We start from the raw sequence: 72089 nt of genomic DNA on the forward strand, positions 1-72089 counted from the left end.
TCCTAGATGTGCTGAACCCGGTGCCATGTCCGGTTGAGGCAAGGTAGGAGGATCTGCCAGAATTGGCCTACGTTCACGTGCTGCAGTGAATGAGATACAGCAATTTGTTAAGGTTAGTAATAACCAAACCATTGTTAGTATTAACAGAATGTAACATCATTTTAATTCATAAAAATGCATATTAATGTATAGTATGTGTAACACAAAAGTAAATAACATAAGTCAGTATGGTAACAGCCTGCTAGTAAGAAATAAACCATAAGGGAACAAAATTATTTAACAAAGTATGTTAATAGCAAATCATAACACATAACAATATTACATCACATTTTGCAAAAATATAGTTTAGCAACATATGTTAATATTAAATCATAATAATAAATAACAGTAATAAATAAATGAAGATAAGGGGTGGTGAGAGAGAGAGAGAGAAACATTCTATTACTGACAATGCAGACCATATCCCTGAAAACATTGATAATAAATACTCTACAGGTATGTAGTGTCCGTTTTGAGTACACTGACTACAATTCTCCTATAGCTGATGTAGCATGTACATACCTCTCAAGCTGTTAGCATTGATCAATATGGGCCAAGCAATAACAAATGTAGGTACACAACTACACAGAACAGTTTCACATAATGTGGACTTATATAACTACCAAGGTGTTCTGTAAGCAGATTTGGTAAGACATTGCATTCCAGGTAATCATTTCTCTGGTAATCCTGTGACAGATGGACTAGGCAGGTTTAATTACATTACATGAAATTGTGACACTTGAGAGGCATGTTTCTGTACAGTATGTAATCTAGACATCCATCATGCCTTAGCTTGCAGGCATGGGAATAGAAACAATATCTGTGACTTCAGGGGATATCTGAAAAAAAAGTAAACTTTATTGGTATTACTGATAACTGTCTGTGAAATGTTAGCATAATCAAATCTATTCATAACATGGGTTACCTCAACAATATACCAAATACCTTTTCTTCCTGGAGTAGAAGAAAAAGACAGCATTGTGTGACTGAATTTGTTTTGCATTCTAGAACTTTTACAGTGCTATACTTGACTGCAGTGACAGTAGAACCACACATGCGTGGCATACAGCTTAGTAAACTAAAGACCACTACCCTAGCCACAGACAATTTACCACCCCAATATCTAAAACTAGCAGCCAAAGCAATAGCCTACCCAGTTTCTATACTTATAAGCAGATCCATAGTTGAACACCAAATCCCAACCTCATGAAAGATTTCCCATATAATTTCATTTCACAAAGAAGGCAACTCTACTGAGCTAGCCAACTACCGACCTATTGCTATCTTATCCCCTCTGTCCAAAATATTAGATATTAGAGAGAATTGTCCACACACAGCTCATGCACTACCTGTAAGCAAATAACCTATTAACTCAGACACAATATGACTTCCGTCCACACCACAGTATGACTACTTCCCTGTTATCTTTTACCAACACAATAAATCATCACAGAAACAATCACAAATATGTATCCTCTGTTTTCTTAGACCTATCAAAAGCCTTCGATATGGTGTCCCATAGCAAACATCTAGCCACCCTTTTTTCTCTAAACGTTTCCCAGTCTGCTCTTGACTGTTTCCAAGACTATCTGACTATACATCAGCAAGCAGTATGATACCACCACAAACATTCCCCAGGGAGACATACTAGGTCCCCTCCTTTTCTCATTATACACAAACAACCTCTACACCTTAGTCCCACATGCATCCGTAAGTCAGTACGTTGATGACTCCACATTAATATGTGCTGACACAAAACTTCTTTCTAGCAATAGAAACATGGCTAACAAGCTCCCAACTCATTAATATGTGCTGACACAAAACTTCTTTCTAGCAATAGAAACATGGCTAACAAGCTCCCAACTCATTCTGAATCCCAATAAAATAAAATTGCTTCTATTCCACCCAACCAAAACTACTACAGCCTCCCCCTCTTTCACTATTGAATCTCTCAGCAAAACCACGATCTCTCCCACTACCCATACCAAGCTATTAGGAGATGAAACAGACAATAACATGTAATTCGATTTCCACATATCTCAAACCACAAAAAGTGCCCAAAAAACTAGGTACTATGTATAGGAATAAACTTTACCTCACAAATAACACAAAAGCCATGATAGCTCAGACACACTTGATCCCCACCCTGCTATCATCACCTATACTCCCCAACCTCAAAAAATCTGACCTTGCAAAACTTGAAACATGCTATAATAAAATCACTAGATTTGCAACCAACTCAAACTCCAGGTCTCATCACTGTAAAGCACTCAGGCAGCTCAAATGGCTCAAGTATTCCCAACTCCTGCTTTATACCCAGCTAACCATGACCCAGAAAATACTCTATCAGAAAGAAAAGACACCTGCCCTGCAAAATCTACTACAACCATACTCCAGTACCAGAACTTTATGATCCAATAATAAACACCTGATAAAAGTCTCCACTGCCAATAATCAGGCTGGGGAATCCCTCTTCTCCATCTGCACAGTTAAAATCTGGAATATACCTCCCAGTATAATTTCCACCACAACCTCAGCACAATTTAAACATTTACTAACAACTGATCTATCCAAAACATGGATATGCCCATGTATGGCTCCTGACTAGACTACTTGCTCTTATGCTGATGCTATATTGCATTTCAGTCTTACTAAATGTACTTACAAACAAAATTGATATCTAGTACTATGTTTTATATTTTCAACTGCATTTTACTGAGTTGTCATATATATTTTTAATTCAATCTATGTTAGATATGCTTACTTTAATATGAAGCTTTTCTCCCTGGGTCTCCGCTGAAAAAGGACTTGTGTCCAACTGGACTTTCATTGTTATCAAATGTAAAATAAAAATAAAAATAAATAAATACAGCCGTACTGCATATATTGAAACAAATCTGTTTAGGAATCAATTATGCTGCTTAGTACGTTATTGGTATTGCTGATAAGTGTTTGTGACATGTAACCACGATCAAATCTGTTCATAACATGGGCTACCTCACCCATATATCTTTTGTCCTGGAGAGGGAGAAAAAACAGTATTATGTGACTGAATTTGTTTTGCATTCCAAAGCTATTACAGTGCTATACTTGACTGCAGAGACAGTAGAACACAAATGCATGGAATACAGCCATAATGCATTTATTAAAACAGATTTCTGTAGGAATTAACAATGCTGTTTAACACTTTATTAGTATTGCTGATAAATGTCTGTGAAGTCCAGACAATATCTGCCCATAGACTGGGCTAGGTGAGAAATGGAAACAGGTGATCCGCTGTGGGGCGACCCCTAACGGGAGCATCCGAATGAAGAAGAAGAAGAAGACTGGGCTACCTCAGTCATATACCTTTATTACCTGAAGTAGGAGGAACAGAGAGCATTATGCGACTAATATTGGCCTCGAGACAGCCTTGGACTGTACTTTGAGTTAAACAATACAGTTTACAGGCCATTACATTTGCCTTCTACAGCTATTACAGTGTTACACTTGACTGCAGAAACCTTAACACAGACAAATAATGCATACAGGTCTACAGCAGTGGTTATGACAACACAATCCTGATGTACACCATTTTGCTTACTGTTATTGGTTTTGTTTATTGCAATACAGTTGACATTGTCCATTTATTGCACTTTTGCTCTTCTTGCCCATTTATTGCACTACAGTTGTACTTGCCCATTTATTGCACTACAGTTTATATGGTGTATATGGTGTATACTTTATTGCAGTAAATGCTTTACACTTTCTTGCTTATTGCATAGGTGTGTACTAGGCTAATGGCCCTGGAGCCTTTATAAACCTAGCCCATAGGATTACCCTGACATCGTGCCACCCAACCTTAGTTCCCAGTGCCTCTGTCGAGTAGAGCCACTGGAGTGATCCCCGGAGTAAATTATCTATTTCCCATCCACTCATCAAGGTTTCCCTTGAAGAGGGCCAGTGAGGTGCTCTGTTTGACATATATGGGAAGTCCATTCCATAGCAAGGGTGGTCTCTGGGTTATGAACCTGTCCCTCCAGCATGTTCTGTTGATTGTGGTAATGAGGTTGAGGTTACTGGAGAGTGTGGTGTGGAGGATTGGGAATTCTTTAGCTGCAGCATTTCTATCTGAGTTGGATCAGACATGGCTTTGTATGTCAAGCAGAGATCGCCTCTAAGTAGGCGATATGAGACAGAAAATAGCTAGAGTTTTTTGAGTCTGTTCAAATAAGACAAGTGTTTAAGGCCTAGTATCCTTTTTGTGAGGTACTTGTGTGGCCTCTCCAGTTGTTGCAGGTGTCTAGTGAGGTACATGCCAAATGGGGCATTGTACTTGATGACTGTCCTAATGAGGGAAGAGTAGAGGGAGACAATGACCTCTTTCCTCTTGAATGCAAAACCCTTAGTAATGAGATGTGCCACATAGAAGGACTTTCTGACTACAGTGGCAATGTGATAGTTAAAAGAGAGGCTGCTGTCAACCTGTGTTCCCAGATCTCTTATAACACCTTCTGTGTTCAGTGGACTACCATCGATGTGGTAATTCATGGGAACTGGGTTTTTCCCAGAGGGGATGATGACACAATTTTTGGCATTGAGCTTAAGGCCATAGTTCTGACACCAGTCATTGGTCTCAGTGAGGCCTTGCTGTAGGATGTCAACATCACTTGGGGAGTTAATAATAGATCCCAACTTGCAATCGTCTGCGATCTTTGTCAGCCAGAGACCCTTTGTGTTGGCCTGGACTTCAGAGAAGTAGATACCAAACAGGAGAGGACCCAGGACCGAACCCTGTGGGACTCCACTCGTGACTGGTCAGTAGTCTGATTTGGAGTCTGCTACTTTCACACTGTGGGTTCTATCTGTGAGACAGTTTGCAACCCACCAAGTGATATATTGGTTGATGCCTAGCTTAATGAGCTTTTCTATGATTCCTGAGTGGGGAATGGTATCAAACACCTTGGCGAGATCAAGGTAGGCTGTATGAACCACTTTCCTTCATCCACATCTCTGGTGACTAACTCAAAGAAGTCGACCAAGTTGAGCAGGCATGCTCTATCCTTCACAAAACCAAACTATGTGGGATCCAGAGTTTGGAGATTCCCTATATCCTTGTTTATTAGGTCCATGATGATGCGTTCCATAGCTTTGCATATCAGACTCCTCAGGCTAATAGGGCGATAGTTCCCAGGGTCTGTAGTCACTCCTCCTTTGTGGAGAGAGATGACTGTAGCAGTGCACCATTCTATAGGGACAAAGCCTGAGGTGAGGCTGTGGTTGAACAGGGCACACAGGTGAGGTGCCATTTCACTCTTTAGTACTTGCAGAACACAGCCAGGGATATTGTCAGGTCCCATGGAAGCTGTATTCTTGGGTCAATATTATGATATTGCACACTCAGAAGAGTGAACAACACATAATCGACCCCATGTAAGTGAAAGCTTAGATCTAAACCTCAGAACAGCATTTATTTTTCCAAGGGAAAAAAATCGCTGTTCCAAAAAAAAAAAAACCTGTAAAACATTACATAATGTAGGGGGCTCCATCCCCCCCCACACCCCCCTACTTAAATATACCAACTCCGAGATCACATTACAGTGCCAAAAAGGCAAAGTAGTGAAAGTGGCTAACCAAATTCTTTCCCAGGGAAAGAATTTGCTGAAAAATCAACAAAGATATCCCCCTCCACTGAATGAAGCAACCAACGTAAAAAATATATATAGATAAAAGAAGAAAGAAATGGTGGTTCCACACGGCAGCACTGTTTTAAGATATATTAACCAAACAATTCAAATAGTAAGCGCTTTCACAGATAAAAAACGCTTCATCAGACTACAAGACTACTAATGATAAAATCAGTTAAATAGTCATTCAATCAAATAATTAACCATTCAAACGCTTCAATTCATTAAAACTATGAAGACGGTGACTAAACTTGCCAAATATACATAAATATATGTACAATATAAAAACTATATAAAATCACATCTAAATATATCAAAACATATATCAAGCACATAAAAAGTTGCTGAAACAAGTAAATATATGAACACACTCAAAATACATATAACATATATAAACAGCTATTAATGTTTAAGAGCTCTAGCTCTCAGGAAAGGTTTTAAAGAAATCTTACTGTTCAAACCAGGAGGTTTGTCTGCTTGGAAAAAAAAGATCCATTTTTGCTCTATGGCTTCAGTACTGTTCTTCAAATCACCCCCTCTCTTGCTTGCAGAAACAATTTCCAAAACTAAAAACTTGAACTTATGTGCTGGACCTTCTTTTTTCACATGCATGGCCAAGGCACTACTATCTTTTACATTTCTTATGTCTCATAGGTGTTCTAAAATCCTGTCCTTCAGGTGTCGATTAGTCTTTCCTATATAGAAGGAAAAACATTCTGTACAATAACAGAAATACACCACATTCCTAGTTTGGCAATCAGTATAAAAACTCACATCTACCTTAAACCCTAACTGTGGATGTACAAAATATCCTCTTGTATGGATATGGGCACATGCCATGCATCTCCTGCATGCATAGGTACCAAGTCTATCTGACAAGAAATGCTTCTGGGGACCTTGAAACCTATAACATAAATGACTCGTCAAAGATCTGTTATTCCAAAATGTAAAACTAGGTTTGTCTCTTATCACTCCCTTCAATTCCTTGACAGTAGAAAGAATATCCCAATTATTCTTAATCATGTCGCATACCACATGCATGTTACTTGCAAACGTCAGGGGCATCCTAACTACATTAGTAGCATCATTCCTTACATTGGGTACGGTTGTCATGCCAATACCATCCGATCCTGATGCATCAGGTCGCTTTTTCTTGTTATAGTAGGGTCTGCATCTACCATGCCTCTCCCTCCAAGCTTCACTAATCTGATTATCTATCACCCCTTCTTTGTACCCTCTATCAATGAATTCTTGTTTCAATGAAACCAATGCTAGTTTCAATTGATTATCATCATTATGCAAATGCATAATATGAAAAATTTGCCCCTTTAATAGATTCAATTTGGTGTGCTTGAAGTGCATGCTCTCATTGTGTAGTATATTGTTCTTCCGGACTGATTTCCTGTACAAAGTGGTAAAAACTGAGTGAAGATTGTCCCTGTTAACTCTCACATCCAGGAACTCAATCTCATTGGATGAATATTTATAGGTAAAGTTAATAAAACTGGTAATACCATTCAGATACTGTAGGAACTCATTCAAACGTTCTTCTGTATTATGCCACAGCAAAAAAAAAAATCATCAACAAAATGCTTGTACCACACAATGGATGTACAATAAGCATTATTGGAAAGAACACTGTTGGCTTCCCAATGCACCAAAGAAAGGTTGGTTTAGCTATTGGCACAAGCTGTGCCCATAGCCATGCCAACCTTTTGCATATAATGCTCATCTCCAAAGATAAATACATTATTTTCAAGAATAATGTCCAACAATGCACACAGGAGCCTGACGTTTCCTGGATATACATTCTTGCTAAGTAACATCTCCCTGATGTTCTCTATCCCCCAAGTATTGGGGATAACTGTGAATAATGACTCTATATCTAGGGTCACAAAGAAACATGGATCCTCTAATGGCTCTAAGTAGACACTCAAATCACTCAAAAAGTCTTTAGTGTCTTTCAAGACAGTATCACATTCACTCAAAACTGGATGCAAGTTCTTCTCAACAAAAATTGAGAGAGGCTCAGTGGTCCAACCCCTACTAGACACAATCGGACGCATAGGGGGATTAGTCAAGTTTTTATGGACTTTTGGTAAACCATACATTATGGGAACCATAGGAAATTCAACATTAAAATATTTAAATAGAGACTCAGAAATCATTCCAGAAACCAACAGATCAGAAATAAAAAAATTGTATCTTATCAATCACCCCTTTCCCTACCATAGGGGATACCAGTTCATAAGTATTATTATCACTGAGGAGGTTCATCATATTCTTATTGTACAATTCTTTGTCAAGACCAACAATACCTCCTCCCTTGACTGCTGGTCGTATTTCAACACAGGACAAACCCTTCAATTCAAATAGAGCTTTTTGTTCAACAGCAGACATATTAAATCTAGTATAATCTGCAAACCTTTCTCTAAGTTGTTTCTCACATATGTCAATAAACAAGTCAATAGCTGAATTAGTAGGGGGAGTAAATACACTCGGTTTTCTAAAAGTGCATTGTTCTTGAACATTGTCATAAAAGAATTCGCTGAAAAGCCGCTTTGTTATTTTGCCTTTTTGTGCTTTTCAGTTCGACAAAGACGCATTCGACAACCTGTGTCTGTGACAGCGTAATAAGGAGCCGTATTCTTGGCCTTGGACAGTGCTGTTTTAACCTGTGCAGCAGTAATACTGGGTGCCTGGCAATCTACTAGTATTGTGATTGGTCCTTTGGTGCGGCAGAGAGGGGTAAAGTTGGCACTGAATCTGTCGGCCAGTATATTGGCAATATCTGTTGGCTCAGTATAGGAGGTACCATTGTGCAAATCTGGGTATTGCCATGGAGATTATTTACATAACTATAGAAGGCCTTGTGGTTGTCTTTACTATCTGCTACAATTCTGTTTTCATAGCTAGCTTTAGCGGATTTGATGAGGACCTCAACTTTTTGTTAAGGCTGATAAGGGAGTTTTTCCAGTCTTGACACTTCACCTTATTCCACATCAGTTTCCTCCTTCTGTTGTAGAGTTATTTTATTGCAGGTGACCACCAGATTGGCTTCCTTTTTTTGGAGGAGAGCATCTTGGTTCTACTGGGTATGGCGAGATCCACGCATTTATGTACATGTCTGTACAGTGCATTGGTGTATGATTCGGCAGTCATGCAACTATTCTCCATTTGCATGGGTGCCATGAAGTTAGCCACTTCTGTTTTTAGGAGCCCAAAGTTAGCTTTGGAGAAGTTTTTCATGGTGTTTACCTTTTGTGGGGGGGGGGGGGGATTTCCAGGGTGATTAGTTTGTGGTCGGATCTAACCAGGGAGGAGTTAACTACTGGCGTAGAGCAACAGCTGCCCATAATAGTAATGACCAGGTCAAGGATGTAGCTACCTCTAGAGAGGTAAGAATGAGCTGGTCCAGGGCATTGGAATTAATGAATTCCAGGAAATGTTAGGCAAGTGTATTGGTACATGAGTAGTTTTCCCAGTTAATGGAGGGGTAGTTGAAGTTGCCCAGTATGAGAGTGTTAGGTTGGACCCTAATATTCTCCAGTGTGATTAGGAACATGGAGTGTGAGTCTTGGGACATTGTTGGGGACCTATAGCAGGCTACAACCTGAATCGCTGTCTTACCCAATGTCAGCTGCTCCTGAAGTATCTCTGTTGCATTATGTTGGGCTACCAGTCTGGAGGTGTGCGCATCATTTATGAAAAATGAAACGCCACTGCTTTTGGAGCTTCAGTTCATGTTCTGGGGCTGAAAGGTGTGGAATGAGTTATAGCCTGGAAGTCCAGGGGTGCTTTCTGCTGCCTTGAACCAGGTCTCTGTTACAGCACAAATGTCGATGTTCTCAATTTTAAGGAGTGCTTCGAGTGAGTGCATTTTCAGAATTAGACTTCTAGCGTTGAGCAGCATGACCCGCAGATTGCATTTGTTTGTAGCTGTTATGGTGGTAATTTGGTCTTTGGAACACTGCCTAAAAAGGCACTATAAGGATGGCAAGAGCCTTGGACAGTATCCAGAGGCCCACATGTGACAGATGCAGGCCATCTCTGGCAAAGCATTGAGGTCTGTTAGTCATGTCATCCCAGGCAGACAGATACTGGTTCCCCTTAGAATGACACCAGAAATTTAGCCAATTGTTGAAATCGATAATTTTCTGCTTGTACTGTGGTATCATTTTGGGTGATGGCAGGATGTTGCTCAGGGCTAGGGTCATACCCACCTGGGCTACATAATCCGAGAGCTCCTCCATGTCTCTTTTCATGTAGTCCAGGGAGGTACATCTCAGGTCATTCACACCCACATGTACAATGACAGAGTCATATTTCTACCTGTTTTTAGGGACATGAGTGTCTGCATTATGTGGTGGATCCTGGCACCTGACAGACAGCTGACTGTTACTTTCTCCTTATTCATCCTAGTGAGTGGGACATCAGTGTGCCTCACTATCGAGTCACTTATGACTAGTGTGTTGGGCATGCTGTTCTGTCTTAGGAGCTTTGGTTGAGTGGCACACTGTTTAGGAGAGTGATGTGTCTTGTGATTAGTGTTGTATTGTGGTGGTTATTGAGAGCCTCCGCAAAGGTGGGTGTGTGGTTTGTGTTTTTATGTGAAGGCAGTGCTGTTGTGTGTTCTGGAGGGCTATGTCTTCCATGTGGTGTGGTGAAAGTGTTGACCTTCTCCTCTTGGCCAGCTATTCCAATCTTGGCTGGAGAGTCAGTTGCTTCCAATTTGGATATATAAGTGCATTTCTCACAAGTCTGACTGTTGGAAGGTAAGAGGAGCGGGTTGACGGTGTACATGAGGCAGTTGCTACATTGCCTCAGGATGGCCAAGTTCACCAGGTTAATAGGAGAAAGCACAAGGAACTGACCTTTAGACATGCCTGGATGGGTGGTTATTAATAATAAGTACTGGAACTATTTCCTTGTAGAACATTTAATGCTGGTAGCAGTTTTGTGTGCTACAATAATTGCTACAAGAAGACTGGTAAAGTGCTAGACCGATAAGCTAGTAAAAGTGCAGGAGAGGAGAGAACTAGCAGGTCAAAGGGGAAAAACTGAAGAGCAGACTTTGTTACTGCTTAGAAGCTACAAACAGTCCTGGATACAACAAGTCTGTATCTGGACTAGACTAGTTACAGTAAAGGTGGGGAAAAAGTTTAAACATGGGCTTTTAAACCAAAAAGTTGAAAAAGATGAAAAAAATGCCCAAACAGACAATAAACTACAATTTCTGGGCCAGAAACCACTCTTCTTGTGGTAACTAGGCTACCTAGTGCTTAACACTCCCACTGACAAGCTAGAAGGCTACCTTCAAACACAGAAAGGCTTGATGGGGATCATAAGCTTACAAACAGTCCTAGATACAGCAAATCTGTATCTGGACTAGAGTAGTTACAGGAAAGGTGGGAAATGAGCACACGTGTGGGCTTTTAATCCAGAAGTTGAAAGAGATGGAAAAACTGCCCAAACAGCCAATAAACTTCACTTTCTGGGCCAGTAACTACTCCTCTTGTGGTAGATAGGCTACCTAGTGCTTACCACTCCAACTGATAAGCTAGAAGGCTTCCCTCCAACACAGACAGTCTCGAGGGGCACAGTAGCTTACATACAGTACTGGATAAAACAAATCTGTATCTGGACTAGACTAGTTACAGGAAAGGCAGGAAAAGTGCAAATGCAGGCTTTTGGACCAGGAAGTTGAAAGAGATGGAAAAGCTGCCCAAACAGCCAATAAACTACAATTTCTCAGCCATGAACCACTCCTCTTGTGGTAGGTAGGCTACCTAGTGCTTACCACTCCCACTGACAAGCTAGAAGGCTTCCCTCCAACACAGAAAGGCTTGGGGGACTCAGAAGCTTGCAAACAGTCCTGGATACAGCAAATCTGTATCTGGACTAGACTAGTTACAGGAAAGGTGGGAAACAAGTGTAAATGTGGCCTTTTTGAACCAGAAGTTGAAAGAGCTGGAAAAAGCTGCACAACGGCCAATAAACTAGAATTTCTGGGCCAGAAACGACTCCTCTCATGGTTGGTAGGCTGCCTGCTTACCAATCCCTCTGATAAGCTAGAAGGCTTCTCTCCAACACAAAAAGGCTTGGTGGACTCAGTAGCTTATAAACAGTCCTGGCTACAGCAAATCTGTATCTGGGCTAGACTAGTTACAGGAAAGATGGGAAACAAGTGCAAATGTGGGCTTTTAAACCAGAAAGTTGAAAGAGATGGAAAAACTGCTCAAATGGCCAATAAAATACAATTTCTGGGCCAGAAACCACTCTTGTGGTAGATAGGCTACCTAGTGCTAACCACTCCAACTGAAGGCTTCCCTCCAACACAGAAAGGCTTGGGGGGGCTCAGAAGCTTAGAAACAGTCCTGGATACAGCAAATCTGTATCTGGACTAGACTAAGTTACAGGAAAGGCAGGAAACAAGCTTAGAATTTTTTTTACACTAGAACAGCACTAAAAACAATTCAAGTGCAGTGCAAGCTAGCACAATTGAGTGTGTAGCAATATTAAAGCAAATAAAATTTAAATAAATACAATTTATTCAAACTATTCAATTTTTGTTTTATTTAACTCTGAAGAGTTACAAAGTGTCAAAATATATTTATCAGCTGAGAAGCACACTATGTCAGAACACAAGGAGATTTATAGCAACTTTTTTTTTTTTTTTTTTTTTTTTTTTTTTTTGTAAAGAGGAAAGTGAGAAAGGAGAAACAGAAGATAATTCAAGGTTAACAACCTAAGTTGGTTGGCCTTCTCAAATGTTCTCTCTGTATTTGGAAGAATGAACTAAAGACACTAGACTTGGATAGAGCTAAACAGATGGGACTGGTCAGAGTGTCTGAAATCAAAATAAGATCTAACTGTACTCGGTTGAGTGAGCAAATGAGATGGACTCAGGAGGAGTGTTTAAAGACCGATTTACAGGAAGGGAAGGCAATTCCAAAGCCACCAAAATTAACACCAAAATAAGAACAGGGAGTGTGGGCGGGAAACTAACTGCAGAGAGACAGAGAGACCACAATATTTAGTGAAACAATTAAACACAAAAATAAAATATAGTACTGCCTTTAAACCTGGAAGTTTGAACTTAACTTCACCTTCTAATCCAGTTGACTGTAGCCAGCCAAACCACTCAGATATTGAGCAGAAAATAAATTCCCAGCTACCTGGATAACACTTAAAGCACAGAGAAACTCTTTAGGCTAAGAGTTAAATATCGAATAACAAAGAAGTGAGAACAGCAATAACCCTCACTAACTGCAGAGAGACAGACTGACCACAATATGCAGTGAAAAAATTAAATAGGAAAATAAAATACAGTACTATCTTTAAAACTCCAAGTTTGTACTTAAACTCAGCTTGTAATACGGTTGATTGTAGCCAGCCAAACCACTCAGATATTGAGCAGAAAATAATTTCCCAGCTATGTGGCTAACACTTAAAGCACAGAGAAACCCTCTAGGCAAAGAGATAAATATTGAATAACAAAGAAGTGAGAACAGCAATAACCACCTCTAAACTGCAGAGAGACAGACAGACCAAAATATTCAGTGAAACAATTAAATGAACAGAAAAATAAAATACAGTACTATCTTCAAAACTGCAAGTTAGTACTTAACTTCAGCTTCTAGTACAGTTAATTGTAGCCAGCCAAACTATTCAGATATTGAGCAGAAAATAAATTCCCAGCTATGTGGCTAACAGTTAAGGCACATAAAAGCCCTCTAGGCTAAGAGTTAAATATTGAATAACAAAGACCTGAGAACAGCAATAACCCCCTCTAACTGCAGAGAGACAGACAGACCATAATGAAACAATTAAATAAACAGAAAAATAAAATAAAGTACTATCTTTAAAACTGTAAGTTTGTACTTAACTTCAGCTTGTAATGCAGTTGATTGTAGCCAGCCAAAGCCGTCAGATATTGAGCAGAAAATAAATTCCCAGCTATGTGGCTAACATTTAAAGCACAGAAAAAAACTCTAGGCTAAGAGTTAAATATCGAATAACAAAGAAGTAAGAACAACAATAACCCCCTGTAACAGAGAGAGAGATAGACCCCAATATTCAGTGAAACAATTAAAGAAACAGAAACATAAAATACAGTACTATCTTTAAAACTGCAAGTTTGTACTTAACTTCTTCTTCTAATACAGTTGATTGTAGGCAGCCAAACCACTCAGATATTGAGCAGAAAATTAATTCCCATCTATGTGGCTAACACTTAAACAACAGAGAAACCATTTAGGCTAAGAGTTAAATATCAAATAACAAAGAAGTGAGAACAGCAATAATCCCCTCTAACTGCAGACAAGCAGACAAACCACAATATTCAGTGAAACAATTAAATAAACAGAAAAATAAAATACAGTACTATCTTTAAAACTTCAAGTTTGTACTTTAGTTCAGCTTCTAATACAGTTGATTGTAGCCAGCCAAACCACTCAGATATTGAGCAGAAAATAAATTCCCAGCTATGTGGCTAACACTTAAAGCACATAGAAACCCACTAGGCTAAGAGTTAAATATCGAATAACAAAGAAGTTAGAACAGCAATAACCACTTCTAACTGCAGAGAGACAGACAGACCACAATATTCAGTGAAACATTTAAATAAACAGAAAAATAAAATACAGTACTATATTTAAAAGTGCAAGTGTGTACTTAACTTCAACTTCTAACACAGTTGATTGTAGCCAGCCAAATCACTCAGATATTGAGCAGAAAATAAATTCCCAGCTATATGGCTAACACTTAAAGCACGTAGAAACCCTCTAGGCTAAGAGTTAAATATTGAATAACAAAGGAGTGAGAACAGCAATAACCCCTCTAACTGCAGAGAGAAAGACAGTCCATAATATTCAGTGAAACAATTAATTAAACAGAAAAATAAAATACATTACTATATTTAAAACTGCAAGTTTGTACTTAACTTCAGCTTGCAATACAGTTGATTGTAGCCAGCCAACAAATTTGGATATTGAGCAGAAAATAAATTCACACCTATGTGGCTAACACTTAAAGCACAGAAAACCCCTCTAGGCTAAAAGTTAAATATCAAATAACAATGAAGTGAGAATTGCAATAACCTCCTCTAACTGAGATAGATAGACCACAATATTCAGTGAAACAATTAAATAGAAAAATAAAATACAGTACTATTTTTAAAACTGTAAGTTTGTACTTAAGTTCAGCCTCTAATACAGTTGATTGTAGCCAGCCAAACCACTCAGCTATTGAGCAAAAAATAAATTCCCAGCTATATGGCTAACATTTAAAGCACAGAGAAACCTTCTAGGCTAAAAGTTAAATATCGAATAACAAAGAAGTGAGAACAGCAATAACCACTTCTAACTGCAGATAGACAGACAGACCACAATATTTGTGAAACAATTAAATAAACAGAAAAATAAAATATAGTACTATCTTTAAAACTGCAAGTTTGTACTTAAGTTCTGCCTCTAATACAGTTGATTGCAGCCAGCCAAACCACACTTCTAACTGCAGAGAGACAGACAGACCACAATATTCAGTGAAACAATTAAATAAACAGAAAAATAAAATACAGTACTATCTTTAAAACTGCAAGTTTGCACTTAAGTTCAGCCTCTAATACAGTTGATTGTAGCCAGCCAAACCACTCAGATATTGAGCAGAAAATAAATTCCCAGCTATATGGCTAACACTTAAAGCACAGAGAAACCTTCTAGGCTAAGAGTTAAATATCGAAGAACAAAGAAGTGAGATCAGCAATAACCACTTCTAACTGCAGAGAGACAGACAGACCACAATATTCAGTGAAACAATTAAATAAACAGAAAAATAAAATACAGTACTATCTTTAAAACTGCAAGTTTGTACTTAAGTTCAGCTTCTAATACAATTGATTGTAGCCAGCCGAACCACTCAGATATTTAGCAAAAAATAAATTCCCAGCTATATGGCTAACACTTAAAGCACAGAGAAACCTTCTAGGCTAAGAGTTAAATACTGAAGAACAAAGAAGTGAGAACAGCAATAACCACTTCTAACTTCAGAGAGACAGACCACAATATTCAGTGAAACAATTAAATAAACAGAAAAATAAAATACAGTACTATCTTTAAAACTGCAAGTTTGTACTTAAGTTCAGCTTCTAATGCAAATGATTGTAGCCAGCCAAACCACTCAGATATTGAGCAAAAAATAAATTTCCAGCTATGTGGCTAACATTTAAAGCACATAGAAACCCTCAAGTCTAAGAGTTAAAATTTGAATAACAAAGAATTGAGAACAGCAATAACCCCCTCTAACTGAGAGAGATATACCACAATATTCAGTGAAACAATTAAATAAACAGAAAAATAAAATGCAGTACTATCTTTAAAAATGCAAGGTTGTACTTAGCTTCAGCTTCTAATACAGTTGATTGTTGCCAGCCAAACCACTAGTTTTGCAGACATTCACCTTGTACATTGGTAAAACAGAGGAACACATACTTACATATTTGTGGGACATTCCTAGCTCTATCTTCTTGGACCCAAGTGTCCAAGGTTCCCTTCTTTCTCCTCTTCAGGTCATCATAATTTTGACTGCTCACCTGTGTGTGGGGGATTCCAGTAACCCTGGTGAGTTCACTGGCCAACCGGTCCCAGGCCTTTGCCTTATATTTTGAGCCCTGGAAACCACTCTGCAGCAGTCTGGGCTCATGATTTTTTACCAGGAGCCCAACAAAGACCCTGGACTCCTGAACACCCCATCTCTGCTCCCAAAAGTGCATACCTTCACCAACAGCACCTGTTATATCACTAGTTGATGAGACTCCAAAGACTGCTGCAGAATTACCACCTACTGTTCCTAATAAAGGCTGTTTCCCACCGTTACACATCACGGAGCAACTTTCAAAAAAGTGTGGGGTTACTTTACAGTGCGTAAACCACCTAAACAGTTCGAACACTCACACAACTGGAGGTTTGGCTCAACTTAGCACTGTGGAAACAATAGTAGCCATTAGCATGTTTAAGCAGTGGCTTAGCACAGTGCAGAAGTGCCATATTTCACAAATTTGTTTTTAAAAGCAATCATATATAATAAATTAATTTATAGACATCATATCATTGCTATGGACTTGAACCCAGGACCTACGAAGCATTAAGCTTTATCTCTACCCATTTAGCTACGACATAGCTACCTGTAAGCTTTTCTAAGCACTGTGGTGTGCCACACAAATGCACTTAAATAAAGCCAGACATAAATAATTAAATACATCCAATTTCTATTTTCAGATGTCTAGCAACTGTTGGCTATATATGTATGAGCACTGCTCAGCTCTGAAGTGCTCCATGCCATGCTTCGCAAATAGCAATAAAAAAAAAAAACAATTAAAATTACAAAAAATATGTAATTATGATAATTAATGACATCCAGTTTGTATTTTTAGATGTCTGGCAGGCGTCAGCTGTCTATATGTGAGCACAGCTTGGCATTGCTGCGTTCTACTCTTCATTGTGCAGACATGCAAGAAATGGAAAAAAAATTTTAAATAAAATATTGATCCTATTCACAGTGTTTCAACAGTAGCGGGGAGCAGTAAAGCTACCACATGTAGCCGCCACACTTCTCTCTATATGGATTCAATAACCCTGTTCCTATGCTCTCCCTTGTTAGTGTGCCATCATTAATATACATGGTGTGCTGCCAAGGTGGAACCATGGCCATGTACATGGATACATTCCATGTAGGCTCTACACAAATCGTAAAAAGATGTTATTAAATCCTGGGGGAAATCTATAGTATTGGTGTTATCATTGAACATGTAATAATCACAAGTCTCATAGTTATCTTTAATCCCTGTTATAACACCTCCATCTGATTTTTTTTGTTGTTAGAATGTCTGTTAAAAACATGTTGACCATGACAGAACTGGTTTCCAGTCATTGTTCTTTAGCCATATTTCTCATGGGAACATAACAAATTTTCCAATAAAAAATATTATTAATGCTCCTAGCATTAACAAGCATCAGATATGCATCAAATGCTGCTATTTGTGAATTGTTAAATGTTCATCTTAGCAAAAAACCTGCCTAGTGTTTGTCAAATATTGCAAAATATCTGCTGACAAAATTCTCTTCTATGATCGTGACAAATGCACATCATCCTCTCTGAACACGTTTGCCCAAAACTAGGCTTGGATGGTCTACACATTTCCATTTTTAAAAAGGGGCATCTTTTGCATGTTGGTATTTACACAAAAAAAAATTTCATTCACAGTAACCTGACTATCCTTGCTATATGTGATTTTTGAAAAATATGTCCTAACACAAGTACAAGCTATACTATCTAAGAGGGCTGTAAGTTCCGTACTAACAGTCAGAGAGTCCTTGCGGATTACATCATTTGTAATGATGTGAATAAAAACAGATTCATACGTTCATGCATTAGGGTGTTCCAAGGCTTGTCTCACATCTGCTGTTTTTGCTCCTTGCAAGTATAGCACTATGCAGTGTTAATCTTCTCTGCAAATGTAAGTATCAGTTTGTCTAATAATTGAATCTCCAATTACACTAATATTTTTTCAGACCAGATCTGAAGGATCTTCAACTTCTAATTCAGTAATATCTGCTCTATCAGTTGTTACAAAGGAATGATTTTCATCACTATTAGTCTTATTAATCCCACTGTTTTCATTGCATATTAAATTTTGCAAGCATACAATTCTCATTTACAACTTGAGCCTTGTAGTCAACATCTGTCTTTCTCTTCTTTTTTCTTACAGTAGTGTTCTTCAGTCCTTCCACATTCAGTTTTGATTTCTTCCTTTTCACCTGCCCCTTGCCTACTTTTTCTATCTTCTCATTTGGAAAAATTATGCCTTTTTCTGTAGACTGAAGGCGTTCTGATAGAAAATTGTTATCATACCCTGTAATCTGTATGTTACATAACAAAGCAGTGTCCTTTTTAGTGCATATTCTCTTTACAGACATTTATCAGGTATTTTTCTTCCTTGTTATTTGTTTTGAACCACTTCCTTTTCTTCTTTTTTTGTTTCATTCTAAACACTCTGAATCCATAGATTGCTGACTACTTGCATCCAAAACTTCAAAGTTGTCAGGGGCATCATTTTGTTTCATAATGGTTGAATGATCTTTACAGACAATAAACACATCATTTCCTAAATGCGTTCTATTTGCTCTCTGCTTAACATTATTTATCTCACCAGTCCAGTAACTTATATATATATATATATATATATATATATATCTATCTATATATATATATATATATATATATATATATATATATATATATAGATATAGATATATATATATATATATATATATATATATATATATATATATATTATATCCGCGGTGGTACAGCAGTAGCATTGTTACCTCACAGCAAGAGGTTCTCCTGATCGATTCTCGGCTGGAGTGCCTTCTGTGTGGAGTCCGCATGTCCTCCCCGCGGTCGAGTGGCCTCTGAAAGACATGCGTGAATAGGCGTGCCTTCGCTGAAGGTTGGGCCTCGGGCTGGCAACTCGGCACCATAAAAATCGACTGCCAATCATTAGCAGGCCGGAGTTCCGCTGTGGAGACCCCTAACCGGGAAAAGCCAAAAAGACAAACAACATATATATATATATATATATATATATATATATATAGGTCTACTTTACATGGTCGACATGCCAGAAAGTCAACTTTCATATGGCTGAGACCATATGATCGACTTTCAGAATGCCGACCATGTAAAGTAAATATAAACACACAACAAACACTTACCTTAAAGTGTTAACAGGGGGGCTCCACCCCCCTGCACCCCCGTGGGGGGATCTGCCCCCCCACACCCCCCGTAACTTTAATATACCAACTCCGAGATCACACTACAGTGCGGAAGTGTGAAATTTTCCCATTCCGCACTGTGCGGAGATAGCAGTTCCCCATGGTCTGCTTTTCAAAAGTCGATCATATGGTCTCGGCCATATGAAAGTCGACTTTATGAAAAGTTGACCATGTGAAGGGGACCCATATATATATAAAACAACAGTTCTCCAAGTTGTGCCAATTGCACAAGTACTTTCATTATCAATAAGTCTAGATTTACTTCTAATAATGGTAAGCAAATCATCTAGCTTTTGACATGAGACAAACAGATCACCAGCATTTATTATGCTGTACAAGATATTTGTGCTTTAACAAATCATTAATGACATACTCATTTAAGGAATCCATATTCAGCTTCAAACAAATAAAAACTTACAAAAGAAAAGAATAGTCAAAATCAGTAATCAGTAATGAGAGAATTCAAAGAGAACTTAAATTAACTTACATAAGAAAAGTCACACAAGCAATATAGAATTAAATACTAAAGTAAGTACAGTATAGTTGTTGCTGTGACCGTACAAGTTCAGAAAGTCAGACAAAGGATGTAATTCCTATTCACTATCACTTGCAATTGCACTTCTTTTTAACAGTAAAGATTAAAAAAAATCACAAACCAGCATAAGATTGTTTAGATAATCTCTGGATTAGGACATGTGTTGTTGTAGTGGAGCAGATCAACCGTCTGCACAGTTTACATTCCACTATCACAATGACATTTGCAGTGTGGCACAGGTGTGTGTGCATCTATATACCATCATTAAATACTCTGAGACAGACATCAGTCTCAATTCATATTGATTGCATGGTCATGTAAGTCTTGTGTCATGGTCCCTATTAGAACCACAAAAGTTTAAAAAAATCAAACGGCTCAAAAGCCTAATATTCAGTTACTCAAAATCAGTTTTTCCAACAAAAAATAGTAGAACCAGCAAGGGGATAAGCATTCCTGTGAGCAGAACAATATAAAATAGGAAAGTAAAACGCCAGAGCATACACAGGAACACAAATGGCAGATGTTCTCCAATAAAAAGCACAGGTCCAGATATGTATGCCAAAAAATGTAGGTACGAAGTCTCCAAGAGTTAGTATAAAACTTCTTTATTGCACATAAAGTAAGCGCTTTCACCCGTAGGCTTCTTCAGACTATTACACTCCATATAAAAACAGTTCCTTTATATAACAGGAAATCACTGCTGATAGGTCAAAACTTTCCCACACTTTTCAAATTCCCAGAGCATTTAAAGCTAAACATTCCCAATAAATAAAAATGATTCAAAAGGAACTATACTACAATATATCTCTTAGGACCCTAAAAATACATATATTTGAATACATTATATATATTCAGATAAACAAGACAATAATAAAATGGAATAAAAACATATATATATATATATATATATATATATATATGTAAAATAATTATAAAGGCTTAGTCAGTGCATGCCTGATGTCCGTGATTATAACACCTCTCCTTGTAATGATTGCAATCAGTGTCAATATATTGACACTGATATGAGTTTTATACATCCTGTTACTGGGCAGGAGTATTTCTTTCACACCAAGACGAACTGCTTGAGCTCCAATGTGGTCTATCTTGCTAGATGCTTATCTTGCACAGCATTTTATATTGGAAAGACTTGTTGACAACTAAGGGAACGCATTAGAGAGCATGTGTACCATATACATCTAGGCTCCGAACATAATGCCTTGGCTAAACATGTCATGCGTATGGGAATTTCCCATTCTTTTGAGTTCTGTGTTATACACAGAACAATTTCTAATGTCAGAGGGGGGGACATTGATAATTATACACAGGAATGCGAATTGAGATGGATCATTCGCTGTAGAGCAGATAAGTCCCCTGGTCTTAATGACAAGGTTCAATTACAGCCCATTTTACGTAAGAGAAAGTTGCTCACTAAGCCTTTATAATTATTTTACATATATATATATATATATATATATATATATATATATATGTTTTTATTCCATTTTATTATTGTCTTGTTTATCTGAATATATATAATGTATTCAAATATATGTATTTTTAGGGTCCTAAGAGATATATTGTAGTATAGTTCCTTTTTTGAATCATTTTTATTTATTGGGAATGTTTAGCTTTAAATGCTCTGGGAATTTGAAAAAGTGTGGGAAAGTTTTTGACCTATCAGCAGTGATTTCCTTTTATATAAAGGAACTGTTTTTTATATGGAGTGTAACAGTCTGAAGAAGCCTACGGGTGAAAGCGCTTACTTTATGTGCAATAAAGAAGTTTTATACTAACTCTTGGAGACTTCGTACCTACATTTTTTGGCATACATATCTGGACCTGTGCTTTTTATTGGAGAACATCTGCCATTTGTGTTCCTGTGTATGCTCTGGCGTTTTACTTTCCTATTTTATATTGTTCTGCTCACAGGAACGCTTATCCCCTTGCTGGTTCTACTATTTTTTGTTGATTTATTTATCTATATCTAAGCTTGAACAAAACTCTGCCTTAGACAAACTTAAAACTGCCTTACAAACTCTCCAAATAGTGGTTGACATTATTTCACTGCATTTATGCAATACAAATACGTCTCTAAACAAATTTCCCCAAGACAATAAATATCTGAATTGCAAATCTCAGGAAGTGAAGACAAAATGACCATACCCGACTGGGACATAAAAATATCATTTCTCTGACATGGCATTTCTAAGAGATAAAATTACTGAAATGGCAGCAAAAATCCACTGAAATATTATTATTAGAGGGCTTCCTGAAAAAATATGATAAAAACATTTTAATAGAGACACTAGACTAGACATTTGCAACCCACATTGATTCCCACTCTTCTACACATAACACTACTCTTGCGGGAGAGTATCAAAGCATCAAGGGAGATGAGAAGGAAGCTGTATCGAGATAAATTTACATAATACTATTAAACTACCAAGATGTGGCACCAGTTTAAAGTCAGCAGAAGCAGAAAAAGACTTTATCTCTCATGGATTTAAACTAAATTTTTCTCAAGACATTTTTCAGCCAATGAAAGCACTAAGACCAAATCTTATACCTTTCTATGCCTTCTTCATGCACAATATTAAATTCCAAATGATGCACCCAGTCAAACTATTATTCATGGTCAAAGGTATTAAATACATAGTATCAACCCATGGAGAAACAAAAGTTTTATTTTACAAGCTCTTCAATTTTTACACAACATGACAATTATACATTTGAGCCTATAACTAAACTCACTTAAATATTCTTTTGAGATATTCTTCAAATGAGAATCACATTCTTCAAGTATATTACCTGTTGAGTACTTTTTGCACTGAAGGCGGAGATTGACAGTAGAAATTTTATGAAGGTGTGACTTTGTAGATGTTACAGACACCATTTACTTTCTTTGCAGCCAAGAAAATGAAAGTCCATATTCTATATAGTAAAATATTTCTACTTACTGAGTAACCATTATGCTACAGTTATACGTCTTCTGCTGATAATCCTTTTTCACCACTTTTTTGGAAGACCTATAACCACTTTCTGGAAAACAAATCAGGCTAACTGAGCATTCTATGCTCTCATGTCATGTACATTATCAGCAGCATGCAGCAACATTTATTAAAATTTAATTTAAATGTATATATATATATATATATATATATATCTATATATATATATATGTATATATATGTACACACACACACACACACACACACATACATACATATATATATATATATATATATATATATATATATATATATATATATATATATGTATATATATATATATATATATATATATATATATATACATATTTCCAAAATTGGCAGGATATGAAACTTGTCTCTCAGATATCTTTTTTTAAAAGGTGACTTTCAAATATATAAAAAACCTGTAAATACAGTGCAGTTATTAATAATGCTAAATCAAATATTCATGCTGGGGGAAGATTTTAAATGTAATTTGCTGCTCTAATTACATTTGGATATATTCCTTTTTTGGGATTCAATAAACTCCGTGTAGGTTCCGCAGAGAGCCTACATGGAGTGCTTTCACGTATGTGATACTGCTCATCTCATGGCATAGCACCATCTATATCAATGATGCATAGTCCACCCAAGAAAGACTTTGTATCTCACACCACTATCGCTGGCCAAAAAATCTCTACACTGAATGTGGATCGTAACTTTTTAGTGCAAGAAATGTGGTCAAACACTAAACTAATGGGGAACAAAGGGCCCAAATACATTTTCTGAAGGATATGAATTATGAAACAGCAATGCATGTCATTATATATTCACCTCAATCTTCAGTGAGTTCTCAGTAAACCACACATTGTACAAGGTACTGGCAATAAATATGATGCAAATATCCAGACATTCTGCAGAACTCTGGGCAAGTCTCCCTTTTGTGTTTTAATTTCTTTATTTATTTATTTTTTTTGGGGGGGGGGGTGCAGTGTTTGTGTGATGTGTCACTTAGTTTGCACAGAGCACAGCAGTCCACAAACTGGAGGACTGGACCACCCAGGTTGCAGACAGGACCCAGATTGTCACACATATAAACTGGATGCATTTAATTAATAATATTTTGCATCACACAAATATGATAAATGGCATTGTGCTACAATTAACAGTGAGAACCTTGCAATAACTATTAATATAGCAGTTCTCATCTCACTAATCCTGTGGCAGCAGGTGTTAAGTGTAGGTATGGAGTGTATCTGGTCCAGGCTTCTAGTACAGGGTGTACAAATTTTGCTTTACTGTTGTGAGATTGCAAATTATAGCAACGAAGTGCAAATACAGAACTGTTTTCTCAACCTTCTTGTGGTAATAGCTGCAAGTGTAGGAGAACTATATACATGGTATATTTGACTAGCTCATTTACACAAGTACCTGTATATGTAATAATGAAGAAATTGCATTGTTCACCACTCTTGCGCATCATGTAACATCGCACAAACATGGTTCCCACCAGTGTGCACCCATGCCTACCATGCTTGCACAATGGTAAATGATGTGCAACATTTTCAAATGTTGCAAATCCAAAATATGTGCACTCTCAGTAAGTGCGGGACATGCAATAGGCAGGAAACCATCAGCATGTAAAATGTAATTGGCAGGAAATGCTCATTATAAATTGAGCTTGAACTTTGGCAGGCATACCAAGAGTTGCTAGAGAGGGAGTGCATTTTCGGGTGCAGTGTTGGAGTGTCCAGGAATCCAAATTTATTTGGGATTTCTAGTTAAGGAGCATGGGCCCCAGTTGCTGCAATGGGACTATTTCTGCTCAGAATATAAATCTGAAGCCTGGAATAATGTTTCCAGGGCTTTAACCAGTCATACATGTAGCCCCTGCACTGGTGAGTAATGCAGAAATCACTTTGATGACCTCCAGAGGAGGAAGCAGGATACCCTTGACCATTGGTTTGGGGAATTTCATACAGGAAACACCCAACAGATGTGAAGTATCAATTTCAGTAATTGTTAAAGTTAAAAGCTGAATACAGTCAAGACTGGTATTCATAACTGTGTTTTGTTCTGTTCTGTTTTTGCCACAGCTGGTGCAGACTAAGCCTCGAATGTCATGCCCATGCTGTGCATTTAGTAAGGATCTAAGAAGCATGTGGTATGTATGCATCAGAACAATTTTGTCTTAATATTATTTTAATTATAATTTGTATAGTAATTTTGTAGCAATAAAAGTTAAGGATGGCTTAGTTGGTATTTAACACAGTTCTAACAAGCTGAGCATGCATACCCCAACTGTAAAAGACACTATGCATGCCTTAGTCTGTAGCAAAAAAGCAATGGTGCCATATTCTCAAATAGCAGTGAATATGCATCTCTAAACTGTAAAAGGAAATTATGCATGCAGTAGTCTGTTGGACACAAAACAGTACAGCATTTGGGAGTAGTCATTGATTGTGGGTTCAAAACCCATGCTTCCCAAATATACAGTACCTTTAGGTTTTTATCATTATTGGAATGTAACTTCATACCTCTATACCAGTGACATAAATGACCTTCTGTAAACTGCAATCAGTGTAATTGGAACATGCACTTTTGCAATATATGCACACATCAATAATTGTTGGCTGCAATCTGTACTATAGTGTGCCTCTGTTATATACTGGGAGTCTTAAAAGTAAGGAAGAAACTTGTTAGAAGTTTGTAGTGTTAAAAATAAAGATAATAGAACAGTCAAATAATTGTATCAATGCTTTGTATGTCACATGTGAAGTTAATAATGTTCTCCCATTTTCTGCTCTCACCCCAACCCGTTTCTCTCTCTCTCTCTCATTTTTTTTATTTTTCCCACAGCACAGCAGAGTAGGACTGTCCCGTGGGATCCACCTGCCCCCACCCCTCCAGCTACATCACCGTTGCCCAGCATGTCTGTTCCAGAACCTGGTAGCACCCCATCTTCTTCTCTGCTCTATCTAGCCGATAGGCTAGTGGCTTCCTGCAGGACTAGTGGCAGAGGTGGTGAGTTTATCACCCATGATGAACTGCCAGGGATGGTGCATAGGACTGTGTACCACACTGTGGGCTCATGGCTATGCTGGATGGAGCACCTGCTCTTCATCTTCGTGTAGAGCTCCGGTAGACGTCACAGACATTGGGCACTGAAGCTAGTGGTGCAATGAGGTGACAGTGATGACAGTCCACTGAGTAAGGACTAGATTTTCACTGTCAACTACCTTGATGTGCATAGGACAGAGATTTCCAACCCTCTCCCCAACCATGGTGTTCACCCACCTCATGTTTCTTATTTGTTTGTCTTGTCTGTCTGCAGTTGCTTCCTCACCTGCCCAACTTATCTACCCAGACATTCCTACACTCATTCCCCAACATTCCTCTCTCTCTCTCTCAAAAAAAAAAAAAAAACATCCCATACATAGCTCTCCATTTCACATGTGTCTTCAAGACACACTTGATTTGGTCCAATTCTCTATACAACATATTGTGTTGTGGTCACCCCTGTCTCTGGAGTTGACAGTCCTGATTCAGCAAATTATGCACATATGTGTTCATGTTTTATTCTTGAAGAAATGGATAGCTATGGTTCTTTCCTACATCCTTCCTACACATTCCTGCATTCCTTTCACTTTGTTCTTTCTCCCATTTGCTCCCAATTTCATCGCTTTCTTGTCTTACCCATTTCTTTTCTTTAAAGAATTATTGCATGATGGTGCGCACCCCGCACCAATGCGAAGCAAAGGTAAACGGTAGCAGTATAAGTAGATGGGTCTGCTTTCATTTGTCGAAAGTTCATTATTTTGAGAAACAAAAGTATGACCCCATTTATACAAAAGTACACTTAAACAAAAGTGCACTTTCACGAATACCAGTTCACCGAAATGGTAATAACAACTAGAAACACTGCAGTACCAAAGCAGGCTACAGTAGGGATAAGGAAATATACCTGTTTCCCCAGTTTAGTGTGATCTCAGTGTTAGTATATATAAAGTAACAGGGGTGTGGGGGGCACAGCCTCCCACATGAGGGGTGCAGGGGGGCTTGCCTCCCTGCAAAACTGCCTTTGTAGTGTGTCATTTTTTGTTTTTATTACTTGTTCGGTGAACTGGTATTCGTGAAAGTGCACTTTTGTTTAAGTGTACTTTTGCGCCTCATTACTTTCAAACTTCTCTCTGTTATGATTTCCCATACAAACATATGGTGCTAAACTGAGGCCATGTAGTGATCATCATAACTTTGGGGAGGTATCAATGTGTGAATCTTTGAGGCCTGAGACCTATTATTTGCTAATGTCTGACATTAAATTCTGTCCTAATCTCCCACTTTGTAGTGGCTTACTGTACCAGGTGATGAAATACAAGGGCATGTCACATTATTTTTATACAATACAGAACATGTGCAGGACATACCTTGTAAAAGCAGCAGCTACTGCAGTATTAATTTAGGGCTGGATGATGCAAGCAGTACACAGCCAATACACGGTAAAGGCTGTGACTCTGAGATGAGGCCAGCAGAGGTCACAGTGTTCCTGTAATCTGCCTCTGTCCATGCTGTAGCACTCTGCAAAATCCATGTTGTGTATTTCATGATAAGTTATATGCGGCCTGAACACTCTTCTCCTTCTTGGCCTATGTGGCCTGAACACTCTTCTCCTTCTTGGCCCATGTGGCCTGAACACTCTTCTCCTTCTTGGCCTAGGCCTATTTGCAGCAGCAGCATTGCCTACAGCCTGTAGCACATGCAAATGGAGTTAAGCAGCAGCAGCTCCTAACATTCTGTCTGGGCAGACTTTCTGTGTCTGCACTCCGCTACTTTTGAAATGCACAGGAAAAACCAGCCTGGAGTCTACATGGTTGCTTTATAGCTTGTTGAATAGCTCCACCAGATTTATTAATTAGCGTGCAGTTCAGCTTCATATGCTGTAGTTAGCATCTCTGAAACAGAGGCTGAGACAGGTGAAATTTATTAATAATCTTCTCCATTACAAAAAGCTAGCCAAACCGATGGTGAGGACATTTGCTGCATGTTTGCAGAACTTTGACAAAAAAAAAAAAATTCCAAAGCTATCTTTACAGAGGAGTGTTGAACTCCAGCAGGTATGCTGTCATTTTGTCAGCTACATAATGCATATGCTGGAATATATTAATGAATAATGTGAAGCAAAGACTTTTACACTGTTATCTGTATGCATTAGTTAGAAGTGTACTAATGGCATGGCCATGTTTGTCAAGCCATTTCAGAGGTACAAATGATTGGCAATACATGAAAATAGTAAGCTGTGAGACACATATATACAAATGTTTCAGGGACAGGTCCTTTGAATGTATGTTTTGCATTTCAAATGTGTTTTATTAAGACAATTGTTCATATGCTTGTTCTTTAGTGGATGTAGGAGCAAAGAGAAGTTACTGTTATGTCACAAACTAGAATGGACTGTTCTTTTGGGGGAGCACAGCTGAGCTACCGCTATGGCACATACAAGGCTATTTTGCTCTTGCTACTCTCCTTGTTTTCATCCTGTCCGTTGTTAGTATTTCAAATCTATAAACTGTTTTATGTTTCTCCATTGTGTACTACTGACTGCCTACCTTAACTGTTTTATCTGGTAACCGTTACTTTGCAGTTATGTGATACATATGTCTTTTATCATTCTGTTGTCTTTTAGGACTGAAAATGTCATTGAGGTGCAGACCCCTCTTTCAGTGAGGCTGAGAATACTATTATTGTGGATGTGCTCCATCAACATGGTGCTTTTCTTCTTGAAAGGGGTCATCCCAATATGCCAGAGAGGCTGAGACTATGTCAGCAGATCGTTGCAAACATAAATGCTGTGGACAGCCATGGCCATACTTATGAGTAAGTGCACCACATGGCCACTGACATTTTAACCTCTGCATGGATCCATACAACTGCTCTTGTCTGAGACCAGAGGGTAACCGGTGATGGCCCTGCTGCAGAACCACATCTCACCCCCAATGAGGAATTCCTGGCAAATCTACAACAGGACAACTCACAGTAGAGTGGCACACAATATGTGATTGATGAGGTTGCCCCTTCTTTTCAGTCCTAGGAACAGCTTCCAGTTAGGCTTTGATATATGACCAGTTCAATACTGTTTTATGGTAAAACAATTGAAATAAAAGTTACTTCTTTGTCACATATGGTGTTTTTTTCATTGGGCGGGGGGATTTTATATTAGTACAGTGATAAGTGCAATTTGGAATTGTCAGCCACATTCTTGTTGTAGTAACACATCATTCTGATTGAGAAGAGTACATGCAGTACCCCCTCTCTTACTGGTAAATGTGATGATGTTGGCCTTACCTCCTGCTTAACTTATTTCAGGACCACCAGGAATCCAACAACGTAGGCCTCCTGCAGATGGTAAGTGAAATAAAGTTATTTCAGTATCGCAGATCACTTTCTAGAAATATAATGTGTCATTTTAGACCTGTTGTGTGTATTGCTGTACCACCTGTAATAGTGTCAGGACCGTTAGCTGTTTAATTGCTGTACTTTCTGTAATAGTGTCAGGACCATTAGCTGTTTAATTGCTGTACTTTCTGTAATAGTGTCAGCACTGTTAGATGTTTAGCATGTATTGTACCATAGTAGTGCAAGTATTAATGTATGCCTGTGTTTCTCCCTTTTTACCTCAGCACAAACTAAAAGTATCTAGGTATAAATCCAGGCTCATACAAATAACTAAATAAGAATAAAATAAGTAGCTCTGGAACCATGAGTAGCTGTGTATTTAATCACAGATGTACAACTTTCACAGTATACAAACTGCTTCATCAGGCATCAAGTTACACAGACTACAAGTCTAATTAAATACTAAATGACATTAAGTAAGTAATGCAATTAACCAATTAGATAATGCAATCAAACATTAAGTAAAAAACTTTTGTATAAAATTTGTATAAAAATATATAAACATGCATATATACAGAGATATTTATTTTCTAGAATATATAAAAATGTAGAGAAACAAATGTGAACCCAACAAATTAATGAATCTTATTGTGTATATCTTTTAAAATAGGTTTAATACTAAGAGTATCATTTAACCCTGGTTGAAATTGGGCCCTAAAGTGTAATATCCACTTAACCTCATCTTTTTCAATTATTTTTTTTCTGTCTCCTATAAGTTGGAGTTACATACAAAATTAAAAACTTAAAATGATGGTCCTTAACCTTATTCAAAATGTGCCTATACAATGCATTCCTTGTTTTCTGCCTTCTTTACTTCAGAAATGTGACCACTTATCCTTGCTTTTAATCTCTGGTTAGTTTTACCTTTATAAAAAGCAGGACATACACAACATCTAGCCATGTATACTATATCCTTTGTATTACAGTCATCATATGCTTGTATAAGAAATGGCTTGTTAGTTAAGGGAAGAATAAATAGTTTCTTCGTGTAAATATATTTTCAAAAACTGCATTGATTACATGGTCATGTGCCTTTTTCATTATTCATATTTCCTATAATTTATATTTGTTCTTTATAACATAATTTATTCTTTAAGGTAGTTTCTTTCTTATAGGTAAATAGAGGGCTTGCTTCATAAACATCTTTAAATTCTGGAATTTGAGAAAGCATAGGCCAGTACTTTTTAATAATACCTATAATACAAGCTGTCTTATGGTTATATGTTAACACATATCTACACTTAATAAATTTTGCTGGCACTTTTTCATTATAACTGTTTCCTTTTGGTTAATGCTAGAAAAGGTAGGTGGAAAGGATATATATCTATCCCTTAGTGTTTTGTTTTTTTTATTTGTTGCACCACTGTTTTATTATAACCTCTATTACAAAAATCCAGTTCCATTTGATTCAATTGTTCTTTCAGAATAGTATCTTGTTTATGTAATCTAGCTGTATGTGCCATTTGATTTTTAACACTATTATTAAACACAAACAGGGGATGCATACTATTCCTGGCTAAATATGTGCATTTCGTCACTGCTATCTTATATAATGTAGTCTCCAAACCAACTTTAGTATTTTTCTTTAGTGTTATATCCAAAAAAATCTATCTGGGTATAGTGCACAGTCTTTTTAAATCTAAGAAAAGTTGTTGATGTACGTAAAAATGAAATAAAATCATCAAATTCTTGTAAAGGACCATTCCATAATAGAAAGAAATTGTTTGCAAATCATTTATAAAATGCTATTCTATTATGATACCTGGGGTTGTCTGTTGACAAAGTACAGCTTGAGTTTTCCAGTAATTCATAACAATATTAACATATGTGTTTGCCATGGGAGTACTCATGGTAACACACTTTTCCTGTTTATAAACACTTTCTTGAAATACAAAGACATTGTTCAATAGAACAATCTTTAACATATCACAAATTAAATCAAAATCTAAGTGCTTTAAAGATCGTTGATCCAATATGTATATGTTGACCATATAAATTCCTTCATTATTGGGAATACAAGTAAAAGAGAGTCCACATCTAATGTGACCAAGTAACAGGTCAGTGGACTATTGTTTTGTGTCCAAGAATGTAGTTGTTTTAAAAAATCAGAACTATCCTTAACTATTGTAGTCAATGTATCTAATACTTGTCTAAGGCAAGCCTCTAGGTATTTCAAAATGGGCTCTGTGACCCATCCTCTGGAAGAAAATATTGGATGAAGAGGTGGTGTAATAAGGAATTTGAGAGGTGAGTGAACACCATGGTTGAGGTAAGGGCGTGGACCTTGCAAACCCATGGATGTCAAACTGGGTGACAGTGAGAATCAAGTCTTCACCCAATGGACTGTCATCAATGTCACCTCACTACACCAATGGCTGCAGTGTCCCACATCTGTGTCTCCTTGTGTTATTCAGTACAATGATGATGAGCAGTGTCTCCATCCAGCGTAGGCGTGCACCCACAGTGCAGAGTACAATCCTACGCACTATCCCTGGCAGTTCTTCTCAGGTGATAAAATAAACCCCTCTGCCACTGCTCCTGGAGGGAACCACAGTCCTGTCCTCCAGGGCAGAACTACCTGAGGGCCCAGGTAGTGCTGGAGCAACAGAAGGAGAGCTCTGACATGCTCGACCTTGGTGCCATAGCCGGTGGAGTGTGAGTAGATGGATCTCTTTGGCCAGGCCTACCTTGCTGTGCTGTGGGGGAAACAATAACCCCCCCACAAAAAAAATGATAAAATAAGGGTTGGGGTGAGAGATTTTAAAAGTTTACTTATTTGCTTGTTTAGGCCAAGGAGGGTGCTCCTCCAGTTCTGGGTTCTCACTTTCATATTTGTTGACAGCAGCTTCTTTTGCTTGCTGTATAACCTAGTAATGACAGACATGTGTCTTTGCAGGACAATATAACAGTGTCCCACAGGCTGCTGTAAAAGGCTCACTGTAAAGTCCAGCAACAGCAGGTACACACACACCAACCCCCCATTCCAATAGTGAGAATAGAACCCCTACCTATCCAAGGTACACAGACTACAGAACACAGGAATTAACACAAGCACCACAACACAAGCCTGATTTTCATAGGACTGCAGGTGAACTCATAGTAGATGACATCAGCAGGCCAATGTGGGTGACAGGAAGTTGGGAGGTCTGCATGAAATGGATGTGTATGTTTGTGCAAGTCTCAAAAACTGGAAAGCCCTGCCATTGCAGAATTAACTGTGGGATACACACTTCTGCTCTTCTGGCTAGACACACACACACACACACACACACACACACACACACACACACACACACACACACACACACACACACACACACACACACACACAGACACACACACACAGTGGACTACAGCAAGAATGGAACCCCTACCCATGTAAGTACACTTAATGCATGTGCCATGGCACAAGTTTAATTTTGACAGGACTGCAGGTGAACTTATAGAAGATGACATCAGCAGACCATGTGGGAGACAAGAAGATTGGAGGCCTGTATAGGCACATTGCTTCACAGTTTCATCTGAGGCTAATAGCATAATAGCAGTAGGCTGTTAGAGCCTAGTTGTGTAGCAACACAAGTACCCTTAATGAGCATAGCTGGCTATTTGAATTTTGCAGAGCAAGGCTGTGAGCACTACCAAGTGGTCTTATCCATGAGTGAGCACACAACATTATATATAACACTTTGAATTGTGGTTGCTATATGTATGGAAAAAGTAATGAAACCCCAGGGCAGCAGTGCTTGTTTAGGGTGTTTGGGAGGGGGGACAAATGGATGTATTGTAAATATATGACATATAGTTATATTGTGCCATTAGTCTGCAATGTTACTACATATATTTTATGTCATACAAAGGAAATGAACAAAAAACACCAGTAATAAAGTATCATACATGTAATTCTATAGCACAATCAGTACTCAACTTGCTTGATAGTTAACAAACTGTACACACATGTGAGATAAGCCTGTTTGCATGTAGTGAAGCAGTGCAAAAATGCGAGCTGCATTGCTAATGTTTCACAGTTACTATTATGTGATATATATGTGCTGTTCCCATCTGTACTCCAGGCTGGCTTTTCTCAATGGATAAGAGCATTAATTGAATGTAGCCATTTTCTATTTTTGGGTGTCTGCTTCTAGGCAATCTCTTTTTTCCCTGTTTTTGCAATGTTGCACTTCCTGCAAACAAGATAAGCTTAGCCAAACCATTTTATGGGATGTGGCACATCATGCATAAGTGGAATGAAAAGAAGAAAAAGAGAAAAAGAGAATAAAACTAAGGGACACATAGTCAAATTCTGTAAAAGCACAGTAAAAATTGATAGTGCATGTCACAAATTTCTGCATATGTCAGTATTTGAATCCTCACACCAGTACAGATTCAGAGAATAGGAGGGATGCCTTAGTCCTCTTTGCCACACAAAAAGCTTTGCATCAACAAAATGAAGTTCACACAACCAACTGCATCAGAATGTACACTGCTATCAAACCATCAGCTGTGATTTGTACATTTAATTCTCTTTACTATATTTGGACATAGAGCAGTTAGTGAGCACACAACCTGGCATAACTATGCTTACAAATATACAGCTCTGTCTTACCTTTCTGTGTTTTTTGGTCATTCATTGGTTATCTAACACATGCAGTGTGTAAGCCATTCTATATCATTGGCCTTATTATGTTAGAGGATATTAACTGGAAATAATATGATAATGCAGTTGCCAATAAATGAAGCCCAGGCTGGATGGTACAAACACACATATACACTGTTGTTTTGGAGGTAGCATAGCTGAATTACTGTTATAGCAGGAACAAGGGTATTCTCCTGTTTTTTTTGGGGGGAGCAAAGCTCAGTTACTGTTATGGCACAAACAAGTCTGAAGTCTGATACTGCAATGTGTATCATCACTTTCGACCTTCTGTCTTTAATGACTGACCAGTACAAAGGTATGGTGCTAAACTGAGGCCATGCAGGGAACATTAGTATTCTTCAGATGTATGACTATGTGAATCTTTCATGCCTGAGGCCTACTAATTACTAATGGACAAATATAAGTAAAATAAGTTTCTGGTGTCACATGTTAAGTTACTTTCCGTACAAACCCATCACTATTTACTTACTTACTGTACCAGGTTAAGAAATACAAGGATATGCCATAATATTGTTAAAGAATGCACTCTAGGTTCAGGACTTACCTTGCAAATTTATTTATTTTATTTTATTTATTTGCAGTTTGTTTACCAGGATAGTCCACTGCGCCAAGTGGAGCCCATTTTCAATGATGTCCTGGGGAGAAAAGCTCATTAAAGATATTTTACAATATAATCCAGTCAATACAATAAAATCTTTAACAATCTAGTAATACAGAATACAGGTGAAGAAACATAGTGTTACAGTATAAAAAAAAATAAAAAAGAAAAGCTAAAAAAAATTAGCGAGTATTTACAATTTTGTTTGTTCATGGAATGGAAATATGTATAACAGAAGAGGCAAAGGGGCTTCACATAAGTATCCAAAGAGAGTTAAGGTAAGGTAAGTAGGACAGGAGGGGTTAGTATAGAAGTAAGTCTAGAGTGAATAGTAAGAAGTAGGGTAAGAAGTAAAACGTAAGGTGGAGGAGAGATGTAGGGTAAGAAATATAAAGTAAGGTGGAGGAGAGATGTAGGGTAAGAAGTAAAAGTAAGGTGGAGGAGAGGGAATAGTAAGAAGTAAAAAGTAAGGTGGAGGAGAGGGAATAGTAAAAAGTAAAAAGTAAGGTGGAGGAGAGGGAATAGTAAGAAGTAAAAAGTAAGGTGGAGGAGAGGGAATAGTAAGAAGTAAAAAGTACAGTGGAGGAGAGGGAATAGTAAGAAGTAGGGTAAGAAGTAAAAAGTACGGTGGAGGAGAGGGAATAGTAAGAAGTAAAATGTAAGGTGGAGGAGAGATGTAGGGTAAGAAGTAAAAAGTACAGTGGAGGAGAGGGAATAGTAAGAAGTAGGGTAAGAAGTAAAAAGTAAGGTGGAGGAGAGACTTAGGGTAAGACGTAAAATCTAAGGTGGAGGAGAGATGTAGGTTAAGAAGTAAAAAGTACGGTGGAGGAGAGGGAATAGTAAGAAGTAGGCTAAGAAGTAAAAAGTAAGGTAGGGAGAGATGTAGGCTAAGAAGTAAAAAGTAAGGTAGGGAGAGATGTAGGATAAGAAGTAAAAAGTAAGGTAGGGAGAGATGTAGGATAAGAAGTAAAAAGTAAGGTGGAGGAGAGATGGTGGACCGAGAGGATTGTAGCATAGGGTGAAGTGTAAGAAGAGAGGGGGAGTGGGAAAACTGGGTCTAAGACTGAGGGAGATTAAGTGAGGTGAGAGCAGGAACATTCCCAGAGGGAGGAGAGATGGGAGAGAAGCAAGGTCTTAAAGGTAGAGTGGTTATGGGTGGTACAGATTAGAAGTGGCAGGGAGTTCCAAAGGCATGCTAGAGAATAGGATAATAGAAGTTTGCCTGGTGGATGGACAGGCTTATGCAGTTCAGTCAGGTTCTGGTTACTGGATCTTAGAATTCGATCAGGTAGATGCATTTTGAAAGCTGAGGCAAGGGAGGGGCAGAGAGAAGGACTAAAAATAAGTTTGTGAGAATAGGTGAGTTGAATGTAGGTAACATAGTTGGGAAGCTCTAGCCAATTTAGTTTATGAAGGGTGTTCCAGTGGTGGGTGGAAGATTTGTACCCTGTAGCAAATTTGGAAATTTAGTTGTAACAGGAAGAGAGTTTTGTCTTGAGAGAAGAATGTAGGTTGGTAAAAAGTGGGGCACCGTATAAGAGGGATGGTATGAGATATGTGATAGAAAGAGCAAACTTAGTATAGGGGGTGAGGAAATGGATATGGTGGTATAGCATACCAAGTTTCTGTTTTTTTTTTATATTCATTTGTAGGTGAGTATCAAACTTAAACTGCTCGTCAATGAGGACACATAGAAGTTTGGCATGGGATACTACCTCAAGAAATGTATTTTTCTGACTAGTAATGGAGAAGGAGTTTTTTCTATGGTAGAGTTTTTAGAAGGGGCAAATATCATGAGTTTAGTTTTTGATGCGTTGAGAGTTAAGTGGTTATCTAGCATCCATTGTTCAGTGGAAGAGAAGGCATCTTAGGTTAGTTTAACAAGTGTAGAGATAGAGGTGGCCGAGTAGATAATTGTAGAGTCATCTGCGTATTGAGTAGGTTTAGCATTAGGAATGGTCTGGTGGAAGTCATTTATGAAAATATTAAACAGTAAGAGACCTAATATGGAACCCTGAGGTACACCTGTAGGAGTATTAAGGAGGGAGGAGGTAGCTTTTTTTATTTGGCCGCTTGTTGCCTGTTGAAAAGGTAACTAATGAACCAGTTGATTGAAGAGATGGATAGATTAAGTTTAGAGAGATTTGAAAGAAGGAGGTTGTGAGAGATAGTATCAAAGGCCTTTGATAGGTCCAGAAGGAAGGTAGAGACAAGGCAGCCAGAATCACGAGCTTTATTGATGGATTTGAGGAAGGAGAGAAGAGCAGTAGTAGCACTATGGCTGGGTCTGAATCCGTGTTGTGTAGGAGTAAGCAGCTGGTTATCTATGAGGTAGGGTAAAAGTTGTAGGTGGATACATTTCTTGAGAACCTTTGAGATAGGGGATAGGATGGCAATAGGTCAAAAATTGGAAATATTATTTTTGTTGCCCCCTTTGTGAAGGGGGATGATAAAGGTCTTCTTCCAGAGTTGGGGTCATAGTCTACTTGAATTGACTGATTTATTAGAATGGAGATGGGGAAAGCAATAGCGCTGGCGGCTAGTTTTAGGAAGTAGGAAGGGATGTTGTCAGGGGAGATAGAGCATGGTTTCAGTTTCTAAAGGAGTTTTTTAATGGTAGATGTAGAGATGGGTTTGATAGAGAAGGGAAAGGGGTGGGAGCTAGTAGTGTTTGGGGAAGAAGAAATAGGAGAAGGTGGAGAAGGGGATGTAGTGTTATTGGTGAAGGATGATATTAGTTTGGCTATGGAGTCAATGAAGAAGGAGTTGAATTGGGTGGCTAAGACCAGGTCAGTGGCATTTGGGTCAGGGCAAGGATTTTCTTTTTTACCGGGATTAAGGAGGGAGGTGATACCATTCCAGAATTTGTTAGGGTTTGTTTTATGGTTGTTTTGAAGTAAGAAGTAAGATTTCCAATCAGATACAATAAGTTTTTTAACTTTGTTATGAAGTAGTTTGTATTTGTTCAGGGAGTTGGGAGTTTTATTTTTCTGATAGCATTTCCAGGCTTTGTGTCAGAGACGCATGATGGCAAAGGTATCTTTGGTTAACCAGGGGACAGTGTTGCTTTTAATTCTTTTTGTTATGGGGGAACAAAAGTATTTAGAAGGTTTAAGAATGTTGTATTGAAGTGGAAAACAGCCTTATCCAGGGAGAGGGTTTTTAAAGGGCTCCAGTTTGTGTATTTCAAGGAAGGGTTGAAGTTTTTTTAGAGTGTGTGTAGAAATATAACTGTGGGATAGTTGTAAAGAGGAGGGAATGTGATCACTCAGAGAGTTGGGAAGAGTGCCACTATCTGAAATATAATGGGGTGGGAGACCAGAATCCAGTCAAGAGTGCTACCACAGGTGTAATCCCTGGAGGGCCTGGTAGTAGAGTTGATTAGCTGTAAGAAGTTATATAGGTTTATGATTAAGGAGTTCATGGAATATTGAATGCTGGTCCAGTTTATATTAACATCACCAAGGATTATGGTCTCATTGGTAATAGAGGAGAACCAGGAGAGGATATCCTCGAGAATGGTGATATTGTCTCCAGGACGAATATAGAGAGCAGCTAGGCAGATATGTTTGTGTCTATTCAATTGAAGTAGGGCCAGAGTTAGTTTTGCATTGGAAAATTGAGGGATAGGTTTTGTGTAAGGAGTAACTGAAAGGGAGGAGGAATAGAGGAGAGTGAATCCACCTCCTCTCTTATGGGTTCTATCTTTTCTAATGATATAATAGTTGGGGGGTTATTTGAGAGTCTTTCATATGGGGTTTCAACCAAGTTTCTGAAATGGACATGATATCAGGCTCATTATGATGGAGCCAGGCATGGGAGTTAGAGATTTTGTTGCATAAGCTTTGAGCATTCAATGTAGTGAAAAGAAGAGATATTTTGGTTGAGGGGGAGTAAGTAGGGGAGAAGATTTGGGAGGTGAGGAGGGACAGGTGATAGGATGAATGTCGCTGGAGAGAAGGATGGTAATGAGTTGCCATATGTGGGAAAAAAAGTATATTGAGTATTTAGAATCTGGTTTCTGGTTTAGGTAGTCTGTAGGAATAATGTTAATTGGCATTGAAGTAGAATATCTACTGTATATGTAGGAATAAGTTTATAGGGAAAAAGGAGACAGTAATTGAAGGAGTATAGGTAGGGGAATATGAAGGTTGCAGGATGTTTCTGTTGTACAGGGTAAGGACAAGTAGTATGAAAAGAGGGAGAGTAATGTGGATTAGGGAGACTTGTGAGAAAGTTAAAGCAGGATAGGGTGACAAGGAGAAGTGTAAGGGTTATGAAGGAGGCAGGTTTATTAAGCATAATAGTTGAATGGACTTATCCAAGTATAGATAAATGATTAAGGGTGGTGGGAGGTAGTAGAGATGGGAGGGGTGAATGCTTATGATGTGGAGAAGGGTGGGAGCAGCTGATTGGATTATGTAAAAGTGGGATTGGTAGTGTGGCTATAAGTGTAGAGGTAGTGGGGTCGGGTGAGAATTGGGGGCAGGGTAGGGGAGAGGAGAGAACCCATAGGGCGAATGGAGTGGTTAGAGCCAAGAAAAAGGTGGGAGACTTGGCAAAAAAAAAAAAAAAAACACAATCAATGATGTACAGGACAAGATCTGGAGCTAGAGAGCAAGCTTAAATGTAGCTGATATAGGGAAAGACACTGAGCCAGATGCAGAAAAACAAGGTAAGCTAAATTTAGGAATTCATTGTGGTGTCATGCTTACACAGGGCTGCTATAGTTGAAATGGAGGAATAGGGAATAGGTGAACACTACCACCTAGTGGCCAAACTATGAAAGTCTGCAGGAGAATACCAGAAAACGGGCAAGTGTGTTGAAAGGAGATCGAGGGAGTAGACTGAGACAGTAAATGCAGCAGTTGACACATTTTTAGTTCAGGGCTGATTCTGTCTGATACAAGCAGTACACAGCCAATACATGGGGAGGTAATGATTGTGTGAGTTGTCTGGCATCAATTTTACTATATGTAAAGGGAGAAAGGTATTAGGTCCCCAGCTGGTCAGTGAATGTGCTATGCATTGTTTCTTAGCCAAAATAAGGGCATACTGAGTACATCTACATCTGCCTACAATGACAGCAGCTGGTGGTTCCTCCTCCAAGACCTCCTCTGACTGTGGCTGTGGTGGCCTAGGCACTGGTGAGAGGATGTGTGTCCCTTCCCCTTGCTGATCCTGCTGCAGCTGTTTCCACAGGATCAGATTGTGGACCATAGCACATACTGTGAATATTTGTGTATTTGTGTATGGATTATACTGCAGGGCTCCACCACATATAGCTGGGCACTGGAATCGTGACTTCAGAAGCCAAAACACACCCTCTATGATGTTTCTAGTTTGAGCGTGTGCCTCAATATGACATTCTTCCTTGGATGTGTATGTGCTTTTGAAGGGTGTCATCAGCCATGGTTCCAGGGCATAGCCCACATACCCCAAATAAATGGCCCTGTGGGATGTCCCCCCTAGCAATGATCTGGGACAGCTGTGATGTGTGCCAGATATGGGAGTCATGATAAGTGCCAGGTTTGCAAACACTCACATTCAAGATAATTCCCTGGACATTCCACACAACTTGCCAGTTGATGGATTGCTGTCCCTTGCGGTTAATGTAGAGTCAACCCTGCTCATCAGGTGGCGCCGTAATGTGTACATGAGTGCAATCTATGGCACCCAGAACTTCAGGGTGGTGCGCTACATGGTAAAACAATTGCATATTGCTGGCCCTCTCTTCAGAACTACAGTGAAAAAAATGTATGAGCATAGCATCCAGAAATTGGTGGAGGACCCTGGAGGCTGATGCTTGTGATACACCCATCATGTCCCCAGTTGGTCTTTGAAAAGTACCAGTAGCTAATATTCTAAGGGCTACATATACCCTAGTTTCCACTGGGATGGGTTCCTCTTGGTTGGCCCTGGCTCTGAGTTGAGGGCGGCAGAGCTCATGGAATTCTTGCAATGTTTCCCTGTCCACCCTATAATGCTCTACTATCTCCAGCTCATATATCACCTGGAAAGTTACCCTGGGCCTGAACACTCTTCTCCTTCTCAGCCTAGGCCTATTGTCAGCAACACAAATAGCACTGGCTTCAGCCTGTAGCACATACAGATACAAAATAGCTGCAGCAGCCCCTATCATTATGTCAGTTAAAATTTTCTTGTCTCTTCTCCAATGGTATTGAAGTATTGAGGAAAAACAGAATGGAAGCTACATGGATGCTTTATACATTGTTGAATAGCTCCACCATGTTGGATTGGTTGATTAACATGCAGTTTACCTGCTTATGCTATAATTAGCATCTATTAAACACACATGTTGCTTGCTCTTTACTGCACTATGTGCACCTTCTTACACCTCTGTACACCTTTGCATAAATAAGGTAAGCACAGGCAAAACTGATATTGTTTCCTCTATTCTTGTGATATCACGCAAACATGGACCATAAAAGTGAAAGATTGCACAGCCTGTAGTCGAACACAGGACCATCTATATTCCAACCCAAACACATACATCTGCTACCGCAGGACTAGTTACATAACAACAAAGAGAAACCTGCCATTCATTCCTCCATTTCTCGTGTTGCACTAAGTGCTGTTTCAGGCAAACAAGGGCAAAGAAAATAAAATAATTAAATTGGATAGAGAGGATAGAGACCACACATTTTAACAACCGAATAATGATGATGAAACAGAACTTGAGAACTGTGCACTGCTCACATGCATTTTCACCCTTCACAGCCCTACATGTTCACCTCTGCAATGTAACCTGGGCCCCTCCCCCTGATGGCATCATACACTGTTCACTGTTGACATCCAGTGAAAACAAAAATGGAAATGCCTACACAAAGTGAACATCCCTACACTCTTACTGTTTTTTTGAGATTCAGCCATTCTAATGAGTTTTGACCTCATTTGCATCTTCACTGTGCTGACTTCCGGAATCCACATGGTTAGTAACCCTGTAGGCAGGGAGACTGCACAGGAGCCCAATGTTGTAAACATAAGGGGGGGATATTACTTTGCCTATATATCTGCACAAAAGAATACACGTTTAATAAAATGGGACTCTAACCCATCAGCAACATACTGCATATGCTTACATTACAGTATAATAGTCTGTTTCATGACATTTAAACATTTTAGCATCCTGCATTACTTACAAGTATATTCTTCATTTGGGGGTGGGGGTGCAAAGCTGCATTTATGTCATGGCACTTAAAAATATATTTTTATATTTGTTACTCTGATTGTCTAGCATCCACAATGTATAAGTATGTGTGGTGTTACATTTTAAGGTCAATTCTGTAGAAATATACAAGCTTTTACTTGCTCTTGTTTCCATGTAGACTTCTTTCCATGGCTGTATTTGGAAAGTTTCCAAATGCACAGCCAACACAAACATGGAGTCTACACGATTACTTCAGAGGTTGTAGAATTGCTGTACTTTGTTGGCTTGCTTCATTAGCATAAAATTTAGCTACTTATGCTGTAATTCGCATGCCATGAAAGTTTCTGTGTTTGCGCGTGAGTAAGCACCTCTACATGGAGTTTACTGAATCTAAAACTTTTTGAGGCCATGTATGCATTACATCACAATGTGCAGAAGGTGAAATTATTGTGTAGGCTTTATTGAACTCCCCTGCTTTTTTTCTTTTTACGCTTACACCTTCTGTACTATAAATTGCTCATTTTATATCATCTTATAAGACCTTAAATTTATTCTGCTTTCTATTCCAGTGATAATTTTAATCAAGCAGTTTTAGGCAGACATTCTTTAAAATACAAACAGTACATTAACTTTGGAGACAGGGAGTACACTGAACAATTATATCTTAACATAATGCAGTATCAGTTTTGGTCGGTTATGTAAATGGTTCTTGATTATGTTCTTGATCACTGTGTCTTAGATTTGTTTGCTCTTTAATTGTCCTATGGTGAACATTCATTATACCGATACTTTTCTTTGTTGCTCAATTCAAAAATGTTTTCTTCGTTATAACTTATTTTGAATGCTGTGGACATCGGTGAAAATGAGTAAAATATGAAATAAAAAAGTTAATACTCAGAACCTAAAAACATATTAATATAAATGTGTTGTAAAAAAGTTGTGGAGTGGAAGAAACTAAAGTGTATCAATAATGGCTACTTTACCAGTGAAAGCATTACCTGTCAGTGAAACAGTAGTTGTCATTATGCACTGCTGCAGTACTTTACTGCAAATTGTTTATGATATCGCTTTTCTCAAATGAATGCAGTAATTAAGTTATATGATGCAAGAAGCAGTAATATGGACCATAAAGAAGTACTTTTCAGAATTTGGTGATTCCATTAATATGTGCAAAATACATAGTATTGCTTAATACCAATTTATGATTCATTGAATAAATGGTTGCTTTTCTGTTATTAAATAAAAAATTAATTGCTTCAGATAACTTGCATGCCCATTTCTTGTCATCATTTATCTCTGTCTCTTTTCTTGATTAATATTATTTTTTTCCTTTGTTGCAAGCCTCCTAAGTGAGGGAATGCTCTCAACTTCCCCTACTTGCCTGGAGATGTTTTCACAGGTCAGAGGTTGTGGCTACATCCCTGTGAGTACCTTAGTGTAACGCAGTCTGGTAAGCCTTCAGCACCATGAGCTTCAGGCTAGGTTGAGACAGAGAATAAGAGGGTTATGGAGGTGTTCCCACACCAAGTCCAATCTCTCTTTCTGTAAGTTCAAGACTTGTTGACCAGCTTTGCCCTATTCAACAAGCTTTCTTAGGTCTCCACCACAACACGATCAGGGCCTCCACCTCCAGGACAAGGTGAATAATCAAGTTCCATAAGATGGAGGGTGGGAACTGTCACATATCTCTGCCTCATCACCCCTTTGTTTCTGTGTATCATCTGTATGTGTTGCCACCCTCCAACATGAGCCCACCATACGATTCCAATCTTTCTTTTCTGTCTTTTATATTTGTGTGTTCTTAAATTGCACCTTAACCCCTTTTCCTACACACACAACCATTTCTCCTTCCTCAGTTTCACTCTTAAAATAAAACTGGAAAATGTGGGTCTATCTGCACAAAAACAATGTAACCATCGCATTCCATTTCCTCCAGCTCACTCTTCTTAATCTGTTCCTTTCTGAGCTTCATTGTCTTCTGCTCCTCTGTTTCCAGCTTTCCTATCTTCCTCCTTTCCAAACATATAAAAGCCCAAATAGAGTATCCATATTAGGTACACTTTATAGTGAAATGAAGAAAGCATGGACCAGTTTGGGTAACATGTGCACAAGTGGAACTCAACGCAGTTCACCACAGGTTCTTGTAGAAAGTCTGGACAGACCTAGACAAGTATTCACTCATTTTACACTGCTGCTTATTTCATTGCTGCATTGGCAAGTTCTGAAATCAGTGCCACTTGTCCAGGCTTTGATAATTTAAATAGAGGATCACTGTCACTATTAGCTGATCACTGGGACTGTGAATACCACCCTAAGTCTTGATGCTTTTTGGTAGGAATGAATTCCGTTGATTGTGAAAAAAAAGCAATTGCATTTGGGCTTCTAGAGTGTGTTTATTTCATACTTAAACGTCACTTTATCCTTCAAAGCTGGTATAAAGATTTTTGCTATGGTAGGACCATTAATGGTTACACATTTCTATTCACCAATGGAAGACATTGGTGCATTCTTGATTGAGAAAATATAGATTAAAAATTACATACACAGATATATGTGCATGTATGTATGTATATGTGGGTCTACCTGATAATATTTAAAGCCGACATCGTCAAAGACAGATTCATCTAGATGACATCCCTGAAAACCCACTATATCGACAGACCGACTTAATAAAATCCTTCCCATGGTAAGTACTAAATCACCCAAACACACACAAAACCAACATCGGATCACACTACAGTGTGGGAAAGGCAAAGTTCACCTTCACGGCCAACAGGTTACTTACTCTGGGAAGGCTTTTGTTCATCTGGTCTGTCGATGAAGTGGGTTTTCGTGTATGTCGTCATCAATGAATCCATCTTTGATGATGTCGGCTTTCAATATTCTCAGATAGACCCATGTATATATATATATATATATATATATATATATATGAGAAACTCCATCTAGTGCACATGTGGAAACCAGGGCAAGATATGCAAGCATAAACAACAAACACTAAAAAAGATCTAGTACTCCAAAGTAAAAAAATAAAGTCAAAAGTTTATTTCACCAAATATGAAAAACCCTACCTAGGACACATGTGAAAACCAGGGTATGCCTGCATGGAACAACAAACACTACAAAACAAATAATAATAATAATATCTAGCAGTCCAAAGTAAAAAAAAAAAGTTTATTTCACCAACTAATATCATTCACATTCCAAAACAGATGCATGAACCATTGTTTTGCTCAATACTTTTACAACTGATAGAATTTGGTGAAATAAATGTATTACTATTTACTTTAGTGCACTGGATCTTTTTCTTGCCTTATCTCCCTGTCTGTATCTATCTTGACATATATCAATATATGATTATACTAGCTTTTGCCAGCATTTGTTGACCGTAATGTATCAAAAACTTAAATGTTGACATGTTACTATGCATGCACTGAGAAACAACCCTGGAGAATGCAAAACTTAAAAATAAATAAATAAATAAATAAACATCATTTTTAAAGAGTGCAAGCCCTCCAAGCAAAAGCAATCTATTAAATGACCAAACACACTGATGACTGAAGCATCTACACACACACACACACACACACACACACACACACACACACACACACACACACACACACACACACACACACACATCAGATCCTTGAAAAATATCTAAAGGCAAAAAGTTGACATGATAAAAGTTGACCTAAAGCAGTCAGTAAAATAATATTGATAGCATATCTGCATGCACACAGACAACATCTTGGAGCAGGCAAATAAAAATCTATTTTTTTTTCATTTAGAGTTCGATCTTGTTTTTTTTATGTATAATGTCTGGGTTGGTAATATGCTCTTTCCACAGTAATGTGCTATAAAGGAGTTGGTATATACAATGAGTTGGGTAGCTGAGTAGGGGAGTAACCCCCGTTGCAAAAACTTCAATTTTTTTGTTTGTATGGTTGAAAATTTTGTCTTGGAGGATGGAAATATTGGTTTCAAAAATTTTTGTTCATTATTTCTAGTTGACTTTTTATGCTTTAGATCTCTTTATCTATCTATCTATCTATCTATCTATCTATCTATCTATCTATCTATCTATCTATCTATCTATCTATCTATCTATCTATCTATCTATCTATCTATCTATCTATCTGTCTGTGTGTGTGTGTGACAGTTACCTCATAACAACTTCTTTCCAATGGCATGCTTTGAGTGTCTTTTATCATTTTTTACTGTTCTTTGTTTATGGAAAGATGTAGTACTCATAAAGTAATGGATGATATTAGCAGACATTGTGGCTACTATCTTAATTTACAGAAATGACATAGATTTCTAGGAAGGATTATGATGATATCATGCAGTTATGAACTACTAGAGGCAAATTGATCAATAATTGTCTAAATAAACAGCATTCATCCTGTGAAGAACAGAAAACTTGTCTCTCTACAACTTTTGGTATTACACCAATAAATTGTAGTATTCCCAATAATTCTTACCAAAACAGTCAACATATTGGAAAAAATTCAATGGCAAGTAAAAATAACTGTATTTCCTAGTCTAGTTTATTTTATTTGCAAGCCTTGCATAGTTTTTTTACAATATTTATCACAGTATTTTTCCTAAAAAAATATGAGCCAGTAGCAAAATATCAATTGCATAAAAACAGTGTATGGATATTTGTTAGCAAATGAAACTTTTACTAAATGTGTGTACCTCAAAATAGCCAAATAACTTTCTGAACAAATAAATTATTATGAATGCAAAATATGTAACCCTTATTTCAGTTATACATGGGAAGTAAACTGAATACAAAATATGTATTTATTTATTTATTCATTCATTTCTTTATTTATTTCAATTACATTCAGGAAGCTTATTTCAGATATTATTAAGAAACAGCTACCAGGTTGAAGGAATAATTATAAATAAACATCATGAAACACTTTTATTTATGGAATTTCTAGCAGTACCCATTCAATTAAAGAACTATGGGAAGTTGTTTCCAATGTGTCCCAGCATTATACAACAAAAGACTGCTTTCTATTGTTAATATCAACTGTTTAACTACTTTGAAAGAGCAATACAATGGTAGAACTAAAAAAATGTCATTAAGTAAACTAAGCAGCATATATGAGATTAGAGAGCAAATGAACTGATGTGTTGGCTCAAGCCAAATATTTATTTATTGTGCAAATCTAAATGTTTGTTGATATGTTAATAACATACATCTATACAGCTATAATTTCTTGGGTACAGTATCCATGTACCTCAATACAATTCTTACAGGAGATAAAAAAGGAATACAATTTGTTGGTGTTCTATATAGAATTTACAATCTATTCATGAAAAAGGTTATCATATTAAACAGACCATGGTTGTTTATGGTCAGATGCATGTTAAGTTCAAAATATTTCTCTGGGTTAATTAGAATCACAAATCTGACGTTTTCTGCTGCCTTTGATGCTTTTTTGCTTTTGCCATGCACGGCTGTAATGAATATCACTGCTTCAAGACACTATGCTGATGTGTAATGACAGAAGACATTTTCTGTTTACCCTCATGACATTTTTAGTACTTATCAACAGTGAAATATATCCTACGGTGCCAACTTAATGTTTCTCAGCTATGTCTCAGAGGGAATGTTGCATTGTGAACTTAGTCCACAGACCTTATAAACTGTATTTACTTCTTTTGCAGAAATGTCCCCAAAATGTATTAGGTTGTGATGCTTGCCTTTTGACACTGAAAGCATGGACTTTCTCCATAGGACATTTGCAATAAACTAATTTACTTATTACAATGACTGGCTATCAGGGAATGACTTTCAGCAATTAACAAAACTTTGTTTATTCACAAAACAGTTTCACAATATTTATTCCTAATGGCTGTGCCATCATTTCAATTTGTTTATTTGTTTTACTAGAGTAAATAGAATGTGAATTACTTGTGCAAACTCTCCAGGATGATTTGGTAGTAATGGGATGCAGATAGGAGAATACAGTGTTTATACTGCATGTGATAAATCCTTTTTCATTAAAACTGGCTGCTCACATCTTTGTGTTTGAAGTATAACACTGCAGCAAATGTCACTGCAGTGCAGCAATAAAGTATATTCAGCTCACACTGTGAGATAAATTTCAATGGAAGAATAAGGTTTCATACAGAATTAATATAGTTTTAGCGCTAGTAGACAGTACTACAAATCTGAGTGGTAGTCATAAACTGTACTGGGTTTTGGGTGTCTAAAAAGGCAAAACAAGCAAACAATGGCTCACTGAGTTTTAATATTACACAATATTTCATGTATACTGTAAAAAAAGAATCTGAAGCAGCAATTAACATCAGCTACAAAAGAGGCAATGGCATATTATGAGAGAAAAGTAAAATGTATAAATCAAAAGTGAGGCAGAAAAAGAAAGAGCTCATAGAAGGATATTAAACAAACTAATTTTAAAACTTAGATTGCAAGTCATAGCAAAGAAAGAAGATAGCAGAGTGAGATACAGACTTGTATTTACTGCTGTCTTTACCAACTCTGTATGCACTTTAAATGAGGAAGGAATTTAATACAAGGCAAACTTACTTTCATTTCTACCTTTGCCCTGAAAAATCCATGGGTAGCAGTGGTTGTCCACAGGGTCATTGTAGGAGGCAGATACATCTCATAACAGAGTAAACACAGGGTCACTCTAGGAGGCAAATGCATCTCATAACAGAGTAAATGCTATTTAATATGCATTTAGATAATAAATTTATGACATTACAGAAAACAATAAAAAACATGCTGTTTCCAACATGATGGCAGTGGTAACGTTTCACAGACTTGTAACCTTTATAATTCCTTATGTTCATTACATAGTATATCTTCCATTGTCTTAGTCTAAATCAAATGCTGTAAATGGAAATATATTAAAACCACGGACATTTGGCTTCCTAGATATTTACATTGGCTATGCATTTTAGCATTAACAGGCTTCTTATCATTTGGTTATAAAACTTATATAAGGCAGCATCATCTACTCCTTATTTAATATTTTCTGTATTTCTTCTGTATGAAATCAAAGTACTAAAATGATTTTATAATATTTTTTTATTCTTTGCTGTACATTTTATGTTTTAGCAGAACTACATCATCATGCATTCTAAGACAGTTTACTTCAGGACGCACTAGCTGGCTATAGACAAGCCGTGTGCTCTTATTGCTTTTATTAACCTTTTGTACTGCAGATATACACTTACACTTACACTGAGGAAGACTAATACATCCGTGGGATATAATAGCACAATAACAAATTTAATAACAATAACAGCCAATGCATTTCAGAAAATGGAAAGGGTGGAATAGATCTGTTTTCAGTAATACAATGACTTACTTAACATTTGCTAGATTTTTAATGTTGCTTCTTGTGTTGCCTTCTTGTTAATGAACCTGTCACAGAGCTAAAGATAACAACAGTATAACTTCTTGGAAAAGGAAACAAAAAACTTTCATTGAAAAGGATAACTGCACCTTTTTTATTTTAAAGCAGACAGTCAGGGATACTCAGACCACCTGCACAAAGGGCATACAGAAATCCTTGAGGTACAAATGTTCTAGGTAACCATGGTCATATATAGGATGCATAACTGGGCTCCAACAGTGCATTGTGTGTCTGAATGAGTGTGTGTGTGTGTGTGTGTGTGTGTGTGTGTGTGTGTGTGTGTGTGTGTGTGTGTGTGTGTGTGTGAAACAGAGAGAGAGAGTGAGACAGAGAAATTGTGACAGTATGCGCATAAATGTGTGTGATAATATGTGGGTGTGTGACAGAGAAAGAGACAGAAAATATGCATGACTGAGCATGTGTGCATGTGTACGTCTGTGTGGTTATGGGTTTGTTTGTATCTGTGACTGTGTCTGTGTGTATGTGTACATATGTATGAGTGTGCATGTGTGTGTTGGTCTATGTGTATATGTGACTGTGTGCACATGCATTTCTTTGTGTGTGTGTGTGTGTTAATGTGTAGAGAGAGAGTATGTGACAGTATTACATATGTGTGTGTGTGTGTGTGTGTGTGTGTGTGTGTGTGTGTGTGTGTGTGTGTGTATGTTTATGTATGTGTGTCTGTGGCATGTGCACAACTGTACATATTGCCATGTGTGTGTGTGTGTATGTGTGTCTGTGGCAAGTGCACAACTGTACATGTTGGCATGTGCGTGTCTGTGTGTATCCATGAGTTTGAACACATGTACAATTTTTGTGTGAGTGTGAATGCATATGCACATGCAAGCAAGAGCATGAGCACTTATGTATATGTATTTTTGTGTTTTTTTTCCTTTTTTTCTGGTTTACAGAAGGTATACATACCATTTATACACAGACAAATGATCAGCTGTGCATTGATGCCAGCAAGTTGCACAAAATATATTGAACGTCTATTCATGAACTGTGGCATATGTCATATTAAACAAGACAAATTATATGCCAAATTATTGACATGATATGAAATATTCTGGGCATTCACTTTGGCATTTATATGCGATCTTCAGCATAAATCATTCCATCTTGCATTAAGTTTGCCAATGATAACTGCTCCCCCCATCTGCTGTATCTTACAACCTTTTGCCTCTGTGCAAACCACACAATGAGGGACTGTTGATCTTTTTTTCACATTGCTGTGTACTATAATCCTGTCATAAAAACATCATTTTTCTTGCTGGATTAGTGATCCCTTCCCTATGATCAGCACGTTTTATCTTTTCCTACTACAGGCACAGAATGGGTCTTCTTTGTTTTGTATTACATCCAATAGCCACAGTCTCTGCTACCCTTTCTTAAAAGACACAAGGACACTCCAAACTAACAAGTGATTCCAGTCTGATGGTTTGGTATAGAGATTTAGAAGTATCTGCTCATTTTTGAGTTGTCATTGGTCTGATTTCCATAGCCTCCATTTGCCTAATGTGTGAATAAGTTGCTTAACAACACATTACTCCAGGGTCCATCCCCAGAACTAACACTGTGCCTAATATGTTTATTCAGTTAACTTGTATCCCTTTTAACACTGTTATAAAGTTCCCTGGAGGTCCAGTAGACCTTCCTATACCTCAGTAATATGTAGTCAACGTATATCATGCAGGGGCAGCACAGTGGCACAGTGGATAGCAATGTCACTTTACAGCAACAGATTCTGTGGTTTGATTTTTGGCACGAGTGCCTTCTGTATGGAGTCTCCATGGTCACTTGGGTTTCCTTCAGGTGTGCTAGTTCCTCCCACATTCCAAAGATGTGCAGTAGCTGGATTGTACACTCTAAATTGGAAATAGGTGTGAGTAAGCATGCAAGTGGATTTTCTGGAGCATTTCTCCCCGGGCCTCTGCTGAAAACTGGATCTGTGGAACCTAGTCGGACTGTGTGGTGTGGAAGAACTACTGTGGCAGGGCTAGCCACGTGGCTGTGTAAACCTAGGCTCTAGATGATTGTCATTGTTGAAGTGACACCCGCAACCTCATGCACAAAAATGGGAGAAAGGGATTGAGGGTGGATATATCATTTGCAGTATCTTTAACAAGTGCATTGGACAATCCTTGCCATCTAGTATTATTATACCTTTCAAATGATGTCTGTCTTAAAATTAGTTTTGATTACCTCATAACTGCTTCCTGTCCCTGATTACGCAATTCATCATGGATTGTGTTTTATAAGTACCTAATTCTGTAAAGGCATTTTCTGCTCATTTTGAACATGATTCACTGGACATATTGACAGCACCTTGATCATATATAAATAGCTGGATTATTTCAAAGCTCTCCTCTGAGCTACAAGTCCAACTGCTTACCGAACTGTGTTTTAATATTGGCAAAACCACCATCCTTTTAAGTTAAGAGGGAAAGTTGATGTAAACAAACTGCAATCCTTTCCCCACTTACAATTTCCAGTCTGTATTCTAGTAGGACATCTGCTAAAACAAAACTGCTATTATAACACTGGCATTTTGATGGGAGTCTGGCTCAGTATATTATCAGGCTTGATGAAAACCATCAACTTAGTTTCTAATAAAGCTCTCCTGTTTCCTCTGCCTTTGATGACCTCAGTATGTTTACATTTATTAACAGGCAGCATCATGGAAACATGTCAGTCATTAATGTAGCTAATTTTTTTAGTTTCACTGTATATAATTGTAAAACTATTTTTTCACTCGGGTACATTTTTGGCCACTAGATGTTTTTCTTTTCATCATGTGCATAGAGTTGTCCTGTATAAGCTCTTCAGTTTTCCTTTATGCTGCCACTGATGATGTCTCCAGCCAAAGTTCTCCCAAAGACCATTATTGTCTTACATGTAACATTCAATGCATAGTGCCTAGAGCTTCATATCAGATGACTAAGCCTTTCCTCACAGCGGTTTATAATAACTCTTTGGTCTCATACTGCTACCTACATTATCTCCTTCATTGCTAATGTAACCCTCTTTTTCTTCATTATGACTTACTTAATGGAGTAGTGAGCACATTCTTTATACCTTTGGTATACAGTAACAGCAGGCTGAAATAATTTTATGTTTTTTAGGATATTCAGCTTTCTTCTCAGCCTCAGTGAAGCTCTATTCATTTCCTTACGAACAAGATCCTTCCGGCCCATTGGTTTTCCTCAGTGTCAGAGTCAGCTGGAAGTTTCAGCATTTTTTGCAGTGGAGGCTGGAATTTTGTACCCAGAATGCATTGCTGTTTTCTCCTCTTGACTAATCCTGTCATTTTTGAACAGGCATTATCCACTCCACTCCTACCCTCAAAATGATTATTCAAGTGTTAGTCACACTTGGATCATCTAGGAAATAATTGTGACTTTATATCTCTAAACTGCATAGATGACATATTTTAGAGCTTTCCTTTGATGTCATTTTTGATTAATAATCAATTCTATGTAAAAGTGTTAATGCTACAAATGAATATAAGTTTTTCTTAGATGCATTCTGTACATTATCACATGTGCATATTTTCTATTCATTTAATGGAAATATTTTTTTAATACATTAGAGTTCCCCTGTCAAAAACTGAATGATCTTATGATGTCTTGCATCACCTTAAATATGAATACCAGCTCCTAATACTGAATGGGCTGTTTATTGCTTGGTTCATCATTCGTTGAAGTCTGACTTTAATTTCAAACATATTGTTAATGAGCAAGATTCTAATATTGGCCCTTGGCTCCACATCCAAATTTACCATGCAATCACACTACAGGAAAAAACATTAATTTCATTGGCTCTACCCTTTTAAACCAGATGGTTCTGTCTGAGGCTTTGCATAAACTGGTCTGCAACTTCTACTTTCATGACATTTTTATTTGTTCCCCTTGGACTTCATTGTTACTGGCTCAGCTTCCCAGTACCCAATGTTCATGTTGGGTCTACCAATGACTATCCAACCCCCAGACTTATTCCATATTTGATGGGACCAGTCATGGATCCTTAGAGTGCCCTGGGGGCTGGGCTCATCTATCCTTCCATCTGGGGAATTTTTGTTTATGATCTACCCACTCCATTTTCCTGCCCACTCCCATGCTCATTGATTATGGCCTAGGCAACTCCCATCTTTGGACCATGTCTCCCCTTAGGGAGTATATCAACGAGCACTCTCTCACCTGGAATGGGCATACCCATCCCTTCTTTGCCACTCCTTCAGTCACCCAAATCACTAATTGAACTTGAGTGAGCTGGGCCATAGTCAGGGATTTATCAGTTTACACTACCCAAGCAGCTTATTTTACAGAATTTTTCCTTAGCAAAAATGAATTTCCAGAGAATGAATTCTGAAATCACTTGTTTTCTGTAGTTAGTTAGTTAATGTTAATTAACTTTATGGCCAGCTCTGTATTGCAGATGGCTAAAACCATGACTATGACCCTCAGGACTAGGATTTGATGAGTGCTTCTTGCTGGCTCAGAACTACTGTGGGAGTGAATGCTTTCTCAATCTGCTCCAGAATCCTGGTGCCTGATGGAGACTGCATGTAGAGGAAAGGGTCACAACTGGGCTGTTTATCTAACAGCAGTCACACTGTAACCTGTGATTATTCATATGTAGAGGAGTGCACAGAGTATTAGTCATGGTGTTTTAAAATTCTGCACTCATTCAAGGTGCAGAGGAAAGGGGTTAGGCTAATAAAGAAAACATCCAATTACTCCCGTAATAAGCGAGTAGAGCTTTTAGGTGCTTGTAAGTCACAAGGTAGTTTCCCTGCTTGGGGACAGTGGGGTCCACCCTTTAACATTGCTGTCTTGAGTTTGGGGCTGAAGTCATACCCTTAGGCCATTATGAAACTGGCCTTGTGTACAAGTACTGTTTGAACTGGGATCATGATGGGACTTGGGAAAAGTAATGCTCTTCATGGCTACTTTATGACAACCCCTATGACTGCTTTTTTTTCTGTAGAAATTTAGACTAGTAGTAGAGTGACTGGGAGAAGATCTAGAAAAAATGCCAGTAATTACCTTTGTGCATCTTCCGCATTTGCCCTGCTGATCCGCGTGCTTCTGATTTTCTTTCGGATACTGCTACTCAACAGTATTCTTTGTACTTCCTCAGTGTGCTGTATCTCATGCAGTATCTACTACAGTTGTACCTGATTCATCAGGAAACAGACCGTTAACAATATTACATGTTGTACTCAGTAATAGTATTTCATGCTTCAAACACCTTCAGTAATTGCTGTTACCTCTTAATGTGTACTAACTGTAATGTACCTTTATTTCCTTTCCTTTCTCAAAACTGTACTAAAATTCACTTTTTTGTTTTTTTTTTACTACAGTTGTTCTTGGAATATTCTACCTTATGATTTCCGTGTTCCAACAGCTAGTTTAACATGCATACAATAAATAGATAAAAACACACCTATGCTATGCTGGTTTTGCTGTTTGAAGACAACAAGGTTGCAGCAATTCCTTTATTTTGAAAGACCTACATATAATATATGATAACAAAAAAGGAAATAAATGTAATGCAAATTTATCATAATTTTGAAAACAACATGATCAGAATTAGGGGTAAGATAAACAGCAGTGATAAGGGCTCAGAACAAAGTGCAGAAATCAGGTAATAAAGTCAAAACAATTAAACAGAACAGAATACACAAACTGCTTGTTAAATTAACACATAAGCAGCATAAAAAACAATCCCAACAGACAGACCTTCCAGGCAGTAACTAGTGTATACAATGCTTGGATGCTGATCCGATACACATGGAACCATTCATTCATTCGTGCCCAGATCTATAACCTAGATCACTGGGTTAATGTTAGCCAGAGCTGGATCAGAAAAATATACTTTCCTAATACAACAATAACACTTCCAGTAGGTAAAGACATCCATGACTCTGGTCGTTATCTGGCTATAAACTCTGTGAGTCCCTGAAAGTCTCTTCCCTGTGCAGTACTGTGAACAAGAGGCAAACTGTAGGGACACTCATTTTCCATTTCTGATTGAGAAATACCATCAAAATTACACATTTTGGCTGTCTGAGTATTGAAAAACATACAATTGTCATGGAATTTGGTATTTTATATGAGCACTCATTTAGACAATTCTTTTTCTTTGTCTAAATAACAACATAAAAAAACTCTTAACTAAACTTAAACCCACCAAATTAGCAGCAGACAACCTCCCAAGTGAATACCTACAAATCACAGCTGATGCTCTGGCCTACCCAGTATCCATCTTGATTACCCGATCTCTGTCAGAAAGTTACATTCCCACACTGTGGAAAGTATCACATATAATTCCCCTCCACAAAGGCAGACCCTCCACAGAACTAACCAATTACCACCCCATAGCTATTCTCTCTCCACTCTTCAAAATACTAGAGAGATGCATACACTCTCAGGTCTCAGACTACATCCTTACTAACAACCTCCTTTCCAATACTCAGCATGGTTTCCGACCAAACCATAGCACCATCACTGCCTTACTCTCCTTTACTAACACTATTCTTCAGCATAAAAACAATGGCTATCTCTCCTCTGCTACTTTCCTAGACCTATCTAAAGCATTTGACATGGTCCCACACAAACAACTTATCTCTGTCCTCAATAACCTATCCATCTCACAATCAGTCACCAACTGGTTTCAGAGTTACCTGTCTGTCCGCCAACAGTCTGTTGTATGGCAGAATGACATATCTCCCCAACTACCTGTCTCCATAGGGGTTCCCCAAGGATCCATCCTTGGACCCCTACTCTTCTCTGTTTTCACCAGTAATCTAGCCTCTGCCACCAAACATGGCACACTCATACAATACGCAGATGACTCAGCCATCATCTGCTCAGCCCAGTCCCTACCCAAACTGCAAAAAGTCACACAGGAAGCCTTTTCCTCTGTTGAAACTTGGTTATCCGATGCCCAATTAATACTCAACCCAAACAAAACTAAACTACTTATCTTCCAACCCACCAAACATACTCAAAACAACTCTCACTTTAACATCACAGCAAAAGACAACACCACTATATACCCAACTGAACACACCAAATCGCTAGGAGTGGAAATAGACAATAAACTAAAATTTGACATTCACATATCCATGACCATAAAAAAAGTCCACAAAAAAATAGGAGTGCTATACAGAAATAAGGAACTTCTCACCAAAGCAGCAAAGATTTCAAAAGCAAATTCCCACCTTATCTCTACCCTACTTTATGCCTCTCCAATATATACCAACCTAAGGCAAAAAGATCTAAACAAGCTGGAGACCTGCTACAACAAAATCGCCAAATTCGCCACAGGGGCATCCTACCGTAGTCACCACTGTCTCTCACTTGCTGAACTGGGCTGGCTTGAACTCCCTCACCTCCTTCAATGGTATCAACTCTCACTCACCCACAAACTAGTAAACCATCCATTAAATGTCCCATCCCTCCAGAATCTACTCCAACCCTATCGCACCACCAGACCACTAAGATCCAGCAACAAAAATCACTTGCAGATCACTAAAGCCAATAACTCTGCTGGTGAAGCACTATTCTCTTGCACCATAGCCAAATTATGGAACTCACTCCCACCCACAATTACCTCCATATCATCATGCATCCACTTCAAAACTTTACTAAAAGCGCATCTAAAAACATGCTGGCTATGCCCTTGCAACTCCCACTCTAATATCACCCACCTCATCCAACCACTACCTTTCTTTCCAGTCCACTAACTACCTTGATTATAGCAAGCTCAGATGCTCATAAGCCAGTACTTATTATACAGCAGGAACTTCTTCTTGTAACATTTGTTAATGTCTGTTATGCACTTCACAGATAAAGATTCTAGTTGTCTACTGATGTACTATGTTCTTCATCTGTAAATATGTTGTACGTAATTGCTATGTAAATTGTTAATCGCTATGTAATCCAATGTAACTACTTTCTGTTTATTTTAACTGTGGAGCTTTTCTCCCTGGGCCTCCGCTGAAAATGGACCTACGTTAAGTCGGACACTCCCAGTCAACAAATATAAATAAATAAATAAATAATAAATGAGTGCTCATCTAAACTTATTACTACATAGTTTATTTGGTGTTCTGTACCTACAATCTGTTTTAATTTTGCATATCTATATTTATACATAAAGTATCATGCAGTTTATGTTAATGACTGGAAATTACCCTTTAAAATCATAGGTGTAGTTCCCAGATTTTATCTCACGTATATGGAATTTAAAGTTTAAGAACAATAAGTCTATCCCTAGCAATCTCTATAATGATTGCATGATTGTCTATTAAGCTTTGGTGGCAGGTATGTTGATGTTATGTCTGGATGATACAGATGTGGGCATATTTTGACCTGTGGTGCATATAAGTACAAACGATTAAATTAAACTGTAATTGTTAGTAAGCCATGATAATACAGTGGAAATTGAGTAGAGAGCAAGGAATTTAGCCAGATGGAGAGAATGGTACATATAAATTAAAGACTGAATGAACAAAGAAATAAACCAATGAATGTATGAATGAATTTTAATAACTACTTGATAATAAAATGTCCCAGTAATATACAGAAGCAGTGATGTCAAAATATATCCTATACACAGATGCAAACTGACGCATTTCATTTTTTCATTACAGAATATGTAAGACTGCCTATAATAGCTGACTGAAAGTTGTATGGTAGTATGATTGCTTATTACCTGAGAACAGAACTTGTACTGAAAATGCAGTTAACGTCATCAAGGCACTGAATGGCACTCATTCTTGCAATCTGTTGCTTATCTCACTCCATCTGGGTAACATTGTTTCAATTACCACTTATGTCATGAAGCTGTTATGATGCATAACTTCATGTCATCAGATCACAATACCGCATCTAATGCCCCTTACACACCATGTGCTGAAATATCTACAGTGTATAGCTTTGGATGCTTTATACAGTGATTTTTTTCTTTAATTCTGCAGTTTTCTTTAATAAAAATATTCCTGTTTTATGTAATTCATTTTGTCAATGTAATGTTCTGTTTATGTCACTATAGCTTCAAAATCCTGATTACAAGATTACTTTTCCCTTAATTACCCTTCTTCAGAACCAGCTAAATGAACAAATTCATGACTGCTTTCTCTGGTTACATACATGTTGGGTTTCCAGGGCAGTGTCTGAATTTACAGCTCAAATGTATATTTATTTCAAGCGTTGTGTCCTGCATTCAAAGATGGTGCAGATCTATGTGGGTACTTCTCAGAGTTATCATTCAGCTTGTAAATATATAATTATCGGTTATAACTTCTTGCAGCTTTAGAACAACTACAGTATGCATACAAGAGATATTGGAAAAAAGATTTCTATTAAAGCAATGCTGCCAGTTAAAATCAGGAGATAATAAAGACAAATCTGAGACTGTAGTTATTTCACAAAGCACTACAACTTTATTACAGCTGGTGCTCAGAAAGCATTTGCTGGGATTAAACCTACAGTTCAGTATCCTAATATCTTGTTGAATGAGTTGAATGCCTGATGAGAAATCTGTGGCCAGAGTTCAACCATTGATATCTGCCATTTTTGCCCTTCTGAAATTTGGGGGTCTATGCAATGAAGAGGCATAATTAACAAGATACATTTAAAATTCTGAAGGATAAAAAGATTGACAATGAAAACATAAACAACAGAAGGTTGAAAGTCAGAACACTGAATGCATTTACTACCGGCTATTTAGATGTCCGAAAAATCCGGTAGCTTGTTGTGGAGATGGCAGCATAGCCCTAGGACTGGGTTTTGCCCATTATCCAGTGGTGCAGTCTCAGAGTTAGTATATATAAGTAGCAGGGTGTGAGAGATGCAGCCTCCCACATGTGCCCCCCCCCCCCCCCCACACACACACACACACACAAGAGAAGGTGGTGCAAAGGTGCTTGTCCTCACTTGACTTTTAGGTCATTTGAGATTTTGTGTTTTGACCCTTGTCATTTTTTTGATGTCTTTGTTTTTGTCTTTCATGATTTTAAATCTATTCCAATTAAACACACATTCTGTTGACATGAATTAAGATTTTCACAAATGTAACAAAACATGATTAAATGCAATCTGTTAGGCTCTAATACGATAAAGTGATTAAGAAGAAATCACACAGGGTCACTGTGTTCCTGCCACGATGACCATTGATTTGACTTCAGAATAATGAAATAGCATCCTAACAAAAACACTTTTGTTTCAGGGAAATGTCAATGACAAGGAATTTTGCTGGTGATTAGCTATAGTGGGGTATGTGTGGAGGGTGAAGTTTATAAAGTGCAGAGGTATCTCCAGAAAGTTATCAATGATGCCAATAAAAGATTCTTCTATTTTATGTGTACCAGTATCATGCAATTTAGAACCTATTATAATGGAAGCTGAAAATGTCATGCAAAAATTGGAATCTCTAATCTTATACTGGGAAAACACATTTTTCATTTATACATCTTTAAGGGACCCAGACAGTTGAGCCCTATACAGGTAAGTAGCAGTAACTAAAGTTGCCATCAAAATATAAGTAAAAAATCAAAAGCACGAAATCTGGCTGAAACAATAGACTTATAATGAAAAAAAATATCTGCCTGATGTCAATGTTAAGAGGTCACAATTTTGGTTATTGACAACGAAATACATCATGTCCACTAAGGCAAAGAGGGTTGGTGCTGTACTGCCTGTTATAATACAGTCTGATGAATGGGATTTATTAATGGAAGAACAGAAGTTATCCAATCATTTGGCCTTTGCCATTAGCATAACCTTTTAGGCTCAGCCATATCCGGCTTCCTGTCACAAATGCATGAACCAAAGCTGCAGCGTCTGAAACTGTGAAAAATTAACCTTGATTTTTGGTCTTATACCAATAAGACATTCTTGCATTAACCTGACTCTAAACCCACTCCTCATTTACTTGACCCCAAATACACTCCTGCTGACTATATACTGAGTTTATGACTCCTTAGCTTGGAGCAGAGAAAACACAATGACATACTGCATTATTAGACTTATTAAATAGTCCTCATCCTCAGAACAAGAGTCTCACAGTAACATGGATCATAATCAGGGCCCCTCGATTTACAACCATAACCCATCTCCACCACCCTGAATTAAAGATTAGTTTGATTGCAAGCAAACATTTCACCGACTGGAATACTCCATCATTTAATTCATAATAGATGCTATTAGTGTCTCTGAGGACCAAACCCCTCAATCTGCAGACATTAAAAATATAACCACACTCCTCCGGTTCTCCTCCACATAAACCACTTCAAGAAAACAAAAGTAACCGCTGGCTTTACCATAAAGGGATAATCCTCCGAATAAGTGTACCACTGGTATTTTACAAGTCCAACCTGTTACACCAAAGCAATGGTCAAATAACTGCAGCACCACCCGTCAGGAACCAACGAAAATTACTTTAATATTAGAACATTACAGCCACAACACAAAAACGGGATTGAGCGCACTTTTATCTCAATATCTGATGAAGTCGTGATATTGAGATAAAAGCGCGCTCAATCCCATTTTTGTGTTGTGGCTGTAATGTTCTGATATTAAAGTAATTTTCATTGGTTCCTGACGGGTGGTGCTGCAGTTATTTGACCATTGCTTTGGTGTAACAGGTTGGACTTGTAAAATACCAGTGGTACACTTATTCGGAGGATTATCCCTTTATGGTAAAGCCAGCGGTTACTTTTGTTTTCTTGAAGACATTAAAAATAGTTACAAGGGATTTTGAAAAGTAGGTGCATGCAGCCAAAATGAGGACATCTAATTAGCATAACATACAAATACCAAATAGCACATAACTCTTCCAGATTCCAGTAGGAATGTGAGATATTATTCAGAAACACATATTTAAAAAACAGAAAGTGACAACTTGATGGAAAAATATCAGCACATTATCAAAGAGAGAATTAATGAACTGTATTACAAAATTCTACCACACTGGGTCATTTATGTTCGCTTCAGTAAAATAGAGGTGTAAGATGTGTGTACTCCTTCTTTAAATTGTTGGTACTTCTAGCATGTTGATCATATAGTATGTTTTTCTAAATACATTCTGCCCATCAAATGTTACAAATGTCAAATGAAAAACATTGAATGGAAAAACATTGAAAATTGAAAAAAATTCATCGGTTTTCCTACTTGCTAGAAAGCAACTGGTTTGTTACCTGAGATCGTGGAGGAATGGGTACTGGGTTTTTGCCCTTTCCCCACAGTACTACAGTCTTGCGGTTGGCATACGTAATTACCAGGGGGGGGCTGTGGGGGAGCAGTGGTGAGTGCCCCCAACATAGAACATGTAGTGTTTATTTTTATGTAGTTGGTTTTGCATTTTTGATGTCCTTCCATTTGATGTTTTTCATCCAACATTTAGAACACTCATTGTTCCAAATGCATTCCATTTTTCTGTGCTCTAGACAGTTTAAAAAATCACACATGAAGGGGGATTCAGAAAATTTTGGTATGCGGTAAATTAAGCTTAAAAATAGGGACCTACCTCCAAAAATAGGGGCATCCTGTGCATTGGCAAATCACTCCTGAAAATATGAACATTCCTTCAAAATAGTTTCAGAAGAGAGATCTGGTGTGAAGATCTGTAAGCAGCTGCAAAATACTTATCACTTAGGGGGATGCGGATGGAGTGCCATTTCTGAACTGGAGCACTATCCTGTTGTGGATGTTTTTTCTTTTATTCTGCATGCAAGGTGACAGTTGATTGACACAAATAGTGGATAAGAGGATGTTATTCTTTTGAAGAAGATGCTTGTGCAAAGTGCAAGTGATTTAATTTGAGTTCTGCCTCTATTGGGATAGCTGAAGTGTAGGATTAAGTGCAACATGGTTTACTGGGGACTTTGTATGCTGCATTCATGAGTCCACTGAAACTCTGTTGAACTTAATGTGGTCTTCTGAAATTAAAGCAGTCACTACTAACTATGAGTCTCACTCAAAGAACATTATAGAAGCAACAGGCAGAATCACAGCAGCAGAGGGCCATTGTGGCTAACAATTCCCAAAATATTCAGGAGCTTCATAGGTTCATAGGTTCATAGGTTCATAGGTTCATACTAGGCTATCTGCCCGAGGGCATTTACAAGCCTAGCCCATCGTTTTGTGGCTTACGCCACCCCTTTAGTATGGGGAACTATACCCATTATTTTGCTGTGCCTCTGTCGAGCAGTGACACTGAGGTAATCCCTGGGGTATATCTGCGATCTCCCATCCATTGGTCAAGATTTCTCTTGAACAAGGCCAGCGAGGTGCTCTGCCTCACATGTACCGGGATTTTGTTCCACAGCATAGGGAGTCTTTGGGTGATGAATCTATCCTGCCAGCACGTCCTATTAATAGCCGTGTCGAGGTTTAAGTCTCCCGCCCTTGTGGCTCTGATGGATCTAGATTTTTTGAGGTGAAGCATATTCATCAAATCTGGGTTCGACATGGCCTTGTATGTTAGGCAAAGGTCACCTCTGAGCAAGCGATGGCGACTGAATAGAGCTGGAGTTCTTTCAGTCAGGCAGCATAGGACAGATTTTTGAGACCCTTTATCCTTTTGGTGAGGAACTTTTGTGGCCTCTCCAGCTGCTGCAAGTGTCGGGTCAGATACATTCCGAATGGGGCATTGTACTCAATCATTGGTCTGATGAGTGATGAGTAAAGGGAGACTATGACCTCCCTTGATCTAGATGAGAATCCCTTCATGATAAGGTGGGCAATGTAGAAGGTCTTCCTAACTACTTTAGCTACATGGGTGTCGAATGACAGACTACTATCAACCTGGGTCCCCAGGTCCCTGATAACTTCTTCTGTGCTCAGTGGATTGCCACCTATTTGGTAGCTAGGGGTAACCTTGTTTTTCCCGAAGGGTATGACTATGCATTTTTGGCATTTAACTTTAGGCCGTGGCTCTGGCACCAGTTATCCGTTTCTGTGAGACCCTTCTGAAGGATATCTGTGTCAGATGTGTTTTCTACTATGGCGCCCAGTTTGCAGTCATCTGCAAACTTTGTCAGCCATAACCCTCCTGTGTTGGCTTGTACTTCGGAAAAGTAGATGCCAAACAAGAGTGGGCCCAGGACTGAGCCCTGTGGGACACCACTTGTGACAGGCTTTGAGTCTGACATGGCGCCAGCAACTCTGACCCTGTGGGTTCTGTCACTCAGCCAGTTTGCAACCCATCTTGTGATGTATGGGTTAACATTTAAGCTGATGAGTTTTTCAATGATACCCAAGTGGGGTATTGTATCGAAGGCCTTAGCCAGATCGAGGTAGGCTGTATGGACTGCCTTTCCCTCATCAATGGCTTTGGTGACTGTTTCGTGTCTGCAGCTAAGCTGAACAACAACCCTCTGCATTTAAATGTGTGGTCTTCAATGATCAGGAAGCCATCCTGCACACAACTTGAGAACTGGGCAACAACTTTAAGCTGGCAAGCTGCCAAGATCAGGTGGCTCCTGAGTACAAGACGACCCTCTATATGAAATGTAAGATTTTTGTACATTCAAAGTATTAAATTGAAATTGAAAGACCTGGAAAATGGGGCTAGATGCAGTACTGTGAGGTTTATTGGGCTGCCTAAATGTGGATCTGGTCATTTTCAATGAGGCAGAGTTGGCTAAAGTCCTTGGCAGGAAAAAACCTGCCAATGGTTTTGCATGCTCATAGAATTGTGTCTGCAGCTAAGCTGAACAACAACCCTCTGCATTTAAATGTGTGGTCTTCAATGATCCGGAAGCCATCCTGCACACAACTTGAGAACTGGGCAACAACTTTAAGCTGGCAAGCTGCCAAGATCAGGTGGCTCCTGAGTACAAGACGACCCTCTATATGAAATGTAAGATTTTGGCACCATATTTGTAAAGATGTTGGGAACTGGGTTTTTGGGAGCAGCTGCAATATCTTGCCACTCTGCACCTGACTAAGGGCAATGTACAGATAGCTTTTCACAATACTGATGAAGCTGAGCATTTCTTGGGTAAAAACCAGATGGGTCAAGGCTACTCTTATGCAGCACAGACAACATCCAGCTCTAAAAAGAGGGACAAATTATCTAGTGGCTCCCCTGGCAAATCCTGTCTGCAAAAGAATGGAAAGGAAAGGAGACTTTTATGGAAGCAAGAAGACAGTGACTTGGGTCCCATGGGGCTCTTTGCATGTTGGTGGTTCTCTTCTCTAATAGATTCAGCCTTGTTATTCACATGGACAGTCAATCGTCAATGCAGGATGCAGAAGTCCAGTCATTTTCTTGCCTGACTACAGAACTGGTACCCTCGTAAGCCCATGGGCAGATGTTTCAGAAGACTCTCAAAGACTAATGGCTGCTAATCAGCTGCTGCAGAATAATGATAGTTAATGTTGTCACTGACCCAGACCAGGGTTATATTCATTGGTGGAGTAACTAAGCCTGGTCATGTGGATTATCACAGCTAAAGTGCCTAACCAATGATTGACTGTATTCAAGTTGAGGATGATGATACCATCTCCTCTTTTGTTTAGTAATGGCTTGATATGTTTTTCATACGATGTTGCACATTGTGTCTGTGCTCATATTGTGCACTGGTTTAGTCGACTGTTGGATCTCATTAACACTTACAGTTAGTTGGCACATGCATATGTCAAACAATGGGTTGATTTCCACAAGGGAAAGCATTCTATTAAATCAAGGGTTTTATTTTCTTTTTGTTTCCTTTCTCCTTCCTGAATTTGAATTTTTAGTTGTTTTCTGTGCTTTGGGGAGGGTAGTCTGGTGTAGTTATCGGGCATCTTTTACTCCAATTGTACATTGCCTGGAGGTTTTGTTATTAAAACGTCCAATTCTTTCCCATATTAGGATGTTAAATCTTTTCTGTTGTTGGTTGTTAGTGACCTCAAGAGATTGGTGTGAAGATGGCCTAGGGCCATGATGTAGGATGTATGTCTACAGCTCAAGGGTCTCGCCAGATAGGAGGAGGAGACTTTGATGGAGAGTTGAGGGGAGTAAGTTGGAATGTCAAAGGTTTGTCTATAGCCACAAAAGCACAGATCATTCTACAGAGTATTCTTAGAGATGATTTACAGCTGGTATTTTTTTACAGGAAACTATGGTAAAATGTAAAAATGCAGTCATGGTATTTTCTGAGTGGCTGGGTCTCAAGAATGTGTCATGCGCTAATAAAACCAAGCAGGGAGTAGCCATATTCAAAAGGAAATTATTGGGTTGAGTGTGAAAGTCATGATAGTACTGGAAGGTGGATTGTCTTACAAATAAGGGCACCATTTGTGTAGCTTATGTTAATAATTTGTGAAGCTTATGTTAATTAACTATTAGGGGCTGTATGAGGATGATTTTGGCCCCCTGAAAGTTTGTCACAGTAAGTAAAGGGGATTACAGTTGAGTCAGACTATACTCTGTGGGGGTAGACTTTAATGCTGTAATTGACCCCAGGATAGACAGGACTTCTCTTGGGGTGATGTGACTGACAAACTTGGTTGCTGAGTTTAAGAAGGTGGTAAGGTTGTTGGACTTATTTGAGTTGGTAAGTATGCCATGCAAATGAGAATGATTTTTTATTGTGCGTAACACAAGCTGAGAAAGTGGACTATATATATGTGGTTTCTTAGCTACAGGACATTATGCTGGATAAGGGAGGAGTCTATTTGTCTTGCAGGGCTATCAGGTTGTGCCTAGCTTTATTTGACCCATCTGTTTGGTACCTGTCAACCCAAGTCTTGGCAGTGGTGTTAGGATCTGCTGCTGATACAAGACAAGTGATTTCTTGGGAGGATATGACTGTGGGCCACCTATTTGAGGAGTATTTGGGAAGGAGCTTCTCAATTATTTTAGCTAGAATTTTTACTAGTATTTTCTCATGTATATTTATTGGGGATATTGGTCAGAGTGTCCCCACATCAGTTATTTCAGCTTTATCTTTGGCTATCAAGATTATTCTTGATTCTTGCATGGTATTTGGGAGGATACCCTCTTCTCTACCCATGCTGTATACCTTGCTAGTCCCTCTTCTATTTCTGTGCTTAATATTTGTAGAATTCAATGGGGTATTTATCCTGGCCCACTGCTTTGCCTCCCTTTAATTATTTTATTGCTAGTCTAACTTCTAATCCTGCTATTGGCCTATCTAGTTCATCCTTTTTTCACTCTCAGATCTTCACTCCTTTGCATTTATTGTTCCTGGGCCTTTTCAGATGCATATTTTCTTTAGAAACTCCTTATTTACTCATCCTTTCCTTCTTCCCCTTAACTACTTGTCCAATTTTTGTGGTAATCCCTTTGTCTTCTCTTTTTGTTTTAAATCTCCATGCTAAAGCCTTTCCTGATTTTTCACCTTGCAGCCACCAGAATTATTTCCTTTTGGCCATTTTTCTTTCAATATATGTGATTTCTGGGCTTTCTATATTATTTTTGATACTGAGTTCTTTTAGTTCTTTTTTATGGTTTCCTTCTGTCTACTCATTTACCTTTGTACTTGTCTTAGACACTGCCTTCACCTTATAAGGCTGACCTCTTTGTTTTTCCTGTATTTCCCTGCCTTATGCATTATCCAGTCTCTTTATCACCACTTTCCTCCCACCATTGCTGTTTCATCTCTAGTTTGTTTTCCTGGCTTCTTCTTATAATTCTCCTCATCCCTTCCATAAGTTTTCTCTGCTGGTCCTGTTTTCCATTTTGAGGCATCCAATTTCCATTGCCATTGTGGTACCTTTGCCATCTCTGTCTCTACTTCCATGAGCACTGGAGTATGGTCAGACATGGATCTGTCTAGAACTTCTATTTTCACTACCTTTTTTGCACCCTCTAATGTCACTAGAAACCAATCTAACCTATTTCCTTAATCTATTTATCTTCTTGTAAAAGTGAATTGCTTTTCTTTCTCTCTTTTTCTGTCCATATGTCATCCCACCACCATTATTAATTTCTTTCATTAAGTCCTTTAATTTGTTTGCAGTGTTTTCCTTCTTCCCCCTTTTCTGTCCAGGTCCAGATTTACTGTTACATTGTAGTCCCCTCCAATACATTCAATTTGAACCTGGGTTACCTGCTGGTTCCAGGCTGCCAAAGAATCCTTTGAAGAACTTGTTGCTGCCCTCATTTGGTGCATATGTTTCCTAGTTTCCATTGCTCTCCCTCTATTCCTCCTCCCATATTAGCCACTGGCCTTCTTCGTTCCTGCTTACACTTTTTTTCCTCTTACTGATATCCTTTTCCTGAATAGAGTGGCAACTCCCTATCTTCCTCCTCCCTCATGTGGTCTACCACCCCTACTGGTCAGTCTCTCTTTGTCAGCTTTTCTACTTCCCATACCTTTAATTGTGCCTCCTCTAACATGCAGATATCAACCTCTTCTCTGATCCATTGTTTGATAATTCAGCTTCTCCTGATTGGGTTTGACATTCCTCGCACATTCCAGGTGAAGACTTTTAAAGTTCTGGTCTCTCTCTTCCTCTCCCCATCCCTTTCCCTTGGGTTAGACACCCCCTACTAAGTGCCCTTGGGTACCATGTGCACCTGCACCATCAATGTGTTGGCCTATTTTCTTACTTCCTCCAGCTTGGCCTATGTCGCTGCCTGCATCTCTTTTTCTACTTCTTTATTTTTCCTTTTTCTATGAGTGGACTTATCTACCACTTTCACTTTTCGTCTGTCATTGCTGTTACTGTTTCTGTAGTGCCATTTTCTTTAATCATTCTGTACTACTTCTTCCTTATTTTTATTTATTTATGTCTATATTCTCTTTTGAGTGGTGCAGCAGTTAGCATTGTCGCCTTGCAGAAGAGGTTCTCTGGTTTGATTCTCAGCTGGGGTGTCTTCTGTGCAGAGTCTGTATGTTCTCTCTGTGTTTGTGTGGGTTTCCTATGGGCACTTTGGTTTCTCCTACTTTCCAGAGACATGCTGCAGGTGGAATGGACACTCTAAACTGGCCATAAGTGTGAGTATGGTGTGCATGACCCTATGTGCATACATGGAAGGAGGGTTGCCAGGCTAGCAACCCGACCTTGTAAAAACTATAACTGCTATGGAAACAATGAGTGCTGAAAGGCACTTATTGCCCGATGTGCTGATTAGCATGGGAATGGATGGATATTCTCTTTCAGCATGGTCCTTACAGCACATTACCTGTGCTGTTTCTGTCTTCTACACATGTTATTGCTCAATTACACAGTATTTTTAAGAATTAAGAATTGTATGTTTTCCCAATCCCCCATAGTTCAGTGTGCAGCATATTGGTTAATTGTTTATGTCTGTATTGCCTCATGTTTCTTCTAAACCTTGTAGAGCCATATTGTTCTTTGTATCCCTTTCCTCAGTGGTTTCTGAATGTTTTACCCCTCCTTTTGACTGGTTGTTCTTATTCATTGCACCTTTTAGGCTCTCCTAGCAAACCTCACCTTGCTGTTTATATTCTGTGACTCTGCTCGTCTACTTCCAGTGTTTACAATTGTTTGCTACTCCTTCCTTACCCTTATTTTTTTTGTCTGACCTTTTTTTTTTTCTCCCTCATCTTCATTGTTTTGATTGGTCAGACTTAACAAAGAGTGCCCTACAAACCAAATCTTAGAAGTAAATCTCCTTCCCGTGGTTACAAATCCAACTCAAAAAACCTCTGAAAAACCTAATCAGTCTAAAAAGTCATGGTTTACAGGGAAAAATAAAGCAAACTAGCAGTGTCCCTGTTGAAGTATCACATTCTCCAAAAGATTGTTGTGGTGGAAAAGATCATTTGCAGTATCACACAACAGAAAGATGGTTAAAAATGAAAGTAGGACTCTCAAAACTGGTTCTTGTCAGAAAACATGTCTTTTTTTAGACTGGTGAGGTTTTTCTCAGTGATTGGTCAGGCCTGGTCTAATGATTTCACCTTTCCTTTCAGTAAATTTGTGTTGAAATGCTGCCTGGGAGGGAACAAGAACGAAGGAAAAAGAAAAGAAAAGAAACGTGGATTTAGTCATTTGTTTCTTCATCCAGTCATTATTTTGGCTTTTCTTTTGTGCCTGCTTCTCAAATGAATTGGTTTAAGAAAGGAATTACCAGAAGTGTTTGGACTTCTTTAGGCTGGTGCAGGCAAGAAGGTGAGTATCATTGTGAATTTCTATTCAGGTGTGCTCTACCTTTGTTCTTGTGTAGTGGGCTCAAGAAGCTTTCTATGAGGATTGCAATCCTTTACATTTATATTTGTCTGGCCTTGTTTTTCATGGTCCAGATTTTTGGTTGCAGTTTTTGCTGAGGTAAGTAGTTAATGCATTCTTGCCTTTCTTTGTGATGTGTTTCATTGGTTGTTTGTTGTCTGGAGCTAACTATTTTATATTTTGTACTTGTGATTCCACTGTGTGGGATTATAAGCCCATTTTGCCCAGTCCATCCTGTTTTTAATGCTCTGCACTTTAGTTTATTCAGCTGTTCTTGACATTTGTACCCATTATCCCATCTGTTCCAGGACACTAAGGATAATCACAAGGCTTTCTTTAGTTATGTTAGGAACCTGTGTGCGAATTCACAGATATGCTCAGAATTAGTCCAAAATGACAAAAAAATACACCGAACCCACAGACATTGCCAACATCCTAGCTGACAGGTTTAGCGCAAACTCCCCCCCCCCTTCCCCACCAAAAGGGCAAATATCTATCCCAGCAGAGTGCTGCCCCCCTGACATCTCAGATGCTCAGGTAAGAGCCACCCTCTCCAAAGCAAAAAACACAGCATCAATGGGAACAGATAGTGGCTGCGTCCTACATGAACTCCAAGAAGAACTAAACCCAAACATAAAACTACTGTTCAATTTCAGCCTTACTACAGGATATGTACCCAAAAAGTGGCGTACAGCAACAGTGGTCCCTCTCCACAAAGGTGGTGCCTCAACGGATTCTGGAAACTATCACCCCATATGCCTGACTAGCTTGGTCTGCAAAGCTATGGAAAGGATCATCGACCTCATAAATAAAGATATTGGGGACCTACAGACACTGGATCCTACCCAGTTCGGTTTTGTTAAGGGCAGATCCTGCCTCTTAAACCTGGTAGATTTCCTTGAAACAGTCACCAAGGCCATTGACGAGGGGAAGGTGGTCCACACAGCCTACCTGGACCTTGCAAAAGCCTTCGATACAATACCCCACTCGGGCATTATAGATAAGCTCACCAGCTTAAATATAAACCCCTATGTCACTAGATGGGTTGCAAACTGGCTCAAGGACAGAACCCACATGGTTAGAATTGCTGGAGCCATGTCAGACTCCAAACCAGTTACAAGTGGCATCCCACAAGGCTCAGTCCTGGGACCTCTCTTGTTCGGTATATATTTCTCGGAGGTACAGGCCAACATGGAAGGACTGTGGCTGACCAAATTCGCAGATGACTGCAAACTGGGCACCATAATCGACTCTCCAGCCGATACAAGCATCTTACAAAAGGGCCTCATAGAAACAGACAACTGGTGCCAGAGCAATGGCCTCAAGCTAAACGCCAAAAAGTGTATAGTCATCCCCTTCAGCAAAAACAAAGTGCCCACAAATTACCACATAGATGGCAATCCATTAAGTATGGAAGAAGTAATTAGGGACCTGGGGACCCAAGTTGATAGCAATCTCTCATTCGACAACCACGTGGCCAAAGTGGTTAGAAAAACATTTTATATAGCCCACCTAATCATGAAGGGATTCACATCTAGATCAGGGGAGGTCATCGTGCCTCTTTACTCATCCATCATAAGGCCCATAATTGAGTACAATGCCCCTTTTGGGATGTACCTTACCAGACACCTGCATCAACTGGAGAGACCCCAAAAGTACCTCACCAAGAGGATCAAAGGGCTCAAACAGATTCCATATGCTGCCCGGTTAAAGAAACTCCAGCTCTACTCAGTGGCATACTGCCTGCTCAGAGGCGATCTGTGCCTGACATATAAAGCCATGTCCAACCCGGAATTAATGGACATGCTGCACCTCAGAAAATCCAAATCCCATCGAGCTACGCTCGAGAGACTTGAACCTCAGCACTGAAATAAATAGGACATGCTGGAGGGACAGATTCATAACCCAGAGGCTCCCTTCACTCTGGAATAAAATTCCAGTCCAGGTTAGGCAGAGTCCCTCATTGACTCTCTTCAAGAGGAATCTTGATGAGTGGATGGGAGATCGTAGATTTACCCCGGGTATCACTTCTGTGTCACTGTTAGACAGAGGCACAGTATACTAACCTCGAAAAAGGGCATAGCAAAATTAATTTAAAATGGGTGGCGAAAGCCAAACACACTCTGGCTAGGCTTGCAAATGCCCTAGAGCAGATAGCCTAGTATGAACCTATGAACCTATGTTCCCACTAATGCTTCTATTGTCTCTCTTTGGTGGATTTTGCCTTTTCTCTTCTGATTTTGTGACTCTCATTTCTTTGGTCATACTTCTGCTACTTCATATTCTCTTCTCCTGTTTTCTTTGTCCTGTGATTTTGACATTTTTCCACCCTCTGTCCTCTCTTTGTGGTCCTTCAGGACATTATTTTATTTGAATTTTCCAGCACTCCAGCTGCCTTTTGTTGTGCTGTTGGTTGTTGTGCCTCCACTGCCTGCGTTATTATTTTGGTCATAATTTAGGGTCTGCTCCTTTCATTGATCCACTTGATTAGCTGTTGCATCTTCCATTTTATCTTTTTTGTTGTGGGGTAAGTGACCTATATGAATTTATGGTTTTTCTTTTTGTATGGGATATTATTTACTTCCATTTCTTCTTCTC

This window comes from Protopterus annectens, chromosome 15.part0, assembly GCF_019279795.1.
Source record: "Protopterus annectens isolate FY-2018-M chromosome 15.part0, PAN1.0, whole genome shotgun sequence".
Taxonomy (NCBI): domain Eukaryota; kingdom Metazoa; phylum Chordata; order Ceratodontiformes; family Protopteridae; genus Protopterus; species Protopterus annectens.